The 54994-nt window shown below is 42.0% G+C and overlaps 1 protein-coding gene across 9 annotated transcripts; it reads left to right on the top strand.

Moving 5' to 3' along the window:
• The first annotated feature begins 14062 nt into the window (after positions 1 to 14062).
• Positions 14063 to 54633, top strand: LOC114359014 (proteoglycan-like sulfated glycoprotein papilin). Of its 9 annotated transcripts, none has more exons than XM_028313240.1 (50): positions 14063 to 14115; positions 14869 to 15012; positions 15444 to 15594; positions 16063 to 16186; positions 16550 to 16630; positions 16708 to 16883; positions 17115 to 17247; positions 17611 to 17833; positions 18756 to 18876; positions 19193 to 19372; positions 19984 to 20160; positions 20658 to 20837; positions 21460 to 21595; positions 22229 to 22374; positions 22481 to 22517; positions 22747 to 22791; positions 22883 to 23688; positions 23722 to 24076; positions 24245 to 24373; positions 24455 to 24520; positions 24651 to 24785; positions 25086 to 25296; positions 25606 to 25790; positions 26104 to 26277; positions 26744 to 26861; positions 27148 to 27434; positions 27835 to 28011; positions 28494 to 28670; positions 29359 to 29538; positions 32295 to 32465; positions 33056 to 33140; positions 33475 to 33596; positions 34055 to 34139; positions 34846 to 34976; positions 36499 to 36622; positions 36991 to 37078; positions 37589 to 37793; positions 38336 to 38506; positions 38978 to 39098; positions 39429 to 39525; positions 39970 to 40156; positions 41096 to 41269; positions 42001 to 42186; positions 43045 to 43264; positions 43799 to 43920; positions 46420 to 46608; positions 47485 to 47621; positions 48640 to 48787; positions 50494 to 50913; positions 52016 to 52229. In XM_028313240.1, the coding sequence occupies exons 3-50, from the start codon at positions 15490 to 15492 to the stop codon at positions 52225 to 52227; spliced, it is 8259 nt and encodes a 2752-aa protein (XP_028169041.1). In that variant the 5' UTR covers positions 14063 to 14115; positions 14869 to 15012; positions 15444 to 15489; the 3' UTR covers positions 52228 to 52229. The 9 variants fall into 9 exon arrangements, with proteins under 9 accessions (XP_028169041.1, XP_028169040.1, XP_028169039.1 ...); XM_028313239.1 differs by having other exon boundaries at positions 22883 to 24076; positions 24245 to 24324; positions 24355 to 24373; XM_028313238.1 differs by lacking the exon at positions 52016 to 52229 and adding an exon at positions 54396 to 54633 and having other exon boundaries at positions 22883 to 24076.
• Positions 54634 to 54994: the final 361 nt, after the last annotated feature.

Raw genomic sequence — 54994 nt, 5'->3', positions numbered from 1 at the left:
TTTGTCATCTGATAAACAAAGAACAGTTTGTAGAAATGTGAGTTGAAGGAGGTACTTAAATACGAAAACTTTATTATTTTTTTAATTCTATGGCTAGGACAATAAAAATGTCTGCGAAAATTTACAATCTTTTCGTGACCGCAGTTCTGTCACTAATTTAACAATTTAACATGCGAGCCAAATTCATGTCAAACGCCACTTAGCAAAAGATTAATGAACTTTCAAAATCGTGTACTGATTGTATTATCGGGATTAGCAATAATTAAAGTGGGCCAGCGTTGCAATTAGTCGCGGCTGTCGCCTGTAATTAGAAGCAATTGGCATTAATAAGCGAAGCAATAGATTTTGCTGAAGCGCTTATTGCTAGTTTCAGAACTGTGCTTGCTCTAGGGGTTGATTATGCTGGATTTTAAGTTGGTTTATCTACATTCGACATAGCGATTGATAAACAATTGTAGAGTCATAGTTTTAAAAGGTGATTTTGAATACGAACCTTGGTAGAGTCGTCGTTGTATCAAATAACAGTAGTAAAGATAATCTCGTTTTTAATGTGCGATTTAGGTTTTAGGGAAATTCGCCAACGTGTATTAAACTGCTACAGATTAAGTAGCGCTACGACACATCTTTTCGTCGTAGCAAGTATTTTTTAAAGATGTAGAAGGTAAAAATCTCTTTTCTTTTCACAAATATTTGTCCCCAAATGCTTTAAGCTGAGCGTCATGATGACAAAGCTTTGTATTACGTCACCGCTAAAGTCAAGTTACTTGGCGACAACAGTTATTTAGATGATTGCGATGCGCGGCCAGACGCTGCGGCGTCGGCGTCGCGGGCGGTCGCGTGCGTGTGCGCAGCTTTGTTGATTTGCATTATTTAAGAGGGCTCTGAAAGAGAATAAAGGTACCTAAAGCTTTGAAAAAATTAAATAGAAACTCTGGAGTTATGAATAACCAACCTTAAAAAAATAAGATCAATAGGGTCTATGAAGTTCTTAAATGAGCTTTGAAGCTCTATGCAGGTTATAGATTTCCGTATAAGAAGTTATCTACTCGTGCTAAGAAATCCTATTTTAATTATCCCATATAAAATCATTTCGTAGGCTTATGGGACTTTTCACCCTATTTTTGGATTATCTATCCCTCACAATCAAAGTAAGCCGGTATGAGCGACAAACATAGACAGACCTGAAAATATGAAAAAGTTACTTGAGAATAGCTACTCGTACTTATTACTTTTGCCATTGAAACTGAACGGTCAGACGCTAGATTTACGTGGTCTTTGAACCTGAAAAATGGCATCGTAAAAGCTTGTGCGAATGGACGCCGTTGTTTACACTGCCATTTGTACGCGGTCATGAACGATTTTTTTGAGTTTTGTTACTGTGTTACTCATCTTTCATCCGAAATTTTATTTATACGGTTACGCCAAAGATTTGAGTCGGCTTTTTTACTCTTGACTTATTATTAAGTACAAAAATATCTACCTACTATAACTAGGACATATCCCCGTAATACCATAGTAATACTTTCGTACTGGGACTAGGTACTGCAACTCAGATTCCATAAGATTAATATTAATTAAAGATATTCTTGTAAATTAGTATGTAATTTATATTATTCTTTAATCATTGATTTTTTACTAAATTGTTCCAAAAATCCTCCTGCAATCAGTTTGAATGGTATAAACGACTACCGGAATAAAAATGATACACGTCCAGAATACCTAACTCACATTTATTGTTTTGAGCACTTAGAAAACCCATTGACATCTTTATGCATCCTTTACATTATAGATTCGATAAAGTGCTAGACAGTTACCTACTGGTATTCAATAGCATGATGTATACTCAATAGCATACAAATCTAGTTATTACCATCATATACGAATAGAATACCGTTTACGTGTACTTTTTGCCAAAATCTAGGTCCTATGAATGGAATTCTAGGCAGTCAAAATAATTTTAAACAGATACGTGATAAGGCAATTTGATGGTGAGGCGAGGTGCATCACCTCACCTAGAACTGATATGGGCATGGGTTTGGTTCCTCCTAGTGGCTTCGAGGCAAAAAGAATTGTTATTTTCTGATGTTATAAATACACTGGACCGCAAAGTACCCAACCTAGCTTTATGAAATAAAGACTTGTGGAGAATTTCCATTTTAACGTAGATAAAGAATTGTCTTGTGAAGTACCTACCTACGTATTTCATAAGTTATATATCCACATTGCAAACCATACTAGGTACCAAACTTATCATAGGCAATAGGCATACAAAAAGACAATTAACAAGCCACAAACGACTGCGGCGCTTCATACAACATACAGTGCATCATTTTAATACAATTCCGATGGCATTAGCATTCTGTCGGCAGGACGTGAGTCGCTCGATGAAATTTATGATACGGCTATTATTATCCTCGCTGTCATAGTGATATCATAGCGAAATGTATGTGTTGAACTGCTGATGCAAACGTAATAAAACAAATTGGATTGTTATGATCAATAAATTATATTTTGATATGCCTACGAAATAAAAACGGATCCTGTAAGAGCCTCGAAGAGCTGCTCGTTTTTGGGATGAGAGGCTAATTAGTTTGATTTGAAAAATAAACTCATCACGCTACGCCTGACCATTGTGGTTCAATCAGAGAGCTAAATGCGGAAAACCCCAGGCAAACTGAACTAAAACAAAATAAAACTAAGTTTAGCTACCAACCTTGCTATAAATATCGCATTATTTCCCCTTGATCCTGTAAAACATTGACAGTGAATGTTAATTGACAGCGTCCCAAGGTCTGACCTTCCATTGCAGGTGTCGGGTTGCTTCCTGCGGAACTGGCAGGTTCACACCATTGCAGTGGCTTGGTATTCAATTATATTGCCCCAGTTTGTGTGGCCTTAGGGTTGGAGTCAGCTTTGGAAGTAGAAGATTAAATAACATTATTGGTTGTGTGGATTACTTCTTCCCCGTCAATTCTTTAAGCTCTACTGACGAAATGTATGCATGTAGAACCCACAAAAAGAATTAAAATAGAGTTTGCAAGAGAAACTTTTTTTATACAATATTTGCGTGCTAGGTGACGTCATAAACGTAGAATGCGTTTATAAGAAAGTCAGTTAATGTTATTTTCAGATCAATGTTTCTATTGCTGAGAGGTCTATCTTTAAAATACCAAAATAAAAATTAGTCATCATGCGTTGAGATTGAGAAAATCTTACAAACAATACGTAGAGTTAGGTAACTCAAAGTTACGTGGATTAAGGAAGCCCAGATCAAAGAGACTTTATACTTTATAGCATGCTAGCAGCCAATGTTTATTATTCCTAGAACTACCGAATGGCTGAAGCAGAAAATAGTTACAATGCTAATTACGTTACGCAGTACAAGAATAGTACAAAACGATTTCTGATCATCATTCGTAGCGTTATCAAGTTAACTTTATCAAGAAATTAATTATTTGTGAGAAAGTATTTAAATGCTTCTTTACTTTGGCTGTAGGATTGAACGTTACATAATTTATTCATCATCAGATGTCATGTAGTCTTCACAGCAAAAGCATAATCACAACCCTCTCTAATTAGTTTACGAGATGCAAATTTAGCATACCTACTTCTTCAACAATATTATCGAAGTTAATTAATTAAGTTCTAAGTTTAACATCTAAGTTTCTAACGCCCGTATTCACAAACATTACTATGAGGTCTCACAGTGCGCCTGGACGCACATGGTGACACACGAACCAATCACAAACCTCTATTCAACGCTGTGCGTTCGAATTGCTGCTTCACATAAGCAAGCATTGTTTGTGAATACGTGCGTAAGTGCTTATTAATTATTTAGTCTGTATTACACAAGGCGATCTTAAAAGCGCTCTCTGCCAGTTAACCATTAAATATCAATAAACTTACATAATCAGCCAAAGTTTCTTCCAAGTCAGGCTGGAATATAACAAACAAGCGAGTCCATCAGGATAATAAATCTCGATTGACAGAGACATTGGAACATGACAATGACCGATAGCAACAATTTATGCTCTTGTAGAATGTCATACAATGAAATAGTAGTGCGAAATTAATTAAATAACATTATGCACTAATAAACATAATAAGTACAATATGAGGCAGTATTTTAAAGAATGGATGCAGGCCGCTACCAACCGTGCGATGTGGAAGTCATTGGGGGAGACCTATGTTCAGCAGTGGACGTCCTATGGCTGAAATGATAATGATGATTTAAAAAAAAACGTTTTTCTTACTTTACCTTAATAAGGTAAGGTATTTCTCCTCCATTCGCTCTGTTTTCCTCTGGCAAATTAGATTGAACTGATTTATTTCCCCATTGACGACCACCTAACGTACTCGTATAAATTGATATTTGAAGATACCTAATAAGTTTCCTAGTACAGTATAGCATTGCACAAATGTTTTTTTACAAAACCAGCCCTTGCTAAACCTAGTACTTAGATAATAAACTTTAACTTAAAGTCAATCTTTGGATTATTGTTTAGCATTGTTGAAATTCAACGGAGACGTTGTTCGTCTTCCAACATTTGCACAAGTCGTGCTGTTTGGTTTCTCTACAATTCGATTCTCATTTGCGTGGCTTTTGCATAATACCAAACAATTTGCAAGACCGAAGATCAAACAACTTCAACACTGATGCTTTGTTTAAGCGTCTATGCAAATAAACCTCGTATTTTATACTTAAGTTAACATTTTCTTATATACTTACTATGTATAAACCTACGAGGATTATCAGGAAAAAAGTTACGTTAAGTAGGTAAAGTCTTTCAGATTTACCTTGAAAGTTTTTGGAAATTCAGTAAAATGATGAAATATTCATCCAACTTTAGATATTATGATTTAAACCTAGTCAATCAACACGTAAAGACTCAGCATCTGTAAAATAAATAAAAAGCTTACAAATAAGTTAGCTACTAAAATAAAAACAAGATTAAGATAAAAATAACAGACTTTAATTATAAATAATTAACCTTATCTATGCCCTCTGTCTGTTAATTAAGTGGTACCAAGAAGATGAGGGGCCTGAGTTTGGCCTTACAAAGGAATAGACTAAAAAGAAGATTTTTCCGCATGCGGTCTTCCGTCAGCCGCCTAAGTCTTTGTAGTTTCAAAAACCCGACTACTATACCAAGAGCATGAGCCCGTTCCCCGAATTCGGTACATCCTTACTGCAAGTGTCAATGAACCCCTCTGTTTATTTGCAAGCTTTATTGCGCGTGGGACGGCTCCTTTGAGCACGAATATTTGGGAGCACGGTAGAGTTACCGCGATGTTCCGCACACCCTTTGAGAATGACTGAACGCAGGATTAACTTTACTGAAATTACATTTGAAAGAGCTAAGAGTTTTTTGCCCTTCGTCGAGGCCAAAATTTCCCACTGAATCCCATTGGTGACGGTTTTTTGGCTTGAATTAAATAGCTTGCTTGCTTTAAATGCTTGCAAAATACATAATGTGAAAATAAGCTATCAGTTTACAACTAAATAAACGAAGAATTTAAGAAAATTTTGTATTTGTATAAAAATATTAATTTACACTATGTTTAGTAACCATTGATATTGACTTATTGGAGAAGTAACGAGAGAAACAAACTCCCAAATCGCAAAACTTAGCCCTTTTTTATCTGCTTCCTGACTCGCGGTTCCTACTTCAGCCCAAGATGTTTACAGCAGCGAAGTAATATAGCTTCGTTGATTTGTTAGTCTTACGCCTAGCAACGACTTTAGAAAATCGTTTTGTAGCGCAAAAAGTTACATTTTCATGTTCCTGTCCCTTTGATGTTCTTTTTTCACATTGCAAGGTTCCACGTGTATTTTTTATAGAATTACATAGTATTATTGAGTTGTTGACGCAAAACTGGGTTATTCCGTATTCGACCCATGACAACTCAACCCATTTCTTCACTCATCCCAAATTAGTATTCCTAGCTCAACCCATTACATAACTCCTGCAGTTTTATTTAATAGAATGATCTTAACACAAAAGTTAACTGAGCTTAAATTTCTAAAATATATATTTTTATTCTGACCGTACATAAAAATCTTATATTTTTTAAGTGGTTTTAAAATGGGTTGAGCTAGGAATGTTTTTGGGGTGAATAAGGAACATAAAATTAAGAATTGGTTGTGGGTAGAGTAAGGAACAAAATTGGGTTGAGTAAGGAAAAAATAATGAGTGGGTTGAGTTGTCGTGGGTCGAATACGGAATAACCCGCAAAACTGCCTGTTTTGGACCCTTGACTTACGTGCGATTTAATTTGATTTGAGCAAATTGTTAATTTAACAAACTGGTCGAAATTAATTTAAGAATATTAACTATACTCTATTATGAGGTTTTTTCAAAGAACCTAGACTAGAAGATGCTTGACTCAACTGATTCTGGTTCTGCTTCCCAGGCAAGTAATTACATAGTATTATGTAAAAAGAAAAGATACCTTGATAATCTAAATTATCTCAAGCTTTGTCAATTAACCCGGTCCTTTATTACTGTCTACCATCTTTACAAGTGTTACAATGGTCATACACCTATGTTAGGACATCAGGGCTAATTTAGCTCTCACTAATGGTAACCAAAACTTATGATTTATGCATGTAAAACAAGGTCTTCATTAAGAGTTACTAAGCACTGCATACTTAATCCGTTCACGCGTTATGAATAAAATTATGTATCAACGAGTTCTTTGTGCAACATTTTAGATATTCAATTACACTGCATTATCAAATAATGATCGCTAATTAGGTATGACAATGGCCACCGGATATTATTAAAATTGCAGTGCATGAATGATCCTCGTCCAATTCATTCAGATTCGAAACAGGCGGGATGGTGTTAGTAATATTAAAATTAGCAGCCTTGCTCGATTGTGAGTAATGCACGTCCTTTGAGGGAAGTTCAGAGGACTTATTAATAAAAAGATCCAAGTCTTGACCAATTACTTAGTTACAGTTAATTTATTTTAGAACAAAGCTGTAAGTGTCTTGTTTGTGTCTGCTGCTGCTGACTCATGAAAAAGCTCTGGTAGAACACCAAAGACATTGTTGTCATTATTTAGTTCTTACTTTCTGCTAAATGACATTCAGAAAAATATGAAATAGATAGTTATATCACAGAATAATAATAAGTATATAGTTTTCAGCGAGATTTACTTAAGGTTTCGAAGTGAAATACATTGCAGGCACTGAAACTCTACAACTTTTTCAGTTCATGAAACATTACCTTTTAAAAATATTCAAATCTTGCTAGGTAACATTATTAAAATCATGCACTGTTGATTGATTAATTTTGGGATTGGTTTATTAGTATGCACCAGCGTTATCGTGACCTCGATCCGATGAGCCAAGTTGAAGACAATTTTTGGTCACTTAGTTTTTACATTCAGGGCTTACAATGCGAAATTAACGCTTGACACCGTTAACACCACATTACGACGTTGTAATATGACATAGTCTCTATTTTGGCAAGTGGCTGGTTAATTGTTTATTATGTATGGTCCTTTTATAGTTATATTTGAACTTCGGTCCCAGTCCTTCCATTGTGTATGGATGTCTCAAAAATATATTAATCATTGTATGAATGAGTTTTATTTATTGCTAAAGCTAAAGCTCTAAAGCTTCGTGCGGTTTTCACGTAGAAGTAGAGCTTTTTTTTTCTATTTTTTTTACTCCCGATCCTGAAGACTTTTTTTCGCCAGAAGCAAAGACAGTGAATTATTCAGCCTCACAGATTCAAAAACCTCTCCTCTCCTCTTCATCTATAGGTACTTCTATACTAATATTATAAATGCGAAAGTAACTCTGTCTGTCTTGCTTTCACGCCTAAACCACTGAACCGATTTTGATGAAATTTAGCATAGAGATGAGAGTCCCGGGAAAGGATATAGGATAGTATTTATCCCAGTGTTTGAAACAGGGACGCGCGCTATAAAGTTTTTCTGTGACAGACAAAATTCCACGCGGGCGAAGCCACGGGCGGAAAGCTAGTACTTAATAAATAAATCAGAGCAGGAAAGACAAAGTAACCCCGCTATTACACTGAATATTTTAACGCAGACGAGCCGTATCTGTAATGAGTATCATAACAAGATGAAATCTTTAACACTTTAGGGCCCAATTATATCGGGTAATGGTATGTAAATAACGCGTATCACGTGATCTCGCGGTGTCGTTTACGTACTATCGAATATTCGATGGGGTATCGATAAAGGACTAGGGATGGAGAGGATCGTGGTAGATAACATCTTGGGAAGCAGGTGCGAGGCGTGAGATACGAGCGGAAAGAGGATAATTTTTGGGATGATATTTAGTGAAAGGGTTTAATTTATACTTTTACTAATGTTATAAAGCTGTAGAATTTGTTTGGTTGGTTGAACGGGCTAATCTCAGAAACTTCTGTAGGCCTAGGATGCCGCGATAAGTTTTCATCGCGCCTTTATACCGACTTTATGCGATAAGCCCATACATTTGTCGTCTAAAATCATCGATAAGATTTAGTCACTATGCGCATCCTAGCCCGCCTGGTCCGATCTGAACGTTTTAATGACACAAACTATGTATACACATCAATAACCGTTCAGCACTATAGCAAACATTTTTGAACTCTTTTTCCGTAAATACCTACGACAACACCTAGTTTAGGCCATCCTTGATATCTCTCTAATAATATATTAGACGATAGTTTATAACACTTATCAGAATATGCAAATATGTATGCATTGACGACGCGAGCCGTCTAACTAGTAGTTTTAATTTCTTTACACAAATGTGAAGTAGAGATAGGTAAATTAAACTCATGTTAACTAATATTACCTAATTATGATCACTAACAAGCTAATTTACCTGAAAAAACTAGTCAGATATTTTTCAAATTACATCAAAAGTTAGAGAAAATTACCGAAAAATAGGAATTTAAAGTTGCAGGCGAACGTCTTTTAAAGATGAACAATGCGAATAATGCCCGTTTTCACCAACAATCCCTAATTTTTAAGTGACCCCTTTAAAAACAAAATTTATATTATGTGTTACCATAGGGGTCACTTAAAAATTTGGGATTGATGGTGAAAACGGGCATAAGTCCACCTTTCGTCCCGTGTCCCACAAATTCCCGGGCCGAGCGTCCCACGGGACACAGCTCATTACAAAGAGAGGAGCTAATTACCGGCCGTGACCGACGCAACCTGCGCGCGCGCAGTTATCATAATACCATTACAATCGAGATGTGCTTTGTAATTGGATGGCTCGGTTTGTGTTGACGAGGAGATTAATGGGTTAATATTATAATACAGCTCTGTACTCTGTCGTAATGTAGTCACGTGGTAGGTATGATAATAATTATCACACAATTATTTTCGAAGAAATGATATTAACAGCCAAAAAAGTAAAAACTTCAGTAGACTTGTTGAAAAAATAGAAAAAGCAGTGCTTTTTTATAATTCATGAAATAAATGTGCTTGTATAGCACATTGCAAAAACAGAACAAGAGTGTTCTATCTATATCTATCCTTATTACCTACTTACTTCCGTAATATAGGTTTTAATAAAATGTATTTTCTTCTTTGCAGATCGCTGCTAGTGGCAGCCATCATAGTAAGCAATTGTATAACATGGACCGCGTCGAGGCATCACTACACACACAATGTAAGTTCACTTTTACTATCATACGTTTTATTTCCTACAAAGAACCATATAAATGATGACCCATAGAATTATAGTAACTAAGTAGAGTATGAAGAATCTGTAAAAGTAAAACGTGTATAAACTGCTAAAATGGCTATGAACAGTATGAACTCCCTGACCATTTGACTCTACCAAATAGGTTCCACGCCTTACGATCAAACTTTGTTAAAATGTCAGTCAACTTTCGGACAATTTATCAGCCATACAATACACTCTCATGCAGCTCTACAACTATAAAGATATCGATATTTTAGTGATGTCGATTGTTTTGAGACGAACCTCGTTGGTGGTGCTTTACGATGCCAATAAGTCTGGCAATCAGAAAAACGGACTTGCCGAATTCAATACAACCCGTATTCAATCATCTTCAATGAAACAAATGATTGCATCAATCGATAAATGTCACCCATTTGCGGTAGCAAGTTATATGACCACCTATGACACATTAATTTATTTTATTCTTTACAATATGAACGCAGAAAACTTTCCAATGCGATGAACCAGAATCAACTACAATCTATAGAGTAAGGAACCCGTTATCAACTAGTGTTTGACCACTGATATTCCCCGATAATTAATATTGGCTAGTTATCTACCAGATAGACTACAACTCTTAAGGGCCTCGTTTGTTGTTTAGTCTCGGATAGTTAAAATCTGGTAGATAGCTATCAGGAATTTATTAGATAACGTTTCATGTCAGGTAACATCTGAAATGCTTTCACGAATCAGTAAACCTGACCCCTAATATGTATTTCATTTCTTCTTCAAATTATAACCATAACTCTCAGTTTCGACGAGGTACCTACTTAATAACTCTACTATATTTTTACGATGTCGGCGAAGATTCGGCCACTCGTGAACTGAGCGCAGCGTGAGACCATTCTAATATTATGGTCTGGACGAGACTCGTAGTATTTGGGATAGGGTTGTGTAGGAATGTATTAAAGATGTAATTTAAGTAGGTATGAACAAAAGGTTAAAATGAAAACTGTAACATACTCGTATGCACGTAGCTAATTAATTCTTACACTTCTCTATCTAGATCGGGAACATTTTTAAGGTTCCCTGAAGAAACAACTGGAAGCTTTCAGTGTCTTCCTGACAGGAACCACCTATTTGAAGCAATCTCGGTTTCCTTGATTCTACTATTGCCAGAAAAGGTCCTCTTATAACTATAGTCTCACTTGGCCGTGGCCTTCGTCACCGTGGGCCACGGCATATGCTGAGTGGGATCCCGTTGCAGTGGGCTGCTCAGTTTACTCTTATTTTTGTTTTTCTTCCATAATTATGTGCCACTGTTATGTCTATTTGTGTGACGTCCATTGTAATAAATGTATCTTTCTTTCTTTCCTTACTTAAAATTCTCATGACAGAAAAAAGGATCAGAAGATCGTGTAAATAAGCTCTATTCCTCTCGACAGCCCTACTAATAGATCGAATGTAATAGACAAGGCTGCGAAGCTATAAAGCAATCAAGCGGCGCCAAGACTGACGGGAGTGATGACATGTCATCGGTCGTTCACTCGCGATCATTGGCTATTTCGGGACCCATGACCCATCCTAGCAAAGCAATGGGAAGCCTATAAATCTTAAGACTTAACAGGTTGTAACTGATCAGTTGGCCATGGAAGAAACCTCTATGTCATAAAATTGGCACTGTAATTTATAAAAATAGTATGTAAAAAGCATTGAGGATCATCAAAACAACTAATCTCACTCAACATCAGGTGTGATTGCGGTCAAATACCTGCCTTGTTCTGTATAACTAAAAAAAACTTGTTTTCTAAAAAAAGTTTGTTTGATAAACTTTATAAATAGCAACTTAATAACCATTAGTCACTGAAATAGACAACCTAACACCCAAGAGTTGAACTGGACAGCAATAAGACATTGACCTCGTCACTTGCATTTCCCGTAATTTTCTAAGCAATTTCACGTCAGGTGCGTCCGTCGACTTATCCAAATAAACTGTCATTTATAATTTAAAATCAATCGTTATTAATGTGCATACACTCGAGGTGCTCCGAGTTGCAACACAGCGCAGTGATACACGAATATAAATCTTATCGCGACGTGGCAGGAGTCAGAAGAAAGTTGAAGATATGACAAGCTGTTTATCGTCATAACATTTTATTTGAACCATCGCCAGCGAGTTCCCGCAGTGATCGGCATTTTAGAAGAAAGGGTGCGTTTATACTGGTGACTCTACATTTTGCAGTTTATTTTTGTCTTAACAACATTTAAGTACGGGCCATTGACTTTATTTCAAGTTCTGCACTATTTTTTAATTGGGCAAGTAGAACAAAATTATTAACAACAAGAAGAAGTCTGTTTGTTCGTTACAGTACAGTGTAAGACTTAAAATAACCGAGAAACGAGGCCACAACAAATGTTAATCAAGCACTTCGTTTAAGAATACTGTCATCAAGAATATAAAAGTGGCCATTTCTTTGTTGGCCACAATTGAATGCCAAGGTCTTACGCATGATCACATCAACAATTGAAGATTATAATGGGAAAATTCTGGACTAAAATTACGTCAACACCCTTTTATGAACTACTTACTTAATAAGGTATTATTTGAATAAAAGCAACAAGTTATCTATCTCACTTTTAACTAAAAGACTGTTGGCGTCAAATCATCATTTTACAAATAGGTGACTTAATTAATTTCTTTCATAACATTTATGTCCAACTTATTTAAGCAAAACTTCGATGTATCATCAGCCTTACTTGTAGTTGCTCTTCCAAACACTCCGGACTAGCCCCAAGTGCATTCACCACAACATTTCGTATGCGGGAACCACGCTCGAGGAGTGCAGTCCATAAATCATTCAAATGCAATGGCCGACAGACCATTATAAGTTAGATTGAACATCTTAAGCTGCCTTCGATTATTCCATCGGAAATCGCAAATTGATTTGTTGAATACAATAGCCATCGTTGAACTGCTTTGATTATAAATAGATAATATTGTAAGTAGTAAAATCATGACGAGAATACCTCATCTACGTTAGTGATTATTATCTACTCACTTTTCAATTTTCCGGCGCTACCTGACTTATCATTTGCCTTGGTGCATTTACCTGAGAGGTTTATATCAGCTTCATTGAAAATAGTGAAGAAATGAAAATGAAATGTTTTATCCAGCGACACAAAACACGTCAGTGCAGTGATTTGACTGTTGTTTTCTTACGGAAGAGACTCGACTCTCGAATAAATCCTGGGCTCCATTCCCATTTGGCGTGGTTTTGTTTTATTTTATCCCGATTTAGATAGGATAGTGGTTAATAAAATATTTTCTAAAAAGAAATCAGAGTATGATTCTGTACTTGAACATGCCATTGGTCGACAAAAAAGCAATTTTCAGTAGTCAGCTACTGGCTATCTATCTACTACCTAACTTTACTTTCACTTCTCTGATACTGAACTCTACCAAGTGCCATATTATAAAATACACCCACATGCTAACTCTGGATTAAGATTGACGACAAAAAACGAACAATCACAGTAGCGATGATACGGCGACAAAAACAATTATAGAATCAATCATCTCATTTACTCGTACTAAATAGAGTGACTGCCACCCAAGATCATTTATTTGGTCGCGGATGAATCATTTGGCTTCTGTTAGACACGAATTTATTGTCTTAGTTCAGTCAACTTAAAAGAACCCCGTGACAAATTAGAAATAACTATTGAAGAGGAACACTATAATACACACAACAACGAACACTATAATACACTATAAAACACAGTAGTTTTTGGGATTTTTAATAAACAGCTGAAATTAGTAGATACTTACTGATGCGAGTCGGACAGTAGTTAAATGTAGGTACGCAGTGTGGAGCTTTGTGAATTATTTTTCATGGCCTGCTTATTGACGCCTCTCTGGTGTTTATCGACTACGATAACAGCTGCAGTTACGAGTTCAGATCCCGCTGGGAGCTAATATTAGTGCGATAAACTCGAGTACCTTACCATTATAATGACATTTTAACTTTCCCCCGAGACAAACTTGTCCTTCACTGGTTAGGTTTTTATTGGCGGTCAAACTGTAGATCCTGGCTACACAGGAGTTGCAGCAGTGGGAAAGAGAGGTGGTAATAGTCCCGTATTATGATGCGTCAGTCTTCTTGAAACATGCCAAATTACAGTGTTTTAGCTTGTCGTGCAGTCATAGTCATAGTCATTTATTCCATAAACATTCCAGTGCCTAAAAACCACTTTGTTCTTTGTCTAAAGGTCCACGGACACCGAAGCAGACACAGACGGCAAGGTGCCGGGCTGTTCCTCTCATCATCATACGTGATACCAGGGGGGGAGGGGCACGGCGCGTGGGGGGAGTGGGGGGAGGTCTCGCCGTGTTCGCGGACGTGCGGCGGGGGTGTAGCTAGCCAGAAAAGGATATGTCTCGAAGTTGGGTAAGGGTCTTGGTTTTGAGTTGAGATATTGTTAAATACTTGAGACTTAGGGCGCCTTCGAATTAGAGACTAGGAAGCGCTGCAGTAGTGCCATTATGGCGCGCTTGCGGCAGCACTATACTAGTATTCATGCAATTTCTAGACTAGAAGCACAGTTGCATGCCTCTAATTTGAAGGCGGTCTTAGAAGCATGCTCTGTTTCTTAAATAAAGCCAGAGAAGCAAAGCAGGATAGAAGACGTGAAAATTCTTTTTCTTTGTTTGAAGACCTGAGCCTCTTCAGACTTGAGTTTGTACTACGCTAGATAGCATCCCTAATAAACATCACAAGTGAATGTTGTCAAATCCTGAATTTCTAAAATACCTAGCCATAAAAGAACACAGACATTACAAAATAAACAAAATCAATCGTTGTTGACGAAGTTAGGCCGCCTCCTTGGCCGCGCAACACTGGCCACTAAGAAAACTGCATGCGTGTGCACTGCATTTTTCTCGACGAACAATTTCGATGTTCTTTTGTTTTTTTCTTGGACACGAATTTTGTACGCATTAAAATTTTCTCGTCTCAATTTTGTAAATAATTATTGTTTTATATTCACGTCTTAACCCCGTATATCGAGTATTTCTTAAAAATTAACTAAAATTACCACGAAACTTATAATTTAGGCACAACGAGCCACAGCAATATTTGGAGGTGTACCTACGCCTTAAAAAGACTTTAAAATAAATTATCTTAATATTTTTTCTGTTTCAGACCAGACGGCCAGCCTCTGTGCCGGGGAGGAGACACGAAGTTCTTCTCGTGCCAAACGCAGGACTGTCCCGACGGCGCCCAGGACTTCCGCGCCCAACAGTGCTCGGAGTTCGACGACGTGGCCTTTAAGGGAATCAAATACAAGTGAGTTATCAAATGCAATTAAATCAATTAGGTATTTAGCTTGAAAAAACTAGTTTAGGTTTAGATCACACATTTCAACAGAGTATAGCATGCAAAAAGATATAAATTAAGACGTGTCGAGTTAGTAGCACGTATTTAGTTATTTATAACGCTTATGTGGTTTAGTGGTGAGACCACCTGTCTCAGATACAGATGTCCTGGGTTCGATTCCTAAGTGGTGGCTAAATTTTCTGCGTAGTGGTGGAGGTATAGCGTCAGCGCTTCGTACCTAAATCCAAGCTAAGCTGACTACCACCATCTTACCAAAGTGTATTTTTTGACTTTCACATTTTTAATGTGATTTTCAAGAAGATTACTAAGTACTAGCATCAAACGCTTAATTTATATTATCTTGAAAAGTTGTATGATTTTGCTGTTATTGTTATATCCAGATGGGTGCCATACACAAAGGGTCCGAACCCGTGCGAGCTGAACTGCATGCCGCGAGGCGAGCGGTTCTACTACCGGCAGAAGCTGCAGGTCGTCGACGGGACCAGGTGCAGCGAGGAGTCCTTCGACGTCTGCGTAAACGGCACCTGCCAGGTAAATTGAGAGAAACAAAATTTGTTTATGCTAGTCAGTTATTAATGGTACGACTACTCACCGCTAGATGGCGTTGTACGCTGTTAGCTCGCGGTGGTAAAGTTTTCACTGTGCGTGATGTAGCGTGACAGTCTATAGATCGACAAACAATATTTATAAAGTCATCTGTGTCATCAACACCTTAGAACAATTTTGATATCTTAAATAAGCATTACGTTAAGCTGGATGTAATAATATCATAAAAAAAAATTACGGTATTTTTTATTTAAGAATGTAATTTAAGCTAGCTGTTCCAGTTGGAAGAAACTAAACTCTTAGTCTTCACTATCATTTCACTACAAATCAATTGACTTTGCCCTGTGCTACAGAAGATAATAAGCACCACCTGAAATTCTTCCTGACTCTAATCTCCTAGAGAATATGGTTCAGTTTGCAATGATGGTGGTAAAATAGTAAATGTTGTTGCAGCCTGTTGGTTGCGACATGATGCTAGGGTCGGCAGCGCGCGAGGATAAGTGCCGGGAGTGCCGCGGGAATGGCACCAACTGCCACACTGAAGACAACATTCTGGACACACAGGATCTCAGGAATGGTGGGTCCATTGACTAACCCCAGTTCCTCACAGATTCTGAGGACCAGCAACTCACTAATTGGTGAACTGAACAACGATTGCCGTTTATCAAGTTCACCACATCAACCATCATCAACATCAGGACGACTGCTAAAAATAGACCTCCTCAATGATTTCTATTGACTGGTTGGTAGCGGCCTACACCCAGCGCTTTCCTGCTACCTTTATGAGGTCGTCGGTGCACCCTGTGGGTGGACGTCCCACGCTGCGTTTTCCATCATGCATAGTAATTGCTTATAGTATCTACTAAAAACGTTCAATAGGTATTGGTGGTTGGTGTTTTCAGGTACACTGTCTAACTCTAAATATTTATATGGTTTTCAGGATACAATGACATACTTCTCATACCTGCTGGGGCAACCAACATTTATATTAGAGAAGTCAGAGCATCCAGTAATTATTTAGGTAAGTGGATCAGAAATCTGTACATACCTACTTCGTTTACAATCTATCATCAAAGTAAAATGATGTTTATTCCACAGCGTTAAGAGCGACAACGAACGACACATACTACCTGAACGGTTACTACCACATCGACTTCCCTCGAAGCATAGAGATCGCGGGGGCGACGTGGCACTACGAGCGAAGCCAGAACGGACTGCCTTCGCCTGACAAACTGAGGTGTTTGGGACCGACGAATGAAGCGCTTTTCTTATCTGTAAGTAATCAGAACTAACGAGAATACTGTGCGGTTAAAAAGAAATAAACCGGTGTAGCAAACCACTGGTCTCTGTCCCAAATTCGAGGTCTTATCTTTTTTTAGCTCTTCTCTTTAGAGGGCAAATGATGATGTTACAATTCTTGGGGCGATTTTTTCTGCGTTTTATAGGCATATTGCAAAACTCTACATTTCTGCACAATCATATTTAAACAAAGTTATTGTTTTCAGCTTCTCCTACAAGAGCCAAACGTGGGTATTCAGTACGAGTACAGCATACCCAAAGCACTAGCGCCACCGCCCAACCAGGAGTACAACTGGGTCCACGATGAGTTCACGCCTTGCAGCGAAACATGTGGTGGAGGTATTACTTCTTTCTGATAGTTCTATTTGTTTTCTCTAGATATAATAGAAGTAAGAAATCGTCAGCTCATCTATTTAACTAGTATAGTCATATTATGGTGTGTCGTTCACGAGCTGCTTTACAAAATGTCCGGTCAGACACATTTTTTATTCAGAACGGCTGTAATGTAATACTAATAATCCGAAACAGGGGTGGGGCCTGGTGACCCGTAGCACAGGTTTCTCTTTTGAAACCTATTTCAGGCACCAGTCACACACACTTTGTTACAAATTTGGCCTTGGCCTAGTTAATTTTATTTTTAAGGACCTAAATTGTGAAGGGCTTAATAAATATTTTTTATTCTAAGGTTTTTTTGTTCTTCAGGTATCCAAACCCGCAACGTTACGTGCCGGACTCGCGAAGAACTAGACGTGGTAGACGACGGACTCTGCAACGAGGCTTTCAAGCCGGACTCCAACCAGACGTGCAACAACAACCCGTGCCCCGCCCAGTGGGTCACAGGCGAGTGGGACAAGTGCACCAAGCACTGCGGCGAAGGGGGCACCAGGCATCGTCACGTGTACTGCGAGAAGATCATCGCGAATAGGTGAGTCAAACTGGCGGTCCTGCTGTGGATCCTGGCTACACAGGAGTTGCAGTGACAGGAGCGAGAGGTGAAAATAGTCCCGAATGGGTGAGCCATTGTTGACGTCAAAATAGCTGGTAGTTGAAGCAGGAGAGGCTAAAAAGTAAGACTTGCAGATCATGTAGGTACCTTTATCTACAGTCTACTAACTAGAGTGGTCCTTCGACCCCAAGTTATTCTGCAACGAGGCCTTCAAGCCGGACTCCAACCAGACCTGCAACAACAACCCGTGCCCCGCGCAGTGGGTCACGGGCGAGTGGGACAAGTGCACCAAGCACTGCGGCGAGGGCGGCACCCGCCATCGTCACGTGTGCTGTGAAAAGATCATTGCGAATAGGTGAGTCAAACTGGCGGTCCTGCTGTAGATCCTGGCTGCACAGGAGTTGCAGTGACGGGATCGAGAGGCGAAAATAGTCTCGAATGGGTGAGCCACTGTTGACGTCAATATAGCTGGTAGTTGAAGCAGGAGAGATCGTTGACATCAAAAGTACTGGAGAGGATTCAAATGAAAAAGAAAAACTTGCAGAACATGAAGGCAGTAGAAACTAGTGGTTGAATAGTTCTGATAAGGAGAGAGACATAGTTAGGTCTTCGAAAAAACTGGCAGTGGAGGCTGGAAGGGTTTCAGGCAAAAATAAGCAAATTGACAGAAATAAGGACGACTATACCTTATGCTATAGGCCTAAGATGCACGCCGTGATAACTTTTATCGACGTCAAAATGTATGGGAAAAACGATAAAATTGCGTGATAACCGCTTATCGCGGCGCGCATCTTAGGCCTACTGCATACTGGTGATGTTATTTTGCCGTTTTGTATAATATTGAATTGATAAAATGTTTCCAAATTCTTCACACCCTCTAAACTGGCATACCTTGTTTCAGAAATCCAACAGTGGTCGCAAATAAGGAGTGCTTGGAACTGCTGGGCCCCATGCCGGCTCAGTTCGAGGAGTGCAACCATGACGCCCCCTGCCCTACCTGGTTTACCGGACCTTGGAAGCCTGTGAGTACTTAGTGTTAAATATTTAAAAGAAGACGACATAACATAATAATAAACTAATATTTATTTTGATAGCAATAGCTTATTATGATGCTGAAATGGACTTGTAATTAAAATTTCAAATCCATTTACTTACAGCTAAGCTTTAACACATAATTGTGTTAGAAATGTGGTCAATAGAAATATAGTCCAGTGGTTGACAGAGACCAAACTCAGTCAACAGTAGGGTAATTGACACCTTTTGTTACAACAGCAATGAATTCCAATCACAATCATCTTTAATTTATACCTAACTTTACAATTTTGTTCCGTATTCTAGTGCGACAAACTGTGCGACGAAGGCAAGCAGACCAGGCAAGTGGTGTGCTATCAGAAGACGGACGGCCGCGTGGAAGTCTTGGACGACAAGGAGTGCGTGGACGAGAAGCCTCCCGCGGAGCAGGCTTGCATGCTGCACCCTTGCGAGGGAGTCGACTGGGTCCTCACTGACTGGACTGGGGTAAGAACTAAAAAAATTCACATTCTGTGATTACAAGAGGAATTGAATAGGTTGTTTCAAAATTGTAAGTTGTCATTTTATGAAAAAATAGCTAGGCACTTTCAAAAGGTCATCTTTGGAATGTTGTAAAGAGCACTATTAAAAACCATTCGAGTTGCTACGCACTTTAATGGAGTGCGACTCTCCCTTGCACTTACCCGCATACCTCCCCGCGTTCGCCCTGTCCGTACCAGAGCGTCGATGTGACGTCACCACAGCCATGTGCGCAGTTAACTCGACCGAGTTGTAGTTTCTTCTTCTTGATTCTCCATTCTGGTTCAGACATGCATAATAAGCGTGCCATTTCCGGTAGTTCTTGCTTGCAACTACTAAGGCCATAACCGTGCGTTTACGGTTCGACGCAATATGTACGAGAACTGTACTGTTTAGCAACCGCGTGATTAGTGATAAGTCTGAAACAGGCCATAAGAGCTTTGAAACGGCCTGACCTACGACATGAATCATGTCAGACTTTCTAAGGCGGCACTAATATCCTCAGTCGCTATAAAACCTGGACAATAGAAGACTCAAAATTGTCTTTTATGACCTTTAACATAAAATGTAATTTCCAGTGCGACAACTGCCTATCGACAGTGCAAACCCGGAGTGCTGTGTGCGCGACCAAAGACCGAAAAGTGGTAAACTCCACGTTCTGCTCGTATCATCCAACTCCGGTGCTGGAGGAACCGTGTGACCGCACCAAGCTACCTCCTTGCGAGGTCCAGTGGTACGCTACTCAATGGAGCAAGGTGAGCATCTTGTTTTAAATAAAAATGATTGTATTTCAGACATCAAAGTCCAGCAAGGAGTCCAGAATAGTAAAAAAATTGAGGCAGCTGAACCCACTGCATCATAAAAGAAATGTCTATTTGAACAGCTAACGTACATAAAATACTACCTCTTTATTGATCCAATCATTACGCCCATTTTCAAATACGGGAGCTCCAATTTTTTTTTATGATTCCCATAAGTCGAACTCGAATTGTAAGAAGAAAATTGTTTTGAAACATCAATCAATCCTACGCGAGAAAGCGTGAGCCGCACCAATGCGTCCCGAATCCCGATGCAAAGTTAGAGAAGCTGTGACTTAGACCCAAATTACCCATAGGAACAACAAAAACAGTATTTGAATTACTTACCTAGTCATTTAATAGATAAATCTTGAAGTGGAATTAACCCATAACCTACATCGAAATCTTTATTGTTGTAATAATTAAGGCTTTTTCTCATCGTCAATCTCTTTCAGTGTTCGGCAGAATGCGGCGTCGGCGTGCAAACCCGGCGCGTCTTCTGCGGCATGTTCGACGGCGAGTCTGTTCTGAAGGTGGCCGACGAACGCTGCGACCAGGAGGAGAAGTACAACGACACCCGGCCCTGCGAGGTCAAGAAGTGCCCCGCCTTGTGGTACGCTGGACCTTGGTCTGAGGTAAGACAATGTACTTAGACCATGCTAGCTTTATTAGGCAGATTTTGACCGCAATCACACTCTGTAACCCTGTGCCATTCACTCTTACCTTGAAAAGATCTGGTTTAAAGTTTTCGGGAAAGAAAACTCACCGTATAAAAAAAAACTATTTCTTCGGAACTCCAACATAAAACAACACCAACAGCACATTCGTAAAGATAACCTCAGAATAAAGACGGCTGGATAGATGACACATGTGGGAGATCATGTTCTTTCTTTCTCATCAAGTCATTAGTCTCCACTGCATGAGCAAGACCCTATCTAATTGACCAAATGAGCAAGATGTGAGACACATCTTGCTAAAATCCTCCTTTTTGACTCAAGATTCGACTGACTTGTGAGTAAATGTAAGAATCTAAGATTGGTCTCTTATAAATGCCGTAAGCCGCGTAATAGCGTCACGCAATAGGCCACGTCAATGCTAAAGAAATAATAAATAAATCTTTGGACAATTTTACATAGCGCTGTCTAGCCCCAAAGTAAGCAATTCACATGCTTGTGTTGACGCTGATATCGTACGCAGCGTATAACGTTTAATAAGAAACCGTAGCCTTAGGAATATCAATTCCATTTGTTTGTCCAGTGCACAGCGCCCTGCGACGGAGGCGAGCAGTTCCGCCGCGTGATGTGCTTGAGCGGGACCGAGCCGGCAGTGGACTGCGACATCGCCTCTGTGCTCGACAGCACGCAGGCCTGCAACTTGAGCCCTTGCAACGAAGGTAATAAANAGGTAAAACGCTATAATCAATACTCAAACTTAATCGTTTATTGCATAACCACAGTTAGTTAGTTTTGCAGGGCAATCGAATACCGCACTTAGCCTCCTGATTGGGCCATTGTGCGCGATTTGTGGTTTATCTTCCTACTCCAACCACCCCAGATCCCCCCAGAAGGCGAGCAGCCCGTCTAGGCTGCTGCAGGCCTCCCGTAGTGACGATGGTGATCATTGCATAACCACATTAGAATTCCCATTAGGTCTTACAATTTAGGCAATCCCTTATGTAATGTGTACAACCCGGTCAACTTAATTGCGGACCTGGCTGTCGTGACGTCACATCGACGCTCTGGTACGGACTGGACTGGAAGGAGGTGTGCGGGTGAGTACGAGGGACAGTCGCATCCCAGCAGTTAACTTGACCGGGTTGTCATTTCAGCCAATACTTTCCATGTTGATCGATTGGTAGCGGCCTGCATCCAGCCAGACCGAGTTGTAGTGATAGATAAACATTATCAGCAAGTCTTCGTCGTACAAATCTTTGTTGTTGTCTCCAGTGCTCAGGAGTGGAAGTCCGTGTAATTATGATGATAAGAAAATAGCGATATTTTTCTTCTAATATGGCCTCATTTCCCAGATGAGGTAACGGTTGTGGGACCAAACCCGACCCCCATCATGGACGACTACGACGAGGACTGTGAGGACGAGGAGTTCCCAGAGGGCGCGGAAGAGGATGAGTTCCCAGAGAAGGGCGCTGAAGAGGACTCTTCGCTAAGCACATTCGTAAGAACTCTCACTGCTTTTTCTTGCTTTCATCGCCTCGGTTAGTGACATTAGTGGTTTCAACAAGATTATATCGAATTTATTCATATTCTTACATATTTTGCAGCCCGATGAGATGTTCAGTGACAGTCCAGACATATCTGGTAAGTTTGATTAACCCTCAAGCTGTTAATGGCAGAATAGTATCTATAATACCTACATTATTTTGAACTTTATTTCCTTAGGTCTAAAAACAATGCAAATGTTTAAGTTTCTTATATTTTCTTAAAATATTTTTTTTGCAAGTGTTTCTTATCCGATTTAATCCGAATGAGATTAATAACATCATTATTACTACTTAACCTATATTATAATTTATGAACACTATTACAGAGTCACCTTCGGAACTCGAGTCAGAATTCACTCTAGGATCAGGAGGTAAGAAAGATAATAATAAAAATTAAATAAAACTTTAAAATAATAGTATAGTAATTAAATAATAAGTCTTAATTACTTAATTATTTTTCAGAGGGTTCCGGCTTTAGCTCAACCGATTCCACATTATCATCAGAAGAATGGTCTACTGACGAAACTGGTTCCACTGATGAGACTACTCTTAGCACCGACACAGACGAAACCTCAGAGTCTGGTGCCACTGACTCCAGCTCACTTGTCACTGAGCCAACTGCTGTTAAAATATCAGCCTCGTCAGATGGTTCCGCGCCACCATCCGGTTCAACCGAATCAAGTGACGCCACAGGATCAACCGAGTCGACTGTCGAGAGTTCCTCATCAAGCGAATTCGACATCGACTATACTGACGAAACTGGGTCTACTGAGTCCAGTGCCACAGACTCGTCTGATCTCACGACTGTATCTGGATCAGAGGAAACCACCGGCTCGACAGGCTCTACTAAGCCTACTGAATCCAAGCCCACTGATGCGTCAGGTCCATCTGATGGAACTACAGAATCGGGAGCTACTGAATCAACTGGAGCAACCGAAAGCACAGTGTCAGGATCTACTGATGAAACGGAAACTACAGAGTCTGAATATGACGAGGAAACGGAGTCCACTGCGACAGACGAAACGGTTACGGAGGAAACTGAAGCTACTGATTCGACTTTGTCATCAGAATCGTCACCCACTGATGAAACATCTGAATCGTCACCTACTGATGAAACATCTGAATCGAGTACAGAGTCGTCATTATCGACATCAGAATCTACGGAGGGTACTACTAAATCGGGATCAACTGAATCTGGTGCCACTGACGGTACGACAGAAGCAGGAAGCACTGTTTCTGATAAATCTGATGGAACAGAATCTACAGAAGAATCAGGATCTACTGATTCGTCCGCAACTACTGAAGCGGGCAGTACAACTGAGTCTGGAGCAACTGAATCTTCATCTTCCACCGAGTCCGGGGCCACTGAATCTTCATCTTCCACTGAATCCGGAGCAACTGAATCATCAGGCACTACTGAGGTTGAAGCTAGTGGTTCATCTGAAACAACAGAAGCTGGTAGCACTACTGAAGCTGGTTCTACAGAGGCACCTGGATCGACAGAATCAGGCGCTACCGAATCTGGTTCTACACATTCGGGCCCTACTGAATCTGAATCTACAGAACTTTCAGGATCAACAACTGAGTCTGGGTCTACAGAATCTACATCTGAAGGCATTACTGAGTCACCTGTTTCTACTGAAACTACGGAATCTGGTAAGATTTTAAGACTTTGAAAACATAAATGACAAAAAAAATCTGTAGTTACAAAGTGTCACTATTTAATGAATTCGATGCATCGAATTTTTGCGATAGGCTGGATCAATCTAATGTCAAATTAATAATAATAATATGATTAAACATACATACATATTTGTTGCTAAGGTCCAACATCAGAGGCGGCAAGTGAAGAGACAGGATCAACTGAAGCATCCACCACAGAGGGCAGCACTGAGTCTGCGTCCGAAGACACTGGCTCCACGGTGTCGGCCACTGAAGAAACTGGCTCTACTGGTAATACACAGATTAGAGCGACGGTGATAAATTGTTGTAAAATTTATCAAATTACGTAATTTCTATCGTTAATATTCACAGAAACTGGTAGCACCGAAACTGGTTCGACTGAAACAAGCGAAGAATCGACTGTATCCGGTGGATCAAGTGAGTAGACTTATATTTTTCTTATTTATGCAGTGCCAGTGGCAATCAAAGTAAATAAATCAATAGTTAATATAGACAAATTGCCCCATTACTCAAAAATTGTAAAATATGTCGACGTCTTTTTTCCTAGCACCTTGGGACGCGGCGACAACCTTTGGCATCACCAAAAAGCAACGTTGCAAGGCTCGTGCTGCCAAATGCACAAAGAGCAAGTTTGGTTGCTGTCCTGACAAGAAGACTCCTGCTGCTGGACCGTTTGACGAAGGTACGACACATAAAAAGTATTTTTCATAATTCCTAGAATCAACCTTCCCGCGGGTATCGTAAGAGGCGACTTAGGGACTACACATCAAACAGAGAAGGGGCAGCAGCGCTCTCTAAAAACATTCAATCTTTTAAACTGCGATCTCCAACCCGCCTGCCAAGCGTGGGGATTATGGCAAAACCCTCCACTATAGTGGAGGACTCACAGTCCAGCAGTGGACTGTAAAGGGCCGTTGATGATGATGATGATGATGAACCTTCCATAAGTGGTCCGTTCTAAGTAAATTCCCTTATTTTTCAGGTTGTGCCAATCCAAAGACTTGTAACGAGACGACTCATGGATGCTGTCCCGACGGCGTGTCGCCAGCGGCCGGGCCTAAGAACAAGGGCTGTCCCACTGAGCCGTGTGCGGAGACTCTGTTCGGCTGCTGCAAGTCCGACAACAAGACCGCGGCCGAGGGCAACGAGCAGGAAGGCTGCCCGCCACCGCCACCGCCTTGCAAGTCGTCGAAGTAAGTAGATTACACATAAGAAATGGTTTAGATAATGTAGACCAGACCAGAGGATCTAGATAGTTATTCCTAAGTACACCAAGTAAAGAAATGCATTCGGCTAATGGATATCCCTGTCCCTGCCGAGAAATAAACCCGCTAAAACTAACTGCTTGCAAAGTTGCCACTTTTCTAAGTGAAGGCGACAATAGTGGTTATAATAAAGACTAAGCTTTTAGAAACCACAAACCAGGTAAGTAATTTAAGCCAAGAATCAAGGGCTATTGAGTTGTGATAAAATGATTACTTATTAACCATATGGAATCACAGATATGGATGCTGCAAAGACCAAAAAACTGAAGCTACCGGACCAGCCAAAGCGGGTTGCCCTGAAACCGTCGTACAGAAGGGAGAAGAAAAAAAAGAGGGTGAAGATGCTACCACAACAGTTTCACCTGAAGATGCTGACTGTAACTCTACCGAATTTGGTTGCTGCCCTGATGGCGTGTCACCAGGTACGATGCTAACAATATTATTATAGTCTACTCATTTCAATAGTTCAAAACAGATGCATTTAAAAAGGTAAAATACAATTTCAAGCAGGATACCAAAGGACGAAGCACACTCATCAACCCGGAAACGGATCGTAACCGTATCAATTCGAGGCAGTCAGTATTAACGCCTCGCCTCGCGGTTGTCTACGTGGCGAAAGACTATACGGTGTTGACCCCTTTCCGGAGTAATAAGTGTGCTATGGCTTTTAAAATCAACTAAACGAAATAAACTTGTAACCTACCTACATGTTTTCTATGAAACTTTCATCAACAGCTGCTGGGGCCCAAATGGAAGGCTGTGTGATGTCATGCAACTCGTCCGCCTACGGATGCTGTCCCGACGGGGAGACGCCAGCCCATGGATACGACTACGAAGGCTGCTGCCTCTTGTACCCACATGGATGCTGCCCAGACAACTTCAAGCCTGCTGAAGGACCTCACCTTGAAGGTAAGTCATTACACTAAAGGTCACTGTGTTAATACTAAGTGATGGCAAATTACAATTTAGAGCAGTCAATACAAGTGAACAGCAGTCGCCCGGCAAGCGAAAGGTTGTGGCTTCGATTCCCACCTCAGGCAGTTCGATTTTTTCAAGCTTATAATTTAGTTTGAGATGCACTTTATCATAATTAAGTTAGTAAGTATTCGGCATAAGATGGTTATGAAACACACACAAGGTTTATTACTGACATACTTATACTTTACACCTAGGTACTACTACCCTACTAGGTTCGCGTGGTTCAAGGAATCCTCATCAGTAGTTGAGGAAGCTCAGTCTATTGCTATGTGAATTTTCTTAACTTCAGCCTGTTTGAGGAGCCCTTTGTTCAGCAGTGGACATCCTGTGGCTATAATGATGATGATAACGATGTAGGTTTAACAAAAAGACAACTGATCGAGTGTGGTATTTCCAGGTTGTGGCTGCCAGTACGCCCACTTCGGCTGCTGCCCTGACAACGTCACCATCGCCGCCGGGCCCCGCAACGAGGGATGCGGCTGCCAGTACACCGAGCACGGCTGCTGCCCTGACAGGTGAGTCATAACACTAAACCTACATTATATGTCCCTTTTCAGTTACATTTTATTGTTTTTCGTTTACCTTGCTCTTGACCGATCAAAAGAGAGATTGACTGGTACTGATTAGAGAGTGAGAGCGAATGGCTCCCGGCATTAATTCCGCCATTATTACACATTTACGGTCTCCATAGTCAAATGTACGAAAACGACTGATCCATTGACCATTGTTTAAAATAGCAATCGAATATAGCCTTAGAAAAAACTCAATTATCTAAATCGAGTTCATCCCTATTGCATCCAGACACACGCCAGCCTCCGGCCCCGAATACGAAGGTTGCGACTGCAGCACATACCAGTTCGGCTGCTGCGAGGACGGCGTCACCATCGCCAAGGGCCCCGGCAAGCAGGGCTGCCTCTGCCAGCAGTCCGAGTTCGGATGCTGCGGCGACGGCAAGACGGCCGCTGTCGGCCCTAACCAGGCCGGTTGCGATTGTTCCACCAGCAAATACGGGTGCTGCCCCGATGGACAGACGCCCGCCAACGGCACTAAATTCCTGGGATGCACTGACAAACCTGAAAACAGACAAGGTGAGTTTATAAAGTTGTCAATGTTGCTCAACCAACTGTGTTCTGTTTGATATAATTTCCACTGTCTTATGAATGCTCCGCAGTTTAAAAAATTTGAAAATAAGTAAAGAGAATAACAATTTAGAGCTCACCAAATATCTTATTTACTCCTCTAAGGATAATGGGGACTATTCCCACCGCCGTAACTTCCGCGTAGTAGCTGGGCCACATTGGTGGTACTCTTTGGGTGATCACATATTGATGTGAAGTTCATGTTTATCACGGGGAAAATTAAACTGTTATTAGACCCGCAAAATAATTAACCAGAAGAACGTAGGAAGAGTTCGAAGTTACAGAATTCCCTTTTTTACCTTTATTCTTACATCAAAGTTTATTCTTCATTTCTCACATTATTTTCCAGCTGCTTGCGCCTTATCGACCGACCGTGGTTCATGTTCCAACTACTCCGTGTACTGGTACTACGACCTGCAGTACGGCGGCTGCTCGCGCTTCTGGTACGGAGGCTGCGAGGGCAACGGCAACCGCTTCACCAGCAAGGAGGAGTGCGAGGACGTATGCGTGCAACCCTCGCCGACAGGTCAGTCGCTAATCAAAATAGATATTTTTCTTTTGTCTGCCTTAGATAAGAAATACCTATTTAATTTATTTAGTAGACATTTATTAGGCAAAACTAACAAAATACTAGCTATTACTACTAATAACTAAGTAAATATAATGACTGCTTCATTTATCTATAGGCAACAGGGAAGGGTCAAGTATGCTCCCTTGAGGTACATCATCGCTATTTATTTATAAGTTTTATAAGTTCCTTCGAAAATATTCATTGAGGGTGCTTTAGTAATAACTATAGAGAAGACTTGGACTGATCTCTAAAATAATTAATAAAGTTCTAAAGCTTACTAAATAAAAACGAGATAATATCAAAAGCTTTTTCATGATCTAGAATACAATCAAATTATGTTCAAAGTTTTAACCTTTACCTTTCGATAAGGTTCAAACCCAAAAAAATAACCCTATTATACCTAACCCTTAAGGTTCAATATTCAATGTTGATTCCAGACGCGTGCAACCTACCAAAGGTGAAGGGCGCGTGTACGGGCTACCACCCGCGCTGGTACTACGACTCCGAGCGCGAGCAGTGCGGCCAGTTCATCTTCGGCGGCTGCCTCGGCAACGCCAACAACTTCGACTCGCGCGAGCTCTGCCAGAAGCAGTGCGAGCCCGCTAAGAGCGACGGTGAGTCTTGCCTTAAATTGGAGCCTTGTATTAGATTAAGAAGCTACGCGTCTGACTGTCCTTAGCATTACGTGAGCTTTGTCCACGTTTGGTTCTTTATTTAAAACAAACAACTGAATGTAGCGTCTAATAAGGTCAGATAAAACCGAGGTAGAACCGTGGATTGATTGACACGGTTATTATGTCGGATTTTTGGACAACCATAGGCGTCAGACAAGGCTAATTCTATACTTTCAATCTTGGGTTCTGAGGTAGGTTCTTGTAAAAACCTAACTGATCCCAAGGATTTTTTTATCAGCACAAATAATAAATATCTAGTTACCAAAAGATATAAGGTTCCTTTTCATGATTCAGGACATGAATGCGAGTGATATTTCAGGTTCTAAATCAATCTTGAAACTATACCTTCACAGTATCACAGCTCAGTTTTTCAAGACCTCCTTTTCATTTGCAATTTATGATCACTGGTAAATGGATAGTCCCAGATCTGTCTTCTATTAGTAAGGCCTAGCACCAGACTTCAAGATGCTGTCGTTGATGGTAATTTAAAACAGCGCTGTCAAATAGTCCTTGGCAGCACAAGCTGATCCACCTCCATTTGCTTCTACGTTTTTATTATAAGTTTTATTTTGTAAAAAAGCAATAAACAAATTTTGTTATTTATTATTATTGTGATCCGATTCCCCAGACCAATGCTCGTTACCCATCGACCGAGGCACGTGCGCGGGCAACTTCCTTCGCTACGGCTTTGACCCGGAAACGCGGCGCTGCGAGCAGTTTGTCTGGGGCGGCTGCGGCGGGAACAACAACCGGTTCGGATCAGAAGCAGCTTGTCTGCACCATTGCGCGCCGCCTGGCGAACCTCAGCGTGAGTTTGGGATGCTCTGGTGGTGGGATTTTAGAGAAAGGGATTTAGGGGACTTAAGTTCTTTGGTATTGACTTTAGAAGATATTTTTCAACCTCAAACAGTTATGAGATTTCAGTGACATTTACGTAATCAGCTAAGATCTGCTAAGGTAACATTCATGACGAGCTTTTAAAAATGAAATGTTTTTTTCACTAACTGTATGGTTGAGGAATGATCATCATCTTTAATTTGGCAGACTAAAATTAAATGTACCTAGATTGCAATTTTGGGATGTGAGCATGGTGTTTGGGGTTTTTTAACAAAGAATACTTCGCATGACCTTTTAAACTATTAAAACTTTCTTCTACTATCTTGGGTTCTAATATTATCTTGGGTCTACGGTTATGGTTATTTGGGTGAATATCCCAAACACGTTTTTTACGCGGCGGAGCTGAGAATCGATGGGAGAAATGTAACTAGAGCGATGATTTTTTTTCTGTATATAGTTTATACAGCGTTTTACACGATAGCAAAGTCTTCAGGACAATAGGTAGTTATTTTATGTACTAAAAAATTTTTCAAAGACCCAAAATCTAATAGCGGTGGCGCGTCCTAACTCTATTTCTACTCATAAATTGTGTTATTCCTTCTNTTTCGTAATTTTTTATTTATCTTATTAGGTCTTTTTCAAGGCCCTCCTGTTTTATAACATTATCCAATAATTTTACACGAGAAACCACAATGCGTTTTATATTTCCTATGCAAAAATGACATTTACGGTCTATTCTAGACATAATATAAATTAGATATTAAAATAATTTAATCGCCATTTTCAGTAACCTTTATCTAAAGTTGATTTAGTGTTAAAGATCACAATGTTTCTAAATTAAAGTTCCTCTTTAATAAAAAGTGTCTCACATAGTTCTTCGTGAAGTTAAATAAAACTTAGCTGTAAAAATAATTATTACTCTTAAATAAGTATTCAAGATATCTTCAACTCTATTTCCTTGTCTACAGTCATACTACAAGTTATATTATAGTACTTGTTTAGAAATTATTAAAACTACACTCTTAATTAGGGTTTAAGTCTGCCTTAAGCGGTGTCTTAACTCTGTCTCAGTAATTTCCAAAGGATTGTGCCCTTTTTTGCCTACCATTGTCTTGGGGCATAACTTCAAGATTTCTTGAGTGCGACTATTGTCTTGGCCAAGACAACGGCTAGAATTAGGCTACTAGCCTTCAAGATATCTTCAATGCCTTATGAAGATAATCTGTTGCTACTTGGGAAATGAGTCAATAAATTACCAATAGACTTGTTTACGTTTCCTCGCGCAGATTTGCGACGCGCGAAGAATGCGAAGGCCAGTGCCGACGTCAACCGCCTGCTGCCGCCACCACCACCACCACTCTCGCGCCCGCCCTCACCGCGCCGGTATGATACTGACACTTATAAAGCACCATTTCTTGTTTTATGGTAGTTGACAAACATAGTCAATTGATATTATGCTTAATTTCTGCTGGCCCAAAGATTAAGTAAAGGTTAATGTCATAAAGCACAATAAGTTCGCCTTTTGTATCCTGTTAAATGTGCAAATTTTTTACTCTCCCATAGTATTGGAGATTTGTATGACAAGGAGGATATGACGTCACAGTACAGCACTCACTCGATTGACTCATTTTATTTTAGAGCTCATAAAAGTCTAATTATAAAGCACATTGAAAAATCAGGGCTAAATTGAAGTGCTTTAATGAAGCTGTGTCCTGGAATTATTGGTTAATGATGCCAAATTCAACTCACTTCCCAAACTCGAATGTTCCCAACAGCCAGCAGTTGAGAGCGAATGCACGACGCCGAGCTCGCTCGCGCCATGCGGCAACAACGTCACAGTGTTCTACTACGATTCGGAGCGCCGTGAATGCACGCAGGGGAGCTTCGGCGGCTGCGGACACCCTAACAGCTACCGCACTGAGGAGGAGTGCGAGAGGAGGTGCGGCGCTTTCGTCAATCTCGGTGAGTAGAGCCATCACTTTTAGGGGATTTTGAGCATGTGCCAAAGATGACAACAGAGACGAGGTATTGAATCCCTGAAGGGTAAGGCACACCGGTATTTATCACCGGTATGCCCTACCCTTTATACCGATACCGGTGGTAGACAGTCATACTTAACAGACATATTTATAACGTTACCTAACAAATAAAGGTTGCTGGATTATCTACTGGAGAAATGTAACGTGTGTAGGAGAAGCGGTTTGACCTATTTACTCAAATGGTGTTGGTTTGAAGCACTATCCTATCACTATACCTACCTCATTACCATTTACCATGCCACCATTTCCTCATTTGGTTTTGGACACTAGCAAAGCTTTCGCATCATACCTTACTCAGTAGTTAGTAGNCTTGTCCATGTTCATTTTAAGACCCACTTGTTGAGTGTTGAGTTGACAACATTGATGACGAGCTTTTAAAAATGAAATGTTTTTTTCACTAACTGTATGGTTGAGGAATGATCGTCATCTTTAATTTGGCAGACTAAAATTAAATGTACATTGCAATTTGGGATGTGAGCATGGTGTTTGGGGTTTTTTAACAAAGAATACTTCGCATGACCTTTTTTAAACTATTAAAACTTTCTTCTACTATCTTGGGTTCTAATATTATCTCGGGTCTACGGTTATGGTTATACAAAATACTTAATACTCTTTCTATTTCCTATACTTTACCTTCCTCCATCGATGTGAATTCAATGGAGTCGCTTACTAACTATCGCACGAACAGCCCGCTGCAAAGAGCCGAAAGAAGCCGGCAACTGCACGGAGAAGCAAGCTCTCTGGTCCTTCAGCCAGACGGAGGACCGATGCGTGCCTTTCTACTACTCCGGCTGTGGCGGGAACGACAACCGGTTCGACTCCCAGTCGAGCTGTGCCGAGGCTTGCCCGAGCTCTTATGGTAAGTTGGTATACTTGACTCCTTTGAAACAGTTATGAAATCTACTGCAAGGCGATAGTCTACTTTGCTGAAAAGGCTTGGAGAAGCAAGCTCTACTAAGACAACGGCTCGGCACGTTTCTTCTACATTAGCTGTAACCACAACTGGTTCTTCTTGGTAAGTTTTTGTAAACCCGCTAAAAGGATTGCCTTCCCCTTGAAGAACCGGCCATCATTAGGCCTAACTCCTAGGCCAGCTGTATGCTGTAACGAAACCGCGGTTTTATTAGTCCTTGGTAGAATCTTATTTGCAAGGTAATGTAATTTAAAATGTGTAGTAGGTAGTTAATTTTACTGCATCCAAAAAAAAGTGTGCCCCTTTCTGTTTTTGACTGTTGCATGAAAGTGGTTTTACATTTGTTGGGTTTCATTTCTTCTTCTCTTAACACATTTTAGTGTAATGATAACAATAACATTAATTTCATGGTGTTTGGGTTTGCACGGTTTTTATGTTTCTCATTCCATTAAAGAAGGTCTTTTTTCCATTCTTGTATCCATTTCCTCAAATAAAACTTATAAACATGATTTTTACGTGATTGGTTGATATTCCAGTGAAGGACATTTGCACGCTGCCCGCGCTCACCGGAGAATGCGCTGACTATACCGAGAAGTGGTACTACGACACTTCTATCCAGAGGTATGAACTGTTATACTTTGCAGGAAATTTCGTTTGCTATTTTTATAAAGTTACTCATCACCTTAAACCTTTTCACTGGAGGGAAGTCGAACCTTAACTTCGGACTCCTCCTATGTTCTTCTGATTAATTTCGTTGTGGGTCCAATGACAGTATAACCTGTGGTATAACTTTCTCCCGGGAAAAAAACTTCACCTTCATTGGTCGGGTTTTATTGGTAGTTAAGCTGTAGATCCTGGCTACACAAGAGTTGCAGGGAAAGAAACAAGAGGTGGCAATAGTCCCGTATAGTCTTATGTGCTGTCAGAAAAGAACTTGAAAATGTCGTTACCCCAGATGCCGTCAGTTCTACTACGGCGGCTGCGGCGGCAACGAGAATCGCTTCGCCACAGAGCAGCAGTGCGAGAGCCAGTGCGCGCGCCCCACCACCACCACAGTGGCACCCAGGCCCACCCCTGGTGAGTATACAATGATCAATGATCTTCACAAAAACAGCTAGCCTAGGGTATCTGCTGATAAGTCAGATACACAGGGTGATCTCACCAAACAAGCTAGCCTAGGGTGCCCGCTGGAGACTCAGTTATACAGGGTGATCAGTGATCTCACCAAACTGGGTTTTCCGCCAACCATTGGTCCAACCATTGGCGGGCAGAGAAAGTAGGGCGGTGGAAAACATTGATATTTATCTCCTAATCACAGCCTGATGCCTGATGGTAAATCTTCCGTAGCTAAATAACTAGAGAAATGTGATTCAGATTCATTGTCCAAATATTTTCTCAATGATTCTGTGATGTAGCCATACAGTTAACATAGCTCATAAAATTATCTTTGAAACTTATGACTCATATCGCGTCTTTATCGGACACTGTATAAAATGCCTAACGCTTTGGTCCTTAACAATTCATTTATGTTTTAGCTGCCGACCTCTGCACACTGCCTTCGATGACCGGCGAATGTGCCGACTACACTGAAAAATGGTTCTTCGATCAAACCATCAACAGGTACAATATCCAACTTATTTTGTCGTTGTGCGATTCTTAACTGAGTAGTCAATAGCGCAATCAAATTAATGGTATCGTAAATCTGCAGTAGGTATCTTTATAAAACATGCTGATAAGCTAATAATCATGTTTATCTCGACGATTCACTAATTCTTGACGAACTAAGGGCGCATTCAATTCAGCCGCAAAGTGTCCCACAGCTAACACTATTGTTGAACCTTAGCAACAATCGTGCTGCTGCCACGCTCCTGTCGCGCCGTACTTTGCAGCAAATAAGACACCCTAAAGACCACTTAAAGTTCCGAGAAAAATCGCAGCCTCTAGCAAAGTTCTATCTAAGCTGCACCAAATATGTAAATGGGTTCGATTCCCAGTGGGAGCAGATATTTTCTGTTCGGTTTGGTTGGTGGTAGGGCTTGTTCTAAGTCCGCCTGGCTAGCTACCACCATCTTACCAAGTCTGTCGCCCATAACAACAATGTTAACAGCATTGTTGTGTTCCGGCAGTTAGAGGTAAGATAGCCAGTTCCTCCGTGGTTGAGGGTTCCGGGTGAAGCTCGCTTCCACCTTCGGCCTGATCATCACTTGACACAACACCATCAGGTGAGATACAGGCCAAGAGCTTTCTCGTTGTGGATAAAAAAAAATAGGTCGAGATAGATGATATTGGGTACATACTCTTACTCATATATCCTTCACTCTGGCAGATGTCGTCAATTCTACTACGGCGGCTGCGGCGGCAACAACAACCGCTTCGACAGCGAGGCGGCTTGCGCCGCGCGCTGCGGACCAGCGACGGCGCCCACACCCGCGCCCGCGCAGCCCCCCGCTGGACAAGGTAGGTGGAGGAATATCCGTCTTTAACCTTCGTTCGTTTCAGCCAAATGACGTCCACTGCTGGACATAGGCCTCTTCCAAGGTTTTCCACAATGAACGGTCCTGCGCTGCCCGCATCCAGGCTCTTCCCGCGACCTTTACCAGATCGTCGGTCCACCTAGTAGGAGGCCTGCCCACGCTACGTCTTCCAGCCCGTGGTCGCCACTCGATCATCTTTAACTTACTAGCAGAGTAAATACAAATGAGTAGGTCATCTTCATAGAAACGCACGGGCGCGGTTTGTATGTGAGCGCGCCAACACGTATTTACTCTGCTACTAGGGACCCTGGACACATAAGGATTAAAGGATTCTTTTCATATTGAAAAAGGTCTTTTTTGAGATTAAAAGGGGGCTGTAATCAATACGGGGCCCTGGGCACGTGACCAGAGTGCCCAGTAGGAAATAACGCCTGGGTGAAGGACCTGGATATCTTCTAACTAGCATCGTCAACCAATTAGTTCATCTTTCTGCTAAATTTAATTTGTTTGTGTTAACAACGCTTATTCGCCATGAATTTGACCAAAGTGACATCATATTACGCGAACAACATATTTCAGCTTATTTTTTGTTGTTGAATGAAAATTTTCACTTACATTATTCATGATGCAACTTCTACCAATCATATAACATCATAATAATACCATAAGAGCTATTTAATTTTTTAAAATGTGTTTTAAACTAACATCTATCATTCATGTTCCAGCCTTTGTACCTAATCAAAGTGTTTGGCTTTGTGTGTCTCTTATTAATCACAATAATTAATATACAATTTGTCGATTTACATCATCTAATCCAAAAATAATTTTACTTAACATCATTCACCCCACTCGCTTTGTCAATAACAACATAACCGCACGTCCTGCAGAAGTGTGCTTCTTATCCGTGGACCCTGGCCCGTGCACGGATGCTATATCCCGCTGGGCATATGACGCTGAGAGAGGCACTTGTCAGGAGTTCGCGTACGGAGGTTGTGGGGGCAACCAGAACAATTTCGCTTCTGACGACGACTGCCAGATTGCCTGCGGGTCTACGCAAGGTCAGTTCATCTCAGGCTAAGGAAGCTCCATCTTAGGATGGTCGAAGCCGTTATCAAAACCTGGTGGTCAAGGTGGTGGTGGTGGAACAAGGTGGTCTTTAAATCTACTTCAAGAAGAAAATATGATGCATGGCACGCTATTGTAAAATGACCAAATACTTAAGTAAATGGACAAAAACTGGGGTACGTATTAGGAGCTTGTGACGGGTGACTGTGAAGACAACTGATCAGGAATTGTGGGGTCTTAAGATCGACTATCTTGCATGATGCATGATTCTTAAAAGCGCCTAACTCTTCTCATCACTCTCATAAACTAAAGAATATACGCTACTGATTGTTCTATCATGTAGTGTACGGCAGAATATCACCACAAAAAGTCATAGCTACTTCAATTTATTTTAAACTTTACCTGAAAGACATAAAGTTCTAAATCTTTTGGTATTGCAGACGTGTGCCAACTGCCGATGCTGGCGGGCCCGTGCGAGGCTTCCATCATGAGCTGGTTCTACGACCCCGCCTCAGACTCCTGCAGCCAGTTCACGTACGGCGGCTGTGAAGGAAACGCCAACAGGTAACCATTATACTGTTTAGAAAAGTAATCTGTCTCACTCAAGCAGTAGATGTGATGTATGGTGGAGTAAACTTGCCCATAAGATACCTATTCACCCCTTTAAAGTTAAAGCTCATATAGAAGTTTTACGTGGGTATCAAACTGGTTTATATTGTTTTGTTAAAAGAAGTCAAAGGAACAATAATAATTAATGATAAACCATTATCTGAACAGATTACCTACATGCTCTAGAGCTTCCGGATCACTTTAAAGGATTATATTCTGGTCATCCCGATGATATTCTAATTATTTGATGATCAGTGAGAAGTGTTAATTTCGGTACTATAACAACTGTATCTCCATTTCCAATCACGCTCCTTGGTATCCAGGTTCGACAGCTTAGAAGACTGCGAGCGGCGCTGCAGGAGCGGTCCCGCGCCGGCTCCGGTCGCCAACGCCACCGCGGCTCCCGCGCCGGTAAGTCACAATCAAATGACATGTACAGAAATATAACATCCTGGTTCTGGTTGATCCCATTTTGTTTCTAAAGACCAAAATAATTAGGTAGCTACGTGAAAAGATCCGTGCGTCATTTAACATGTTACGTACCCAGACTGCTTAAATCATGTGAGCTTGTTGCTCAAATACAGGGCGTATAAGATAATTGAGACCACACATTTTAGAGGAGGATGTAATTTTCTGCCTAGAGTAGGTACCTATACCTCTATCGATTTTTAAAAATTCTTAAAAGATTTGCCTCTAAGCCCAGGCGCAGACCACCCACTTTTAATCGGCCGATAGTTGGGCCCGATTTTAATTTGTGTGAAAATCAAATCGGTATTGCGCGCACTTCCATACATGCCCATACTGATTAACGACTAATAAACTCTCGGCCGACAAAAATTTGGTGGTCTGCGTCTAAGCTAAATCGCAAGCTTTCTTCAAACAACACCACAGCTTGTATCACCAGTGTTCATTCCTTCCCAGGCGGAAGAAGTCCCGCCAGCGTGCCGCATCGCGCCCGCGGCCGACGAGGAGTGTGCCGAAGAAGGCGAGGTCTGGTACCTGGACGTGGAGCAACACGCGTGCGTGCCGCACCACAACGCGGCCGGCGGGAACTCCTGCAGGAGGTCCGGGGTCTTCCTGTCCGAGGAGGCCTGCGAGAGGAGCTGCGGCGCCTTCCGCAACATTGGTCAGTAATTCTTTAGAGTTCCTTCAGTAGCTACTAAACCAAGCAAAAGCCATAAAAATGAATAGTGTAGTCTCTTATCAAGAAAATAAGGTATTTTTCATTTCAAATCGGAAATATACGCAACACCGCACATGTCTTTCACTAGACACAGCCTCGTTTTCTAAAATTGCTACTTTTAGCTTCGGCGATTAAGCCATTTTTTAGAAGCTGAATCATACTTATTTAAATCATTCTGTGGCTGAATGCACACACCGCACTATCGAGTCGTTTTTCAGAAGCTCGATGCAGCGACAGCAACCACTAAAACGCCGGATTCCGATACCGCGTCCGAACGTACGAAACAAACGAAAGTAGCAAAATCGCCGATCACCGATGCTAAAAGTAGCATGTGTGCTGTGGCTATTAACTACAGCTCTTAAGTCAGAACTTTGAGAATAACTCTAGTTCAAGCAGGCAGTCTTCTTTAAACACTTCAGTGGAACAAGAATACTTACTTAGAAGAAAGAGGTGGAAAATTACTTCAATACCTTTTATTTCAACAGAGGTGTGCCGCTACCCAGTGGACCCGGGCCCATGCCGGGCCGCCTTCCCCAAGTTCTATTACGACGAGGCCCTGGGCAGCTGTGTGGCCTTCATGTACGGAGGCTGCCACGGCGGGCCCAACCGCTTCTCCACCGTCGACGAGTGCGAGGACGTCTGCAAGTTTGAGAAGGGTGAGTGCAGTGAACTGGAGAAACGCCCTTTTTACTCAGGAAAAACAACCTTTTTACCCACAAAAAATTTGGAGAGTTCCCTCTGCTACAAAGTGGTAGGGATCTTGGGTACCTACTAGAAAAGACCAAGACACCTTCCGTGGACGTCCGGCCCTACACGGTGCGGCAGAGCCTCAATGAAGGGCCGACAGGATTAGCTGGGACCAATAGAACTGAAACCTTGGTTAAAATCTTAATAGTTACTTACTAGCAGCTATTGAAGCTGTTACAATGGGTTCAAACTTTCCATCAGTCACATAACATAAAAGTCGTCCACTAAGTAACATCCCAATAATTGTTATCATCTCAAAGAATTGTGGTCGAAGTTTCTTTTTCTGGATGGTTAGTAGAAGAGGCTGGTAAAAGAGTTTTTAGCTGCTTTTTCAATTAGAAAAGAATAGAAAGTAATAAAAAAAAAATCAATACCCACAGACCCGTGCAAGAGGACACCGAAACCGATCAACTGCTTCGACTACGTGGAGACGTGGTTCTTCGACGAGTCGCGCGACGAGTGCTTCCAGTACGGCTCCTGCAACCCCGCGGACACAGACAGGTAACTTTTGGAAGATCTGATGATGATCGTGATGGTGATGGTTGTCCAAAGAGATGGAAAAATCTTGAAAAATACCTGAACCCTGTATTTGTTACTTTTGGTAGGTATCTACTCAGTAGTTTAATTCTTTTTGGGCTTTTTCTTAAACAGATTCTCTATATTGCCCAAAACATACAATAGCACATCTTGCATTAAATGTATAAATTCATTCATCATCGTCATTAATTTAGTCACAGGACATCCACTGCTAATGATTTCCAGATTGGCGAACCACATCCAATAAAGACCTCTACATTTAAAGTAACGAGTATATTGACGACTTTCGTACAGATTCGCGACGCGCGAAGAATGCGAAGGCCAGTGCCGCCGTCAACCGCCTGCCGCCGCCACCACCACCACCACTCTCGCGCCCGCCCTCACCGCGCCGGTATGTTATTGCCTGAGGTTATTGACACTTTCAAGCACCAAACCATCCTTCTTGTAGGGAAGTTGACACAATAGTCAATTGACATTGCGCTTAATTTCTGCTGGCCCAAAGGTTAATTGATGGATCATAATAAATTCGCCTTTTGTATTCTGTTTAATGTTCAAATACATTTATTAAAATATTTATTTAATTTAATAAACTTTTGCTGTCAGAATGCTACTTTCCCATGTATGGGAAATTTGATGACAAAGAGGATTGCGAGATTGCGACGTTACAGTACAGCACTCACTCAATTGACTAATTTTATTTTAGAGCTCATAAAAGTCTAATTATCAAGCACATTGAAAAATCAGGGCCAGATTGAAGTTTTAATGAAGTTTTATCCTCACATTTATTGGATAAGGTTGTCAACTGCTCAATTCCCAAACTCAATGTCCCCAACAGCCAACAGTTGAGAGCGAATGCACGACGCCGAGCTCGCTTGCGCCATGCGGCAACAACGTCACAGTGTTCTACTACGATTCGGAGCGCCGCGAATGCACGCAGGGGAGCTTCGGCGGCTGCGGACACCCTAACAGCTACCGCACTGAGGAGGAGTGCGAGAGGAGGTGCGGCGCTTTCGTCAACCTCGGTGAGTAGAGCCATCACTTTTAAGGAATTTTTGAGCATGTCCTTCAGAAATGGCAACAGAGACGAGGTATTGAATCCCTGAAGGGCGAGGCACACAAGCACAACGTGTGCCCTACCCTTCAGGGATACCGGTGGTAGACATACTTAACTGACATATAACGTTACCTAACAAATCCACAAATAAAGGTTGCTACTGGAGAGATGTAACGTGTGTAGGAGAAGCGGTTTGACCTATTTACTCAAATGGTGTTGGTTTGAAGCACTATCACTATACCTAACTACCTCATTACCATTTACCATGCCACCATTTCCTCATTTGGTTTTGGACACTAGCAAAGCTTTCGCTTCATTCCTTACTCAGTAGTTAGTTAGTAGTAATATGTTAAGCATGTCTACAGTACGAAAAAAAAACACGTAAAAATAATTTCAATCAGGTGAATTGGATATTGTTGGTGATGATGATATTTTTTCCTTCTAAAATTAAATTATTAAAAAGCCATGTAAGAAGAGAGCATTATCATCTGAAACAAATAATCAATCTTCTAAATAAATCATACCCTATGAGAATGAAAACTAGATGATCCGTCATTCAAAAGGCAAGTTCAGCCATCAGTCCCGAAAACTACCTTTGGTAGAGCTCTACTTAATAATATAATCTACACAACCAAGTCACATGATGAGACGTTTTTTTGGGTCCTTAATCCTCGTTGACTCCTAGAATATGGTGGTGAACCCACTCCTAACACAAACATATTTATCTTAGCTGCTGCAGCAGCAACTGGAGGGATTAACAGGGATATTATGTAATTCGTGCAATACATAACAAAGTTTTCAAGTCAGACGCTGAGACGTTTTTTTTGGGTCTCATAAAATCTGGCATAACTGCCTTGCCCGAGCTACACATTAGTACTGGCGTCACAAAGTTCCCTTTGGCCTGCAGATCCGTGCAGATACCCGCTCGACGTGGGTCTGTGCAACTCGGCCGTGCCCAAGTACTACTGGAAGCTCAGCTCGGGCCGCTGCGAGCCGTTCGCGTACAGCGGCTGCGGCGGCGGGCCCAACCGCTTCTCCTCCGCGCAGGAGTGCCGGGAGGTGTGCGGGGACACCGGCCCTGGTGAGAGAGCCTCCTTCTCTATGACCCAAACTTTAACTATCTCAAAAACTCTCGTGGCCTTTCGTAAAACTTAAAACGCTCCAATTTTGCCACTTCTTTCATTGACAATGTCTAACAGGCTTTCAAATGAGTCCCCTTTCGAATGAGATCTATTTCTCTAATTAATATTTAGCTTGTTCTTACAACTCTACCTACTTACTTGAACTTCATAACTTTCACTTTCTTTCTACTAGTATCTAACAAAGGATGATTTAAACATAATCATTCTGATTATAAGATTATAATTTAGTATCTACCTATCCTAGCTTTTTAAAAAAAAACAGTCATAGTAGAAGTAGCAGTCCAAAATTAGTAACTGAATCCATTCTGGACTTCATAATAGTTACCTAAGCGCATGGTAGCGAATCACCACTGACCGGTCACATCGCCGCTTGCGCGGTACTAATGCGGCTATGGGACTAACATTGGGTACTAAAACGATGACTCACATTAAAACCAAGTAAGCACAGTACAGTGCCCAGCTAAAGCTAAAGCTAAACCTTTTGATTCTTTCAATAATTCATCGACAAACAACGAGCACGCAGCAGAGACCTTTACAAACGTTGCAGATTGATGCACAAAAATACTGTTTGATACAAACGTGCATTCAACTTCTGGCCTTACTTACTTGGTTTTAATCGAGCGATAGGCTATAGCATGCGGGACTAACCGGGGTGGTTGCGGGACGACAGAGCCGGCGTGCCTGGAGCCGGTGTCGGTGGGACACGCGTGCGAGGCGGCTCCCTCGCGGCGCTGGTACTACGACGAGGCCGCGGGGCTGTGCCTCGGCTTCGTGTACCTGGGATGCGGCGGCGGCCGGAACAACTTCCGCACCTCGCGCGAGTGCGTGGCGGCCTGCCAGACCAACACCACGGATGGTACTGCTCCGAGTCGCTTGCGTCCGCTCGATGATAACCTAACCTCACCAAATTCTGGTCCTGACCAGTGCCGGTCCTGGGGAAGAGCGAAGGACTGCCAGATTGCAAAGGGGCGCCGAATCTGCACGTAATCTAAATAAGTACAGCTGTAAACCCGGAGAACTTTATCACCAAGAAGGGCGCCAATGCCGAAATACAATCATATCTAATCAAGAGCTAGGACCGGCGTTGGTTGGACCCTTCCCTTAGTCCACTCCCAAAAATACCACTTCCTAAGATCTTGTGGGATTTGTGCAATTGTTACAGCATTTATTGAACTGCAAGTCTTCATTAGATCGTTCTTTCATCAGAAAGGAACTTCTTGTAAGAATTGACTCTTTCCACCAAAGTCATGTATTGTCCTTTTTATCCAGATTCCAGCTATTCGGTTCGTCTCGTATTGTCTCGGCTTCAGCTCTCGTTGGCTCATTGTTGCACGCTTTGCGCACGCTTGCATCTTTCTTGCACCATCACACATTTATTGTTTTACCATCCGAAATAATCAAATTTTGACTTATTGGGGAAAAAATTAGATATTTTATCTAAAGAGATCTAGTTAAAAAAAAAACACTTGTTAAAATATATTTGCGTTGAAAAAAGCTGTACATATTAGCTTTCTGTTCTGGATTTGTTCTTTGATGTTAGTAATGGTTCAACGACATAGTACGAACTGCTCTCTAATCTCTAAATAAGTGTCGTCTCTAAAACTCTTAATAAATGTCGATTTTGTCTTCTATTATGGTTGTACAGTTGGACTTTAAAAAGGAAGCTTCTTCAGTCTTTTTCAATCAAATGTCTCATTCTGACCTCCCCACGCAGTGGACGGCAACGAAGTGCTACCAGACTGCGACCGCTTCAACGACGAGTGCCGCGCGCTGCGCTGCGAGTTCGGCGTGCAGCGAACGCGCACCGTGGACGGCTGCGAGCGCTGCTCGTGCGTGCGCGTCGAGGTCGACTGCGAGAAGCTGCGCAGAGACTGCGCCGAGCTCAAGTGCCCCTACGGCATCGCGCGTACTGTGGATTCTGATGGCTGTGAGAGGTGAAGCTCTTTCTTTGTTACACTCTTACACCGGCGCCACATGTTGACGCAAAACTCACCAATGTTGGACGGTTAATTTCGTGAAACGCAACTGCAACGAAACTGCAACTGCTAGTTACTTTTGAGTTGCATCTAAGTTTCTGCCATAGCGTCCGTTGAGAGACCACACATGACGCGACCAGTTTGAAACTTTCAGTTTCAGTTTCATTCATCAAAATCATCACAAAGTTGCAGTTTCGTTGCAGTTGCGTTTCACCGTCTGTTCTGAGCCTTACTGTCTCGTCAAAGCCAACGTGAAGTTGTCACAACGTTTATCCTAACGCCATTCATCTAACGCGTGGAGCTGGCCTTATATACACATTAAAATTATTAAAAATAATGGAATGTGCGTGTGAGATATTTTATAGTTGTTTATTATGTATAAAAATAAATGACCATTTCAATGAAGTCTGCTTGTGTAAGTTGATTAAGATCCAGCAGGAAGCAACTGACAATTCTTCACTAAAACCTTATAAGCACAACTCTTCTTTGCAGATGCAATTGCACGAACCACCCGTGTGAGAACAAGGAGTGCGCGGCCGGTGAACGCTGCGTGGCCACGCCATACCAGGACCCCATCACGCAGGATGTCGCGTACACTGCTGACTGCCATGTCGGTAAGTGGCCAGATTTTCAGCTCGTGCTCTTTTCTGAGCTGTGATCCTGGGATTATGTTAAATCTCTTAGGTAGAGATTGACAGGATAGTCTATTGATTGCCATCACTGCTGCCTCAGATAATCTGGTGGTAAATTAAAAAATAAACACCAACAAACTTCTGTGAGACTCACCTAGTGACTTTCTGCAAGTTTTCTTTTACAAATACGTGAAGACGATTTTCTGATTTTGGAACAATGCTCCTTCCACACGTGGTTACGGCATACGAACCAAATTNGATAGGCTAATAGCATGCGGGACTAACCGGGGTGGTTGCGGGACGACAGAGCCGGCGTGCCTGGAGCCGGTGTCGGTGGGACACGCGTGCGGGGCGGCGCCCTCGCGGCGCTGGTACTACGACGAGGCCGCGGGGCTCTGCCTCGGCTTCGTGTACCTGGGCTGCGGCGGCGGCCGCAACAACTTCCGCACCTCGCGCGAGTGCGTGGCGGCCTGCCAGACCAACACCACGGATGGTACTGCTCCGAGTCGCTTGCGTCCGCTCGATGATAACCTAACCTCGCCAAATTCTGGTCCTGACCAGTGCCGGTCCTGGGGAAGAGCGAAGGACTGCCAGATTGCAAGGAGCGCCGAAGTAATCACGTAATCTAAATAAGTACAGCTCTAAACCCGGAGAACGTTATCATCAATAAGGGCGCCGAAATACAATCATCTTTAATCAAGATCTAGGATCGGCGTTGGTCGTGGCCCTTCCCTTAGTCCATTCCCAAAAGTACCACTTCCTAAGACCTCGTGGGATTTGTGCAATTGTTGAACTGCAAGTCTTCATTAGATCGTTCTTTCATCAGAAAGGAACTTCTTGTAAGAATTGACTCTTTCCTCCAAAGTCATGTATTGTCCTATTTTATCCAGATTCCAGCTATTCGGTTCGTCTCGTATTGTCTCGGCTTCCGCTCTCGTTGGCTCATTGTTGCACGCTTGCGCACGCTTGCATCTTTCTTGCACCATCACACATTTATTGTTTTACCATCCGAAATAATCAACTTTTGACCTGTTCTTTATTGGGGAAAAAATATGATATATTTTCCAAACAGATCTAAGTAGTTAAAAAAACACTTGATATAAATACTTATTTGCGTTGAAAAATCTGTACATTTCTGTTCTGGATTTGTTCTTTGATGTTAGTAATGGTTCAACGACATAGTACAATCTGCTCTCTAAATAGTCGTCTCTTAAAACTTATAATAAACGTCGATATTGTCTTCTTTTATGGTTGTAGTGTCAGGCTTTAAAAGGAAGCTACATACTTCAGTCTTTTTCAATCACATGTCTCATTCTGACCTCCCCACGCAGTGGACGGCAACGAAGTGCTACCAGACTGCGACCGCTTCAACGACGAGTGCCGCGCGCTGCGCTGCGAGTTCGGCATGCAGCGCACGCGCACCGTGGACGGCTGCGAGCGCTGCTCGTGCGTGCGCGTCGAGGTGGACTGCGAGAAGCTGCGCAGAGACTGCGCCGAGCTCAAGTGCCCCTACGGCATCGCGCGTACTGTGGATTCTGATGGCTGTGAGAGGTCAGTCTCTTTCTTTATATATTCGTACACCACCTGCCACATGTTGACGGCAAAGTTCACCAATGTTGGACGGTTAATTTCGTGAAGCGTTCACACGCTGGTTATTCTATATAATCTCTCATCAAAGCCAACGTGAAGATGACTCAACGTTGATCCTAACGCCACTCTGGATGTGTGAAGCCAGCCTTACGCATTACACACTTTATAATACTGCTGCGTTTGTAAAAATGTAAATAGAATGCGCGTGTGAGATTTTTTCTAGTTTTAAGTAACGCAGATAAAAATCGATAAGTCTCAATTAGCAGATCTAATTTTGTGACTTAATTAATATCCACCAGGAAGCAACTGACACATTCTTCAGTTAAACCATATATCTCATACAATACTCTCATTTGCAGATGCAATTGCACGAACCACCCGTGTGAGAACAAGGAGTGTGCGGCCGGTGAACGCTGCGTGGCCACGCCATACCAGGACCCCATCACGCAGGATGTCGCGTACACTGCTGACTGCCACGTTGGTAAGTAGCCAAATTTTTAGCTCGTGCTCTTTTCTGAGCTGTGATCCTGGGATTCTGTTAAATCTCTTAGGTAGAGATTGACAGGACAGTCTATTGATTGCCATCACTGCTGCCTCAGATAATCTGGTGGTAAATTAAAAAATAAACACCAACAAACTTCTGTGAGACTCACCTGGTGACTTTCTGCAAGTTTTCTTTTACAAATACGTGAAGACGATTTTCTGATTTTGGAACAATGCTCCTTCTACCCGTGGTTACGGAATACGAACCAAATCTTGAAAGAGCGTGTCGGTACAAAGTTTTTCTAGTCCGCCCCCTGTCTTGACAAATCTCGAACTTCTGGGGTTTGACACCACCGTGTCGTTGTCAGTTTAAGTGAGACATATTCCTTACATTCGAATGTCTTACAGTGAACAAGCCCGGCCAGTGCCCGGCGGAGGCTCCGGAGTCAGAGGTAGAGGGTCGCTGTCGGCGAGAGTGCAACGACGATGCCGACTGCCGCGGCGTGGGCAAGTGCTGCGCGCGCGGCTGCAGCCAGCTGTGCCTCGCGCCTGCTACTCCTACCAGCCCCGCGCCCGTCACCACCACCTACTCACCAGGTAAGCCCCACCACTTACGCACCAGGTCATCGTCATCATCATTTCAGCCACAGAACATCCACTGCTGAACATAGGCCTCCCTCAATGACTTCCACATCGCACGGTTGGTAGCGGCCTGCATCCAGCGCCTTCCCGCTATCTTTATCAGGTCGTCGGTCCACCTACCACCACCACCACCCGGTGGACGTCCTACGCTGTGTTTTCCGGTACGCGGCCTCCATTCCAGAACCTTGCTGCCCCATAGGCCGTCAGTACGCACCAGGTATGAGATAATGAAGGCTCGACGAACCCTGGCGACCGTCACCACCATTTACTCGCCAGGTATGAAGTGTTGAGGGCACTGAGCCTACATACGGTCAAGAATCGAGCCTGTGCCTCGTGCTTGCCACATCCACCAGTCCCACGCCTGTTAGTACTACCTACTCGCCAGGTAAGCCCCACCACTTACGCACCAGGTAAGCCCCATCACTTACGAAGCAGGTAAGCCTCTCCACTTACCCACTACTAGGTACGAGCTAATGAATGCTCAAAGTGTGATAAAGTATTGTTTACAATGAATCCACTGTCTGTGATTCCTATCTTCAAAAGTTGAGACGAGGAGCACCATCCGTGATAATGAGGTAACGTATTTCAAACGAAGAATCGCTGACGAAATCCTATGACCTCAGCTGCTCAAAAATCATCTACAGGCAAGGCTTATTAGTAGGTACCTTAGTACATTACTTACAGTTAATATCAGAACACTACACACACAATACCGTTGAAATGCTAACTCATTTCACCAAAAGAGTTATAACTATCTCAATAATTGTTAAAGCAGAATACCCCAAATTCAGTGATTTAAAAATGGAAATGCTTACCAATGATGTTTTTCAGAACTACCACAAGCGCCGCAAGCGAACCCGGTGACGGAGCCCGAGGTGACGGCGGCCGAGGGCGGGCGCGCCACGCTGCGCTGCCTGTTCCACGGCAACCCGCCGCCCAAGATCACCTGGCGCCGCGGAGAGATCACCGTACGTATACTAGCTAGCATTATTACATAGGCTACACAACTCTTCTTCTTCTTAGACACTCTTGACAGAGTGGTAGTTGTTGTCACATCTGGTGTGGTGGCGGCATGTTTCACAACCATCGCCATTCCTCCCGCATTCTTGTACACTTGTACCTACACACAACTAAGTAAATTCTTAAGACTAGCAGTATGTAGGTTGTAGGCCCTTTTCAGGACACATAAGGACCTCTCACACTAGCGTCTTAAATTAGAACGTCGTGTTCTTGCCAGCTTGCCATTTTATTTTATTTCCTTTACTATAAAGGACCAAGCATTGTGGAAAACCTTGGAGGAGGCCTTTGTCCAGCAGTGGACGTCATTTGGCTGAAACGAACGAACGAACTATAAACCTTCAATGAATGCTTCAAACAAACGGGAACCGAATTAATAAACAGACATGCTCATTGCATAAAAAATACATTTAAATATTTAGATTAGTAGGTACGCGATAGCACCGACCGCTTAAGTTCAAGGCAAAAACGATATCCACGAGATTCGTAAAACATTTTACTACCAAAACATCAATGAGTTTATGAAGCAATTAAATGGCTCATTATCTTGTTGCAGTTTGCACCCACGTGTTAATAAAAAACTTAATGCTGATCTGTGACTGTGGTGTAAGACTCCCCGCAGACTACAGCTCCCCGCCTTTAATCGGCCGATAGTTTGGTCACCTTCCAATTTGTATAAGGAATCGACCGATACCAAATCGGTCTATTGTGCGTTCATTCATAATGTGTTCATAAGTAGGTACTGATTAAAAGCCCGACCCAACTATCGGCAAAACACAAACGTGACAAGAAATCTGTAGTTTGCGGGGTCGAAGTCTAATCACCATCAATCCCTATTTTTTAAGTGACCCCTATGTAAACAAAATTCCTGTTATGTGTTACCATAGGGATCACTTAAAAATTAGGGATTGATGGTGAAAACGGGCATAATTTCCCTGAGTCGAGATGATAACCTCATTGCCCTCATAGATCGATGGCGATGTCGGCCGGTACCGGCTGATGTCGGACGGCGCGCTGGAGATCGTGTCGCTGTACCGCAACGACTCGGGAGTCTACATCTGCGTCGCTGAGAATGTGCACGGCGTCTCCCAGCAGGAGATCCGGCTCCAGGTCAACGGTAAGTCACACAGGTCCCGGAGTACCTTCAAGTCACGGCTGAAGTACGTCCTACTCAACAGTCTTGAAGTTTTTCAAGTCATAAGACTTGAAATCCGTAAGTTTTCTTGATGCATTCTTGATTTTTAGTTTGATTTGCATTAATAAAAGTAGTTAGTTCGAATGCTACCCATGTTTGCTGCATTTTTGACAAAGTAGAATGATTTGCTTGGAGTAGAAGTAGTGGTATTTTTAGATAATGACAACTACTTACTTATTACTATCTTTCTTCTTTTTCCCTAATTTTCTTTACCTTTCACTTTCTTGACTTGAGCGCCACCGACAAACTGTTCCATTAATATTATTGGTTAAGAAATTAATTTCGTTACTTTTCACCAGTTCACACTTACATACTTAATGCATGTTCATGCAGATCAAGTAGGTAATAAACTAAAACGTGTGTGTCATCGATCAGCAATCACGTGCTAATTAAATCTGAACTGCAATGTTAATTACAACTTATTGACGATACACAAAATAAGATAACAGACCAACACATGTCGCGCGTTTAACCCTTAACCAGGCAAAAAAATAGTCATTGGTTTTCAACCGTATCTTCACAGCATAAAGTTCAAGTGATGTGGACTCTGTGGATACCATACCAGAGCCTGGTTCACCGATCCTATGAAGACGATACTTTGTCAATTTGAATGAATTTCCATCTAAGAACTGTCCTCTGCGTTTATTCACTCGTTTTGTATATCAACTAGGTGTAATCAGACAGCGTCCCGTTTGTCTAGCGACGTAAACAAATCTGCGGCAGTGACCTCTCAACTCTGCAGATAATAATAGACTGACATTAATTAAGTAGGTCCTGCAGACCTCGCTGTAAATAGGGAGGTACACAAGTACTTGGGCAGATCGCTTGATGAGCTTCCGCATTTGAATGAGGCGGTTACATCCAAGCCCACATAATTACTCCCACTGACTGTGGGACGGTCGCATCTGGGTGTTAACTTGCAATCAAAAAACTTAACTAAGTACAATAATTATTTAGTCTAGTCTTATTAGCCGCATTTTAGAAATAAGTAGGTACCTATATTAATTTTATAGGTATTTATAATGAAATAGAGAAAAAGAAAGAAAAAAGTGGACAGTTTTTCTTTCGCTTCCGACCCTAGATAGCGTTCCGCAATCTTTCGCAGTCAACAGTCGTTTATCTATCGCCATTAGCACAGTTAGCGTTTAACTGCCCCGCAGTATCGCGGACCACCGTGGATCGCACGGTCGGCTAGTGCGTTAAAATAAGCATAACCCCTGTTATTGCGATAACGGTAACTTTGTCCGTGAGTGAAGAACAGCATGGCTCGCGTGTTTTTGTCGGCGGCGCTCGCGCTGGTGATGGCCTGCGTGAACGCAGAAGGTTAAGGGACACTGTGATTTACTAACGGTTTTCTAACATTGTTTTGGGACTTCTGGGAATTCGTTCAGTCGATAAGCTTAAATATTTTCAGTTAAATAATTATTTTAAACAAGTAACAACAAAGCGTCGTATTTATCTTTTATCTGCGATCTGAACGAATTCACCGACCGGGAATTCCCGGAACATCACCATCGTACTGTCCTTCCATTCTTGCTCAGTAGATACCTAACTTAACAGCGGGTCTGTGAATTCGTCACCGATTCACACGCCCCAGTAGAGTAGTCACTAACAGTGGGAGTGGTTAGATCCGGAGGTGACGCCGGCGGGCATCTCGGGCGAGCCGAACGCGGTGGTGGTGGGCGAGCTGGGCCGCAGCCTGAACGTGCGCTGCCTGGCCTACGGGCACCCGGCGCCCGCCATCTACTGGTACCGCGGCCGCGACATGCTGCCCTACAGCAGCGAGCTGTACGAGGCGCGCGAGAACGTGCTGCAGATCCGGCGGCTGGAGCTGGACACGCTGGGCGAGTACGCGTGCCAGGCCTTCAACGGGCAGGGCAAGGCGGCCTTCTGGGCCGTGCAGGTGCGCGCCTACGAGCCCGCGCCCGGCGCCGCGCACGCGCTGCTGGTGCCGCGCGAGCGCACCGTGGCCATCACGCCCGCGCGCCCGCCCGCGCCCACCACGCAGACCACGCCCCCGCCGGAGATCGATATGCCTGTCTACACTGGTAAGACTGGCGCGGTGGTGTTAACTTGCTTTTTTCTTTCGACTGTGGTAGGTTCGTCGCCACATCAGACTTTACAATGAGGGTTTTCGCGTATTAAAAATCCGCCAGTAGAATACGCCAATACGTAGACGCGAGGTCCAAATGCTGCATGACATTGACATTGACAGACATGTCAAAATCCACCAATCACACAGCAGTCAGATCCCACATCCACGTCTCGCTATCTAGCGGATCTTTCATACGCGAAAACCCTCATTGTTGCAAAATCATATGTCAGTGTTTAGCTTGATGTGCGGTGCCTATTACGTGACCTATGACGTGCTGGTCGAAACAAAAAACAAGTTAACATTCACATTTGTCACAAATTCTCATTTCCTGTTACGTAATCTTATCTGCAGTTCCATGATCTTGCAATGTAATAATTTTGGAATGAGGAATTTGTGAGAAAAAACCGATAAGACCCGACTCGGAAGATAAATATTTATCGGCCACTATGTCGTTAGCGTTTGTCTGCCGAGCCCAGCGCGCGTCATAATGCTCGTTGCATGCTGCATGATTTGTGTTCTTCGCATGATATCTTGTAGTTTAACATTATAGTAGAATGATAAAGTCTAACCCTAAACAGGTATCGAAGGTTCAGTATTATCATTTTATGTATTTTCTTTCTTGCAGATAATTATATTTTTAGGCACGAAAAACGCTGCCAATTTAATTAAATTATACGGATTATTATACGGAATACCTACTCAATTATTGTTTTTAATAGAACTGTGCTATTGAATTGTGATGTAAAAGATTATAATCTTAAAGTTAAAATATTTTTATATTGAACAAATTAAAATGAGTTTGTGTTTTGAATAGACAATAGTTAATTAAACTATGTGTTTCGTTAAGTTTCATTGTTTTATGTGTTTAATGTGTATTCATAATTTATTTTTATTTTATTATGTTTATATGTTGTTATTATTTGTATTGTATTTTTCAGATCATTGCCGTTGCGTAATTTTTTACATTTTACTTTTATTATTCAACCTTGGCTGTACATAGCTTTCCATGTCGTTGTTCCACGTCCAACCCCAATCTAACTCTCTCCACCCCGCAGTGCCGGTCAACACGAGCATCCCGCTCGAGGCGTCGACGATGGCGCTGGGCTCCGAGCTGAGCCTGCCGTGCGACGTGGACGGGTACCCGCTACCTGAGGTCTACTGGACCAAGGACGGCGCCCGGCTCTCGCCCGATAGCCGGACGAAGATCACGGGTAAGTCTCGCAAGAACTGCCAAGGTTTACAACCTTACGATAGTACGACTCGATAAAAAAACATAAATGAGAAAGAGCAACTAATAACTTAGTTATCGAATCGTTATGAATCATCTACCTACGAGATACTTAATTGCATTTTTTTATACACAACAAGGAAGCTCTTGGCCCGTATCTCACCTGATGGTAAGTGATGACCAGGCCGTAGGTGGAAGCGAGCTTTGCAATAGTAGCGATTCAAAATCGAATTAATTAGATAATATCAGTAGAAAATAACGCTCTAATATAATATAATAAAAATATAGGTTTAATGTAAACATTGAAATCACCCAATCACAACCAACTCGAAGTTGAATTTAGTTCTGGTCACCATTTGTCCATAAAGTACAAATTGTATCACAACTGAAACAAATATCAGTAATAACACCAAATGCTGTATGAGAAACCCCAGTGGAATTTGTAAATCAAATTGTTGGCAAAACATACATAATTTCCTATCCTATTACAACCTGTCTACAGCATTTTTGCGCACGGGTTATGCATAGCTTATTTTTATTGCTTTAAGGCGATTAGAGTCCTCAATGACCTTGAGCGTTTGACCTTCACGCTTCGCACAACACCCGCGCACCCCGCACGAAAACTCCGATTTGACACCGATCAAAAATACACGGGCATAGGTAGGTACAGAATAGAAGCTCTTTCTTCATACATTACTGCCTATTATTTTAAACTTGAATTGATGAACCTTGATGTCGATGTCATTCAACCCAGGCGCAAGTGATCGCCCGAAATGTTCTAAACTAGCGCACCGTATAGTAAGGTATTTATATTTAACAAAAATTACAAATACATGAACATTTTGTATGGGATAATATTTTTTATTTTATTTTATTTAGCTTACAATGTATGTTGTGTGTAAAGTATGTTTGTTCGGGTGGAATTTTGCAAGCTGAATTAAGTAGTTAGACNGTCAGCTCGGAGGCGAACTTCGCGCGGCTGCGAGGTTTCGCGCACGCGTGGCATCGGAGGCGGAACGGACAGACGCCTAGCGGCCAGGTACCGGATGGTGCCAACGTGATAGTGGAGTCCATGCCCCAGAAGGGGGAGAGTGGCAAGGGACAAATGGACAAAGATTAAAGAACTTGTAGAGAGTCAAGAATTGCGCGCGGTGGAGTGCAATCTGCCGTAGGCAGCCGCAAATTCCGCGCGCATCTCTCAAGATTCGGCCACAATAACCGCGAGGTTGGTATGGCCATGGGTGGTGGTGGGATTTGTCCCACCAAACTCAATGACAGGGGGGCGCTACCATCGTTCAACTAAATGGTTTCCAACATGGCAAAAATCGGAACCAGTGATCCTGTATTAACGGTGGCGCCCCACTGTCAATGTCATGGATAGGACAGTTCAGTATTTTGGAACTATAGCTTGATGTGCCGTACGTGACCCATGACGTGCTGGTTGAAACAAAAAACAAGTTAACATTCACATTTGTCACAAATTCTCATTTCCTGTTACGTAATCTTATCAGCAGTTCCATGATCTTGCAATGTAATAATTTTGGAATGAGGAATTTGTGAGAAAAAACCGATAAGACCCGACTCGGAAGATAAATATTTATCGGCCACTATGTCGATAGCGTTTGTCTCCCGAGCCCAGCGCGCGTCATAATGCTCGTTGCATGTTGCATGATTTGTGTTCTTCGCATGTTATCTTGTAGTTTACATTACAATAAAAATAAACAAGTCTAACCCTAAACAGGTATCGAAGGTTCAAAGTTATTATATGTTATTATTTTATATGTTTTCTTTCAGATAGTTATGTTTTATATTTTTAGGCTCGAAAATCGCTGCCAATTTAATTAAATTATACCGAATTACTCAATTATTTTAATAGAACTGTGCTATTAAATTGTGATAAATAAATGTAAAAGAATAATGTTTATAATCTTAAAATTAATTTGAGTTTGTGTTTTAAATAGACAATACTTAAACTACGTGTTTCGTTAAGTTTAATTGTTTTATGTGTTTTATGTGTTTAATGTGTATTCATTATTTATTTTTATTTTATTATGTTTATATGTTGTTATTATTTGTATTGTATTTTTCAGATCATTGCCGTTGCGTAATTTTTTACATTTTACTTTTATTATTCAACCTTGGCTGTACATAGCTTTCCATGTCGTTTTTCCACGTCCAACCCCAATCTAACTCTCTCCACCCCGCAGTGCCGGTCAACACGAGCATCCCGCTCGAGGCGTCGACGCAGGCGCTGGGCTCCGAGCTGAGCCTGCCGTGCGACGTGGACGGGTACCCGCTACCTGAGGTCTACTGGACCAAGGACGGCGCCCGGCTCTCGCCCGATAGCCGGACGAAGATCACGGGTGAGTCTCGCAAGAACTGCCAAGGTTTACAACCTTACGATAGTACGATTCGATAGATAAACATGAGAAAGAGAGACTAACTTCGTTTGACTCAGTTATCGGATCTTTTTATGAATCATCTACCTACGAGATACTGGGATTGCTGCAATAGTGGCGACTCATCATCTAATAAACTAATTATCAGTAGAGATTACCTGGGATTGAAAAAATAGAAACTTATATCACAACTGAAAGAAATGCGTCAAACGCTGTATTAGAAAATCCTGTACAATTTGTAAATGTAATTGATGGCAAAACGTAATACAACCCGTTCGAGTTAACTGGGCGGCCGTGACGTCACATCGACGCTCTGACAGACGGGGCGAACGGTAAGGTGAGCGGACAAGTTGGAGGGAGCGTCGCATTCCAGCGAAGTGTGCAGTTAGAATAAGAATAAGAATGTC

The sequence above is a fragment of the Ostrinia furnacalis genome, unplaced genomic scaffold, assembly GCF_004193835.3.
Source record: "Ostrinia furnacalis isolate ACB-3 unplaced genomic scaffold, ASM419383v2 OfSCF4163, whole genome shotgun sequence".
NCBI lineage: Eukaryota > Metazoa > Arthropoda > Insecta > Lepidoptera > Crambidae > Ostrinia > Ostrinia furnacalis.
This window is presented reverse-complemented; position numbering and strand designations above follow the sequence as displayed.

Bases quoted from the DNA above. Each gene is read 5' to 3' on its own strand.
- LOC114359014 (XM_028313238.1), top strand. From the start codon at position 15,490: ATGCCGCGAGGCGAGCGGTTCTACTACCGGCAGAAGCTGCAGGTCGTC. The intron at 20,838-21,459 runs GTAAGACAATGT...TTGTTTGTCCAG, and splicing joins ACGCTGGACCTTGGTCTGAG to TGCACAGCGCCCTGCGACGG. The intron at 24,077-24,244 runs GTAAGATTTTAA...TTTGTTGCTAAG, and splicing joins TACTGAAACTACGGAATCTG to GTCCAACATCAGAGGCGGCA.